Source organism: Pelophylax lessonae (genome assembly GCF_965119305.1).
Source record: "Pelophylax lessonae genome assembly, chromosome: 11".
Classification (NCBI taxonomy): domain Eukaryota; kingdom Metazoa; phylum Chordata; class Amphibia; order Anura; family Ranidae; genus Pelophylax; species Pelophylax lessonae.
This window is the reverse complement of record NC_138778.1, coordinates 137016773-137088861: the sequence shown is the minus strand read 5'-3', so window position 1 is coordinate 137088861 and position 72089 is coordinate 137016773. Positions and strand designations below refer to the sequence as shown.

General features: G+C 44.6%; 1 protein-coding gene across 1 annotated transcript; it reads right to left on the bottom strand.

Moving 5' to 3' along the window:
* Window positions 1-35303: 35303 nt before the first annotated feature.
* LOC309567431 (putative nuclease HARBI1) lies at window positions 35304-53197 on the bottom strand (the record flags this gene model as incomplete). Its single annotated transcript, XM_082272830.1, has 5 exons — window positions 35304-35330; window positions 35418-35785; window positions 35867-36593; window positions 36963-37145; window positions 53174-53197. The coding sequence occupies 5 exons, from the start codon at window positions 53195-53197 to the stop codon at window positions 35304-35306; spliced, it is 1329 nt and encodes a 442-aa protein (XP_082128956.1).
* Between the last annotated feature and the right edge of the window lie 18892 nt (window positions 53198-72089).

Genomic DNA, 72089 nt, shown 5'->3' with positions numbered 1-72089 from the left:
GTCGCAAAGATACTTACCAGTCGCAAGATGCTCACCAGTCGCAGATACTCACCAGTCGCAAGATGCTCACCAGTCACTAGATACTCACCAGTCGCAAGGATCCTCACCAGTCGCAAGGATACTCACCAGTCGCAAGGATACTCACCAGTCGCAAAGATACTCACCAGTCGCAAAGATGCTCACTCACCAGTCGCAAAGCTACTCACCAGTCACCCAGATACTTACCAGTCGCAAAGATGCTCACTAGTCGCAAAGATACTCACCCACCAGTCGCAAGATACTCACCAGTCGCAAAGATACTCACCAGACGCAAGATACTCACCAGTCGCACGGATACTTACCAGTCGCAAAGATGCTCACCAGTCGCAAAGATACTCACCCACCGGTCACAAAGATACTCACCAGTTGCAAGGATACTCCCCAGTCGCAAGATACTTACCAGTCACAAGATGCTCACCAGTCGCAGATACTCACCAGTCGCAAGATGCTCACCAGTCGCAGATACTCACCAGTCGCAGATACTCACCAGTCGCAGATACCCACCAGTCGCAAGATACCCACCAGTCGCAAGATACTCAGCACCGTCGGTCAGTCGCAGAGCACCTCTCAGTCTATAGTAGCCCCTTAGTAATCTGTATTGCTTGTAGTTTTTGTACTTGTATGTAGTTTGTACTTGTAGTCCCCCACCAGCCCACCCCCCTACCAGCAGATCAGTTGCTTCAGTTGCTTCCTACTTACGCCCCTTGGTCAGGTCCAGGTCCTGTCAGGTCCTTGTCTCCGCCACTGCTGTTCTGTCCCCGCTCTGACGCCGCAGCTGCTCTGTCCCCGCACTGGCTCCCTGCTGGTCCACACTGATGCCGCTGCTGCTCCGTCCTTGCACGGGCTCCCTGGTCCACTCTGTCGCCGCTGCTGCGGCTATGTCCCCCGCACTGTCTCCCTGGTCCGCGGCTCCTGCCCCCGGCTTCCTAGTGCGGCCTTCCCCGCTCCCCCCGCACGTGCGGCTCGCGGCTCCTCCTCCACACATCTCTCCTCGCTGTGTGTGTGTGTGTGTGTGTGTGTGCTGTGGATCACTCGCAGCTTCTGCTTCCGCTCTCGAAGTGGTGAGAGAAGAAAGTATATGAAGAAAGATGAAAATAATAGGAGTATACCAAGGATATGGATATCAGAGGAAATAATAATAAAATGGGGATGTGGATATCTGAAAAATAATAATAAATAAAAAATATATGAAAAATATACAAAAAGGAATATCTGAAAAATTAAAAAGTAATAATGAAAAAAAGAAACAATTAAAGAAAGAAAAAATTAAAGAAATAAAAAATGAATAAAAGAGAAAAATGGATGAAAATAATAAATCATAATATTAAATATTAGGGGGACTAAAGTCACACATATGAACCCATAACAGGGGGGATGCATATGATGGAATATGTAACTAAATCATATTAAAATGAAGTGAAATAATAACAGAAAAATAATAACAATAATAATAATAGATGTTGCATATCGTATTAATAAAAAATGATCCATGGACATCAATAAAAGATATGTAAGGATGAACCACATCTAAAGGATAGTGCTAATCGCTAGCTCCTCGTTAAGGTCATATGCGTTTAGCTTCCGAAAGATGTTGGGGTATAGACTCAATGATTCAGACGCGTAGACCCTCAGTGGACTTTTGATGGACTTCTAAAAAGTGCCTCGGGACACTGCGTAGGTCAGAGCCTTTCTCTATAAAATGGCGATGTTTGCCAAATCGTTGCCTGAGGGGGCAGATAGTGCGGCCTACATATAGTAGTTTACAAGGACAGGTAATACAGTAAACTACTTGGTCGGTAGAACACTTATAAAAGTTGTCCAGTGGGTAAATTTTTCCATTATGGGAAAAAGATTTTTGACCATAATTGGTGAAGTCACAAGTTTTGCAGAGTTTTTTTCGACATGGATACATCCCCTTCAATGGGATAAGATTGAGGGAGTGAGCAGTTTTTTTTTTCAGATAGCTTGCTGGGGCAATTTTATTCTTCAGTGCTGGAGCTCGCCGATGGGTGACTGTAGGTCTTGAGGCCAAAATGGTTTGGAGATGGGGGTCTTGTAAAAGTATGTTCCAATGTTTATTTAGAATTCCTTCCATTTTTTTGTATTTGTTATGGAAGTGAGTAATGAATCTGGCTGGAGGGTTGTCGTTGGATTTAGGAGGTTTTCTAGGTTTTTCATATGCTATCATGTTCCCAGATTTTGGCTATGTGTTTACTATTCCCCTTGGATTTTTCGTTTTTACACATGAATTAGCATAGCCACTTCCCCCTTGTTTGCGTCCTTTCCCTTATATATTTGGCTTCCTAGACTCTAATCCAACCTACACTTGAAAAAAGAGCGCGCATGCCCAGTGTGAGCTTTGCGCAGGCTCTGAAACACGTTGTGTCACCACCAGCTTCGGTGATGTCACGCAGCGTACGCTGCATTCCAACGTGGTCCCTGGACACCAGCCGAACCCGGAGCTTCTTCCCGCCTACCGATTCCACCGTATCGGCTGCTTTCACCCATCTCCTTGGGACCCTTTTGGACTCTTTCATCCTTCGCGGATCGCCAGAGCTGCCTAAGCCTACTACTCTAAACTCTGTGTTTCCCTTTGTACTATTAAATACTGCACTCTGTGTTTTTCTTTTATTCGTTTACCCTAATCGGGGATGCTCTGTGTCCAAGGGACACCCGACATGCCCGATCGCAGCGATGCGCGCTCCCGGGAGTGAGCGTTACCTGCTTTTCCTACTGGACATCATATAATGGCCAGTCAGGATCGCTCAACCATTTTCCAGCCGTCATTCTGCTATGTGGTGGACGGGAAGTGGTTAAAATTGGATCATACTCAGGAAGTAGCTCAATGATTGTGAGAAAGTTTCCATTGTTAACCTCTCCCAGGCGCTCTCTATGACCACGAAAGGCTAGATTAGCCATTGCCATTGATAATGTTACATTAACAATTCTTTGTAGGATTTGCCTCCAAAAGTTTTTTCCTGTTTTTTCCCGTCTAATTTGTTTTTCATTTTCCTCATCGTTTTTTTACGCCTCCACTGATCATTCAGTACACATGCTTTTATGTGAGCTTGTGAAGACTCATGGATTTGAATTTTAGCAGACAGCCTCTGCCACTTCTGGATCCCTTTTGCCCATGCAGGTTTAAATCCTACTTTTTTATGGTCTTCAAACAACCAGCATGGTTCACAGTACACTGCATTAAGCTTTGGAGAGTAACAAAGCCACATTAAAGGTAGTTTAAGCCCTGTCTTGGTGACTCTCTCATAATAACTTTCAGAAAAGCATCTTTTCTTAGTATCATTATCCCGGGGGAAAGGAGGTCTGCATGGGCCATGAGCTAATATAAACCTTTTAACATTTGGATCTGTTATTGTGACTGGGTAATGTCCCCTAAGAGTCAGCAATACTACTTTCAATAGCACCACCTGAAGATGCTCTTCTGCTCACCAAATCTAAATCTTCATCAGTACTTGTGGTGTTGCCAAGAGGTTGGTCTTGTATTGTGCCACAGCCTTCAAGCGGATTACTGCTGTCATCTTCAAGTGAAAATTCAGTAGAGCGAGTTTATTCACTTACTGTCACCTCACTGATCTGTGAAATATTTAAACTTTCCTCTTAAATACTTTTTTCAGTTTCCTCACTTCTATCTCTAGCTATAGTTTTATGGGTGGAAAAAAAGAGATTTATTTTAGGCAGTTTTTCAATTTTCATTTGATCTTCCTTAGACTTTTTACATTTCTGAGCACCACTCTTGGATTGAGTGGATGACATTATGGATGGAAAAAGTATTGAGTGGATGACATTATGATGGAAAAAGTTTTTTTTTTTATTTTTCTGTAAATAAAATTACATTACAGAGTCATAGTATGCAAGCTGTTCAGGAAAGGCACTCTATATATAATACCTAGGATTACATGAGAGATGAACAGATAAACATTTTACAGTCTAGAATTGTTCAATCATCACAATGAACAGGGCCAACTAGGGTATTAACAGAAATGCTGTAAAATATTTTAAACTATTATTAATTTTTGTATATAGTTACAGTCCAGCCCCAGTACAGCTATATTTCTCGGGCAGCACAAACATTTTGAAAGATTCAATGTATGGTCACACTTTCACAGAAGTGACCCAGGATCATTCAAAGTAAAAACGAGCTGATTTTGATGAAGCTTTATAGTAAATGGACTCCCACCATGGTACGGCCTAGTAAATGACTGCCGGGAACCACCTGGCTAAGATGACCCAAAGTTAAGAATTAGAAGGAAAGGAAGGATAGGTGGGGCATGGCCATAATCCGGGATTATATTCCATATTCAGTCCTATGTCCAAGTAAAGGGCTCTATCAATGTATCTGCAAATTGCCTGATTTTTTGCAAAAGTAAATAAACTCTCTATTTAGGTTTTACTTTGCATAAAAGGAACTAGGCTGTGTTTACTAAAAGCACACACAATTAACACCTAAGAAAAATAATGCTGCATTTCAATGTTCTGTGACACATTGTTTTTCCTACTATAAAATGCTAGATAACCAATCTCACTCTATTTTGGGTTACTTTTTCCCATAAAGCATAGTTGGCTGAGCATCATGGGGAATACAGGCAGTCCACCACTGCCATAGTTTAGCCACTAGAAATATACAGTGAAAGTAAAAAAATATATACTGCTGCCCTCAAATTTTCCATTTGCCTACTCGCATTTTGCGAGTGGAAAATTATTTAGGGCGAGCGTGGGGCTGCTCCGGGTGCCGCGCAGGGGAAGAGGAAAGCCGATGGACGGGATTACCATAGAGCGGGGATTGTTCCGCTGTAACAGCTTTAATTGTAATTGCCGGGCGCTCGCCGACACACACAGTCCCGCCTCCTAGCCCGGCTTCTTTGATAGACAGAACGATCGTGCTTTGTGATTATACGGCAAGATTTCCTCTTCCTCTCCTCTCTCTTCCCCTGCACTGGTCAGTGCATTGCCGGGCACAAGTGAAGCTGCATTGATGGGCACAGGTAAAGCTGCATTGATGGGCACGGGTAAAGCTGCATTGATGGGCACGGGTAAAGCTGCATTGATGGGCACGGGTGAAGCTGCATTGACGGGCACAGGTGAAGCTGCATTGAGGGGCTCGGATGAAACTGCATTGGCGGGCATGGATGAGGTTGCATTGGCAGGCACGGGCGAGGTTGCATTGATGGGCACAGGTGAGGTTGCATTGATGGGCACAAGGGAGGCGGCATTAATGGGCACAGGGGAGGCTGCATTGATGGGCACAGGGGAGGCTGCATTGATGGGCACAGGGGAGGCTGCATTGATGGGCACAGGGGAGGCTGCATTGATGGGCACTGGTGAGGCTGCACTGATGGGCACTGGTCAGATCGCACTGATAAGCTTCATTGATGCTGCTGCATTGATGGGCACTGGTAGGCTGCATTGATGGGCACTGATAATGTTGTTATTAATATTTATTTTTATAACTTCTGCAATAATGCAAAAACATTTAACAGTGTCATTCTATGAGATAATTTATCAAGGCGTGTTTAGGGGTGGAATTAGGGGCAGGGCAGGGTAGGAGTTGGGTGGGGCAACTGGTGGCGAGTAACACTAAAGGCCTGGCTAGTAGCTCAGGACTTAACATTTTGAGCCCTGATATACTGTGCATATTTTTATTTACTAATTTAGGCCAATTACCCTTTGATAATTGAAAAAGATTTTAGAAGATATCCATCATCCTTTACTACCTAAAGAAAGCCCAATACATCCTGAAAAAAAAAGGTTTAACCCACCTGGATACACTAAGTAGTTGTGATGATATGTACAGTTTTACTAACACATCTCAAAGGTGCAAAATTAGGCATTGACATTTGTTTTACCCTCAGCCACTAAGGGTTTAAACATATTCGTCAGCCTCTGGATCAGTCTGAATCTTAGCAATGTGTATGTCTGTTACACCACAATCATAGGAATCTTTAGCAAAGATATCCTGACACTTCAGGAGAACTTCTTTTCATTTTTGGCGCTCTGAGTCATTAGAGCATCCATCAGCTAAAGAGATTTCCTGCTGGACCATTTCTAAAAATCCTGGAAAAGCTTCAGGTTGACCTATTTCATAGGCTTCTTCAAGCTTGTCAGTGAGGTCATGACTTGGCTTATTAGTCTCACCGATAGACACACTATATTCATTCACTTCCTGCTCATTAAGTGGATGATGAAAAGTAAGGGAAGATTCCTCCACCTGGCAGGTACCTTTTTCAGGATCAAAATGATAAATTGAGTTTTACGGTGAATAATGCTTCAGGAGAAGAATAAAATGTTTGTTCAACCATTTGCTCCTCAGTGAGATATTGTTCAGGAATTAGGCCAATAATTATTATACTTTTGGATTACTTTTGGATTTCAAAATGTAATCTTTTGGATTACTTTTGGATTTCAAAATGTAATCTGAATCTAAGGCCAGACCAATTACAGTGTCTTTAGACAAAGGGATTTCATTTGGAGTACCATTATTAACAATTATTTGGGTTTTGGATTGATGGATATTTACCATGGGGATATGACTTACTGAAATCCCCAGTTGTATCCTATTTGTGAAGCATATTAATGCATCATAGTTATTTAATTTTTGGCCTTTTGGTACCTGGATAGGTAATAGAAAATTATTAGAACCTGGAGGAATGACAACATTTTGTGGTACTATTACATTTACTGCTAATGGCAGTATCTGGGATGATCTGAGGGCTTCATATTCATTCATGAAAGTACATGGATCTTAGACTAGTCCAAAATAGGGAATTCACGAAATCCACTTGTATAGCAAACCGATGTAATATATCGTTGCCAATGTAAATTTGACATGGCTCATTGAGTACCAGGAATAAATGAGTGGCTGTTTTACCCCCAATAGAAATTGATAGTCATAATATCATTGCAAAATGCATGTTATCTGAGTTATCATCCAATTCATGGACCCAGTTATCTTGAGGGTTTGGATACCTAATTACTTTAGGATTGGCCACTTGTCTTAGCAGATCCCTACTAATGTAACTGTGCTCCTGGCGTAGATCCAGTTTAGCCCTTTTAGTTCTTCCCAGGTCATTAACCTGTAGGGGAAAGAACATATCATCATTCACCTTCTCAATTCCTGCTAAGAATTGGGTATGATCACTGAACCCAGTAGGGTCAGGATTTTCTGGATGGAGGTGAATGGTCAGAACAACAATTTCCAAGCAAACATTTTTAACTCTTTCAGGGGACACACATATGGTGCTCTCCTCCTGTCCACCTACAGTTAAGGTGGGTGTTGCTTGTAAGAATGATATATCTAGAACTTGGGAATTCAGTCCAGTCTTTCCTCAATCACATGGCAGTTACGGTTACTGTGATAGGACTGGGAATGCTCATAGTTAATGGGCATTTTTACTTGGGACCAAATAAACTTATTGATGAAATCCACAATGAGATTCAATCTCTTAAGGAGGTCTATGCCAATATTCAAACAATCACAGGGCAGATCAACTATCAGTGTGGGATGGCAAATTATTTTATTTTCCAAGTTGAGGTTCAACCAAGCTTCTCCTCTGACCTTTAAAGCAGTGCCTGAAACATTTATAAGGTTAGCTGTGAAACTTTTCAGCTTGTATTTCTCAGAAGATAAATCCTGGATTTGTTGAAAATATTTCTCCGATAAAATGGTTGCATGGCTACCCGTGTCCAATAAAGCCATTATTTGTGGTAAATCATTATGCAATTTAAACTCTATGAAATACCTGTGATCTATCTTCTGTAAGGCACAGAGATATTTTGGGTGTCCTGTAAGACGGCTCTCGTGTTGCACTGCACCCATCGACCCCCCTTTCTTTTTCACACAAGCATGTGTGCCTGTTAGGTCTTTCACAGCTGACAACTCCGTGGGCTGCAAGATAAGATCACAAAGCATGTCACCCCTCCTCCTTGCCATCTGGCATCGGAAGGGTTAAATTATTTTCAGGAATACAGACACTTGGTTCATTTTCTCATTTTTATGTATTGGTACAGTACAGGCATTTGCATGATTAGACACCTAGCCTGATCCCCCTCCCCATTTGTTATTGGGGAGAGCTTTCCAAAGGAGTGGCCTCTCCTAAAACAGGATTTTTGGGTTTTGCATTGAGGAGTTTGGGGTATTGTCAGAACAGATGGAAAAGTTTTCCAAACTGACTCTGCATCTGGTCCATTTGATCATGTAAGTTACTTCTATTTTTCCAATGAACCCTTGTGGTTGGATTTTTGGAATTAGAAGCCTGAGACTTACCAGAACCTTTTTGAACCTCTTCAGGGCCATACTGAAAATTCCTATATTTACCTCTCGGGTATCTCCTAAACGGAGGGATGCGCCTTTTGACCAACTGATGCTTTAACTTCAACATAACTACTTTTTGGGGCTTCAAAGTGTCCCTCATCTTTCTTATTATGAACTTCAGCTATTTCATTATTTGGCTTTTTAAACCTCTTATCCTGAGTCTCCTCGCCATTCTGTAAAACAGCAAAAATGGTTGTACTTTCTGTCACTAACTAATCCAGACTTCTTCTGGGATGGTAATCCCAGGCAAGAATATTTTTTATTTTATTTGGCAAAGCATCATAAAACAGTTGGATGAATTCATGGCTCTCAAAAGCGGGATCTTTCTCAGCCAGGCTATAGGCATTTTTGAGAACTGACAAAAACTCCCTAGGGCTTTGATTTGGCCGACATTTCAAAGTAAACATGGCCTTCCTTGCAGCAGTAGTTGACTGATAATGACCAAATTCTGTCTTTATTTCTGAAACGACTTCAGACCAGGTATTTTTGCCCATGTCTCATAGGGAATGAAAGAAAAACGGAAAATTCCTATCATACTTACCGTAATTTTCCTTTCCTGGTGGTCTCCCAGGCAGCCTACGTGTGGGTTAACCCCGCCTCCTCTCCAATGGTATAGGACCCCCCTCTATAAATTTCAGCTTGCAGGTACAGCCAGTGTTCCATATCTTAGCCGAATCCAAGACCAGAGGGTGGGACCTCCGGCTGCCATGGAGACCACCAGGAAAGGAAAATTACGGTAAGTATGATAGGAATTTTCCGTTTTCCTGGCAGTCTCCATGGCAGCCTACGTGAGGGAAATAACTAGCCCAAACCACACGGGTGGGAATGTTTCAAATCAAATTTTACTTCAAATTATTAGCAGACAAAACAGTCAAGCCAAAATTAACTGAAGATAAGGAGGCTGGCTCCACACAATAATGTGTCATAAACGTATTTACAGAAGACCAGGAAGCTGCTCTGCGGACTACTTCTGGTGCAACATGATGTGAAGCCGCCCAGGACGTTGAGATGCTTCTCGTTGAGTGGGCTGTCACCGCCTCTGGAGGAGCCAAACCCTCTACACAGTAAGCTCGCTGAATGGCAGACACAATCCAGGCTGCAATGGACCTTGACGAGGCCCGTTTTCCTCTGTTTTTGCATGAGAAAAGGACGAAGAGATTATCCGATTGTTTAAAAGAAGACGTTGACTGAAGATATTCCATTAGAGTCTTCCCTACATCCAAGGGATGAGGTTCATTATCCTCTGAAGATCGAAAGGTAGGAAGCACAATCTCCTGGTTTTCATGAAAAACCGATGATACCTTCGGATTAGAATTGAGCATCGGGATTAGGACTACTCGGTCCGGAAAGAACGTGAGGAAAGGTTCTTTATGACCAAGGGAACTGATCTCAGAAACTCTTTTAGCTGAAGTGATTGCCACTAAAAAGGCTGTTTTAATGGTAAGTTCTCTAATGGAGTCCGAAAAGCTAGTTCTTGAAAGGACGTTAAGAACAAGAGGAAGGTCCCATTTCGGGAACCTTGGCTTCCTCTGAGGTCTGAGTCTGACCGCACCTTTGAAGAATTGTTGTATGAGTATATGCTTTGTCCAGGAGAACCCTGAGAATACCGATAAGGCTGATATTTGCACCCTGAGAGTCCCAACTGATAGAGATTTATCCAGACCTGCTTGAAGGAACTTCAGGACTTCTTGAACTCCGAAATTCAAGGAAGGATTTCCCTCCGGGTACGTGAATTCCAAGAATCTAGACCAGACTCTGCAGTAAACTCTGTTCGTGCTGGGTCTTCTGGAGTTCCCAGGAGGGCATCCGAGTGACTCCAACCTCTCCCTCTCAAGAACCAGACCGTTAACCTGAGCAAAGCGGGGCAGGGGTGTAATGTTGTTCCCTGCGAGAGAAGGTCTGGTTTGAGGGGCAGGGGAATCGGGCTCCGATAACTGAGTTGTAGGAGAAGTGGGAACCAGGGCCTGTTTGGCCAATGAGGGGCTACCATGACAATCTCCACATCTTCTGCTTGGAGTCTCTGAAGAAATCTGAGGATGATGGGAAATGGGGGAAAGGCATATGCCCTGCTGAATTCCCATCTGTCGGTCAGAGCATCCGTTCTGCAGGCTTGGTGACACTTGCTGCGTGTGAAGTACCGGTCCAGCTTTTGATTGCATGGAGATGCAAACAGGTCTACTTCGGGTGAGACCCCTAGAGACAGAATCCACTTGAATGAGTCGATGTGGAGAGACCACTCGTTGTGATTCAACTGGACTCTGGAAAGGAAATCTGCCTGGACATTCTGTGGCCACGGAATGTAGGCCGCCGTGATGTTGGACAGATGGGCTTGGGCCTATGTCATGATTGGGTTTACCTCCTGAAGAAGGGAGAGACTCCTGGTACCGCCCTGTCTTTTCACATAAGCCACTGCCGTGGTGTTATCCATTCGAAGAAGTACGGATTTGCCTTCTATTAGATGGTGGAAAGCTTGAAGAGCTAGAAAAGCCGCACGAAGCTCCAGGACGTTGGAAACCAGGGAGTGGGCTTGTGGAGGCCATTTCCCTTGAGCCACCTCTGCCATGCAATGGGCTCCCCAGCCAGAGTTGCTGGCGTCGGTTGTAATGATGATCCACGTGATGGGAACTAGAGAATGGCAATTGAGCAGGTTCTTGCGTTGGAGCCACCACAATAAGCTGCTCCTCATGCTGTGGGAAATAAAGATACACTGCTCGCGTTCTTCCGGATTCCACTGCCGAAGGAAGCCCCTTTGGAAGGGCCGCATTCGCCACAGTGCCCACTTGACCATAGGGGCCGTCGAGACCATAGTGCCGATGATCTTGAGACACTGGGATGCCGTCAGAAAAGAGGAGGAGAGGGCTGGAAAGATCCTCTTCCGAACCACCGGAATTTTCTCTAGAGGCAGAGAAAGTGTATTCTGAACGGTGTTGAATTGAGCCCCTAGATAGACCAGATGTTGAGAGGGCTCCAGATGACTTTTTTGAAGATTCAACAACCATCCGAACTCCATGAGAGTTGTAGTGACCAGGTCCCTGTGGGACAAAAGTTGATCACTGTCTTGTGACAACAGTAGAAGATCGTCTAAGTAGTGATGTAACTGTACACCCTTTGTTCTGATTAGAGCTACCACAGCTAGAAGGACCTTGGAAAACACCCTTGGGGATGTGGACAGGCCAAGAGGAAGGCAGATGAACTGGAAGTGTCGATGTTCTACCGCAAAACGGAGGTACTTGTGGAAGTTTACTGCTATAGGCACGTGGAAATACGCGTCTTTGAGATATTTTGACACTAGCCAGTCTCCTGGAAGCACTGCTTTCTGGATGGTAGATAAGGTCTCCATTTTGAACTTTTCGTTCTTGATGAACCTGTTGAGATAGGTGAGATCTATCACAGGGCGCCAAGATCCATTCTTCTTCTGTACTAGAAAGAGGGGCGAATATACGCCTTGGAATCTTTCTTGCACGGGCACCAGAACTATTGCGCCCTGAGCTACCAAAGTGCTTACATAGTCCAGCAAAACACTTCTTTTCTCGTCCTGAGAAGGCAAGCGAGTGGGAATAAATCTGGACACGGGATCTGTTGAGAAAGTCCATGTGTGTCCTGTGGACACTGTCCTGATGGTCCAGAAGTCTGAGATTGAGGCTGCCCAGACACGCTGAAAGCGGAGCAGGCGTGCCCCCACCTGGCATGTCTGAACGGGCCCAATCTCAAAAGGACTTTGAGGTTTCTTGTCCGGAAGGTGCTGAGCCTCTGACCGGCTTACGAGAGGATGCTTGGCTGCTTTTCCAATTTCTCCTGTAATCTCGCCCAGGCCTAGATGAGCGGGCATCCTTTGAACGCTCTGCAAACTGCTTTCTTGGTTGCTGCTTCTTAGGGCCAAAGAGGCGCCTATCTTGGGGAAGGAGACCTGACTTTCCACCCGTCACTTTAGTAATTGCATTATCCAATTTGTTCCCAAATAAAGAGGATCCTTCAAAAGGGATTTTGCACCAAGCCTGTTTAGAGGCTGGGTCTGCCAGCTAGGGACGCAACCACAGGGCCCGTTTGGCTGTGACAGAAGCCAACATGGATCTGGATAAGAGACGTAACACATCAATGGAAGCTTCTCCAAGAAACACAGAAGCTAACTTCAATTCCTGAACAGAAGAGTTCTCTACTGCATCTTCAGACACACTCCTTAATTTTAGTTCAACATCAGAAACCCAGGTTTCCATGGCCTTAGACATGGCTGCTAGTGCTAGCACAGGTTTACAAGCCGCAACGGCTGTGATATAAATCCTTTTTAAATCCAGGTCCATTTTCCTATCCAGAGGGTCTTTAAAAGGACACTGCATCATCCAGCGGGAGTGTAACGTGTTTTGCCAGTCTGGAAACTGCAGCATCAACTAGAGGAGCTGATTCCAGGTGACTGACCTCTTCTGGTTTAAAGGGATACAACTTAGACAATTTGGAGGATAAGGAGGTCTTGCTATCCCCTTTACTCCATTCTTCTAGGATGATATCCTTCAATTCTGAAAGGAGCGGAAAGTTCAGCCGCTCTTTCCCCAAGTGTTTGAAAAACCTTCTCTGTTTCACTTGTGGGGTACTGGGATCTTCCCATTTCAGAGCCTCTTTGACTGCTCTTATGAGAGGTGCAACAAGGGCAAAATCAAAACCCCCAACTGCACCTTCCTCTTCTTCCGAATCGCTTTCTGAGGATTTCCCGGAAGTGAAGCTTGGCTGAGAGGGACCTTGCTCTTCAGGAGCATCAGCAGGAGAGCTGGGAGTAGCAGGCCCAGGTGTGGGACTAGCACCCCACTCTTTCATGGATTGCTGGACAATCCGTTTCACCAGGGATTCCAATCTCTGATCTTCAGACTCTCTTTCACCAGATGCACGAGCGAAACAGGGCTCGCAAAGGGACTTGTCCTCCGGGACATGCGCCCCACAACCCCAACAGGCTCTCTGGGCCGTATGGCTACTGTGGCGGTGTCTGGAGGAGGAATTTGAGCGTCTCCTTTCATGCCTGCTCCCTGATGGAGACTCATGGCGTCTTGACCTTGAAGATGATTCTCTTCGTGGCCTGACAGGGTCTCTTTCTTGACCAGAGCTGGAGGAGCTGGGAGAAAGAGAAATCCAGGGAGACACAGGATTTAGCCATGAATCATGAGCCAGCATCCCTCCCTTCATATCCCTCTAAAAATGTACCAGCACTCACCTGTTGTGAGAGGGCTGGCCACAAGAGGGCGGTGAAGCAGGATCCATGTTTCAGGCAAAACCACAAACTGACAAGGAAGTAGAGCATACAGCGGATCACTACAAGGAAATAAGGAACATTCAGGTGTATCCTAATATGCATCCAACCGCTCTCCCCCCCCCCCCCTGCACACCGCCAAAAGGTATGCAGCGTCCGGTCCCCACATACCTGGTATTCACACGGACAAGGTACCGGGAAGACGTCGCCATGCCCACAGTGCATTCGCAATTGCCCTGGAGCTGACAGCCTTTTAAATTTTTGCGCCAGGATGACGTCAGTGACGGCCGGACGCAAGTACGCATGCGCGGACCAGGCCTCGCTTCGGATCGCGGCGAAGTGCGCAGGCAGCGAGCGGAGCTCCATTACCACACAGTGCATGCGTCCGCCGGACTGAGCGGAGGGGAGCAGGAAGGAGATGGATGGAATGCACGGAGCGTTCCAGCCGCCATTGGGCCACCAGGGATAGCAAAGAAAGGTAGTTTGAGACAAACAAACATCACAAAAACACTGCCATGGAGAAGACAATCTTCAGACCCTGTCAGGATATCCGTCGGCCATCCGAAGCACCGCACAGTTATCAGCCAAAGGGGATTTTTGAAATGTCACTCACCCGCCCATGGCTGGGCCCTGGACATAGACACCGACTTTTCATTCTGAGGTAAGCCGACCAAATTCCAACAGGAAATAATCCAAATAGTTGGTCCTTGGAGGAGGACAAAAAAGGAACACTGGCTGTGCCTGCAAGCTGAAATTTATAGAGGGGGGTCCTATACCATTGGAGAGGAGGCGGGGTTAACCCACACGTAGGCTGCCATGGAGACTGCCAGGAAAACCTGTATTTTGACTCAAACACCCATGAAATGAATTTGATTTTCTGCTTGTCATATTTTAAGTTCAGGGTCATCATTACCTCCTCATAAGTTTCTATATGATTAATTATAGAAGACGATCCTTTCTTAGTAAACAGACCCACAGTTTCTTTTAAAAATGTTATCGCCTTTATGCTGTCATATACAGGTTTTTGAGTTCTCTCGTTCCTATGAGAGTTTTTATGAAGTGAGATAGGATTTACTTTAGGAAGAGAACGTTCCTTATAATTAAATTCTTCTTCCTCTGATAGGACACTGAAATTACTTTCAATATCTGACATCTGTTTTTTTATAGGCCGTTTAAAAGTATTAGGTTCAACAGACCATTCACCTGGGTATGTTTGTATTAGCCAAACATACCCAGGTGAATGGTCTGTTGAACCTAACAGTTTCTGTGTTATTTTCCCCCTCCCATACAGAAGGTTTAACCTTTACACTGCTGGCATGTTTTCCCTGCAAAGACTTTAGATAGGCCGAACCATCTAATTGCTGTTGAAGTGTTTTATTAGTAAACTGCAATCTTTCACATTCTGTTTCTAGAGCACATCTTTCTCTGTCACATTGTAACAATTCATGATATTTTTGATCCAGATCCCTTTTAAGAGAAGCAAGTATTTCTCTGTTCTGGTTATCTTTATCAAGATAGGCTGATATTTGAGCTGACAACCAACAAACTTTTCAGATTGAAACAAACTTTCAGATTGAATTTCAATCTCGCGAACTGTTTGTTGTAAGGCTGATCATGTTGATAATTTACATTTCATTTCATGTTTATAGCAATCCAATTGTTCTGTTAATTCAACAATTGTATAAAGAAATTCTGGCCATGATCTAAATATCAGTAAATCTTTATCTTTCTTTGTTTTAGCTTCAACAATTTGACAGAGAAAACCAGCAACCCAGGACTTTTCAGACCAAATATCATTTACATATCCTGCAATTCTAGTTTTCATTTCAGTTACCCAATGATTGAGCTCATCTTTAATAGCCAATCTATCTTATACATAAGACATCATTTTAAATTTGACCATTCCTCCGGGCTGTTTGACACAGACCCAGAGCCGGGTATGTGCAATAATTTGACCAGATTGATCAAGAATACATTTGGCCATGTTCAATATTGTATCCAACAATAGCAATAATCAATCAATGAAAATGGCAGCAAAATATATATTTTACACAATTATATCCCTTATTACACTAGGCACTATCTTGCGCTTGGGCCTCCAATTATGTTAGAATATTTATACTGCTCTGATAAACAATGTCTATTTATGCAAATAAGCAAGGATCTGTAATTAAGGAGATTCTCAACTTATTTCCATAAATCAACAAAATCTCAAGATCGTTTTAGTGGCGCTAACCTAAAGATAAGAGGAATACAATTTTGCGCAAAAATATATATGTATTAAATAAAATCAGTGCAGAATAATGTCAAAAAGGTAACTGGTAATAAATACAAAATGCAGAACAAAATTCAATAATATATATTGCACATGTAATGTGAGAAATGCAATCAAAGGATTTTATTACAGAATATCAAGGTAACCAAAACCCATAACTTCTGGAATGTGATTAACAGCTTTCCATGAGCTCACAAAAGATGGAAACAAAATCTAACAGATTTGACACGTGACCTCTCTCAGCCAGCAGATGTTCACAACTCAATGTTTAAAAAAAATGCATGGACAAAAATTGTTACACCATGCAAAATACACTTCTATTATGTCAATTTATTATAAGAATACATCACAACTGCCCCATTTACTATGGGCTAAAATCATCCTAAAAATTTATTTTAAGAATACATCACAACTGCCCCATTTACTATGGGCTAAAATCAGTCTAAAATTCCCAAGATAAAAAAATTAGACCAGTCATACTGCAGTTAGAATGATTCAAATTCAAATCTTGATGCTATAAGGATAAAAATGGTTCAATCAGATGTACTGTATATGGCAAGCAAATTGCCTAAAGAAAATATAGTAATGTATACTTTACCAAAGAATATATATGTCTGAAGCTGAGGAGGCTAGCCAAACGTGACATCTCAAACAACAAATGTCTCTCATTAGTGTCAGAACCTATCCCAGCATCCTACTACCTTCCAGATCTTTTAAGTTCTCTCCCGTATCTCACTTACACTGAACATTTATCCTATGGAAATGTGGGCATGGATTTTGTTTTCCACATGAAAATACATCAAATATGGGCTCATTCTCTAAACGGCTCTAACTTTGCCATATCAGTAGGTGGCAATATTTGACTGTATAAAAGTATGGGAGATTGAATATTAATTCAACTATTTTCTCAAAGATAACCTTCTGATCTTAGCCTTGGAGAAAAACTTGAATCTTATGGATGTTTACCCCCCATGTCACATTCTGTCAAGAATAGTGACTACCTTGTAGGATTTATATTGCCAGTTCAATTAATATTCTTTATAAGTGAAGCACTTAAAAAAAAAAAATGGAATTAGTACTTAGCTCTTCACAAGAAAAAAAAAAAAAAACAATGGTATACATATACCCTTATTCTATATTCTATATTTAAAGCTTACACCTACTATATCAATGATAATACACATATAATTCAAGGAGTACCCCCCCCCCCCCAATATATAATGAATATCGGTTGAATATTATAAAAGTTATATATATATATATATATATATAACGTTCCTAGAACTTATGTCATTGTATTATATGAAGCATATACATAGGCCTTCTTAATTGAATAATATTATTGTTGCTAATATAATTACTGCAAATAATAATACTGTTTCCTCAAGCATATTTTAAATGAGCCTAAAAAAAATGAAACATTCTGATCTCTTGTTCATTGTTAAAATTCAAGAATGACATCGCTCTCATTATAACCCAGCTTGGCACCATGACTAGCCCTTATCCTGGCATATAGTCTGGGGCCCCTTTAATTTATTAGCTTGAGAAAGTCTTTGCTGATACTTTAAGACTTTCTGTAAGAAACCTTACCCAAGGACAATGAACTTACATTCACCTCATGCCAAAATGGCTGCCAGGCTGCCCAATAGAACAATATGTATAAAATAATATGTATGAGCCTTATATGATTCCTTTTAGCCCCCAATAGTTCTGACAGTGGCGACTCCGTCCAACGCATTTCCCCCTGTTACAGGTGTCTGGGAATGGAGTGCAGCGCGCGCCGTCACTGACATTGCTTTTAAAAAGGTAAGGAAGGGAACTTCCGGTGAAATGCAGAGGAACCCCAGGGTCCACAAAAAAAAAAATACTTTTGCCCGATCAATTTTGTTCTCTCACCTTTTCTCACCAGATAAAATATCACAAAAAGCTTGTACCTAGCATTTATGATTCAAAATAAACCAAAGTAATCATAACAAAATATATTTCTCGATAAGTTCTTTAAAAGGTCAATCCTGCTAAAAAAATTTTTTTTTCATTTTAAATTAAACATTTTTTTTCTTAATTAAAAAATATGAATGAAAACAATTAAAATATAACAAAGTTTTATAAATCTATTAAAAATACATATCCAAAAAACCTCCTATCAATCCAAAAAACCTCCTATCAATACTTACCATCATTTTCCTTTTCTGATGGAGTCCATGGCAGCACACATATGGGTAGCTCTGCCTCCTCTCCTACCCTATAGGACCCCACTCCCATACATTTTTGCTCCATGCCAGGAGCCGCGTTCCATGATTAAACTACTCCAGCAGAAGGGAGGGAACTTCTGCTGCCATGTCCATCAGGAAAGGAAAATTACGGTAAGTATTGATTGGAAATTTTTTGTGTTCCTGACAGACTCCATGGCAGCACACATATGGGAAATAAAAGTCATACACACCCAGGTGGGCAACTTCTGGTCAAACAGAAAAAGGTTTCATTTGCACCGTCAACAGACAAAACTTTTAAACCAAAATTAACCGAGGATAAAGAAGCCGGTTCAACACAATAATGTGACATGAAGGTATTAATCGAGGACCATGAGGCCGCTCTGCAAATTACATCAGGTGCGACATGAAGGGAAGCTGCCCACGACGTAGAGATCCCTCTGGTGGAATGAGCCGTCACCACCTCAGGAGGAGCCAGTCCCTTGGCTCTATATGCTCACTGGATGGTCTGAACTATGCAACTTGCTATAGATCTTGAAGATGCACGTTTGCCTTTGTTTTTCCCGTAGAAGAGAACGAATAGGTGGTCCGATTGGCGAAAGGGAGCTGTGGTTCTCAGGTACAATTGTAGGGTTTCACCCACATCCAATGGATGGGCACTCAGGTCACTCTGAGATCTGAAAGTAAGTAAAACAATTTCCTGGTTACCCTGAAAAACTGACTTTACCTTTGGATTGGAACCCAGCATTGGAACCAAAACTACCCGATCAGGGAAGAATGTTAGGAACGGTTCTTTACATCCCAAGGCACTGATTTCAGAAACACATTTAGCTGACGTAATAGACACCAGAAAAGCCATCTTCATAGAAGGGTTTTTTAAGGAAGAACGGATCTTCATGCTCCAAAATCGTTGAAGAAAGAAAATCCAGAACTATCAGGGGGTCCCATTTGGGGAACCTAGGCTTCCTAGGAGGTCTCAGCCTAGTAGCACCTCTGAAAAACTGGCGAACCAGAGGATGTTTTGTCCATTGTCCATGCAGTCCCTGTGAAGGAAGAGATGGCTGAGACTTGGACTCGGATAAAACCCAGCATATTATGAGTTTTTGGATCAATAATGGAGCCAGACACATTAGCCATGTAATCCTTGAATTTGGACCAAATTCTCTCATAAATTTTGTTGGTGCCTGGTCTTCTAGCACTCATCATCGTGGGAATTGCTTTGCTTGGGCAACCAAGAGCCTTCAGTCTTTCTCTCTCGAGAACCAGACCATGAGATGTAGTTGTGCTGGGCAGGGGTGCAGCACAGGACCTTGAGACAGAAAGTCTGGCCTGAACGGCAGAGGAACAGGGTCCCAAGAGCTCAATTGAAGCAACAGAGGAAACCATGGTCTCCTCGGCCAGAACAGAAGGATCGCTATGATCTCTACTCTCTCTCTCCTGAGTCTCTGCAGGAATTTGAATATGACTGGTATTGGGGGAAAAGCATATGCTTTGTGGAAATTCCAGTGATCCGTCAGAGCATCCACTGCGTAAGCCTGGGAATAATGCCATCTCGTGTAAAACTTCTTCGGTTTGGCATTGTTTGGTGAGGCAAACAGATCTACCTCCGGGAGAAACCCCAGAGAGGTGACCCACCTGAAGGTCTCTGGATGAAGGGACCAATCATTGTCCTTGAAAGGAAATCCGCCTGGAAGTTTTGGGCTCCAGGAAGGTAGGCAACTGACAGGTCGACCAGAATCCATTGGGCCCATGACATAATTGGTTTTACTTCTCTCAGAAGGGAGGAACTGCGGGTGCCCCCTTTTTTTTTATATATATGCAACAGCCATCATATTGTCTAGCCTTAGGAGAACCGAGGCTCCGGCCACCAGGTGACGAAAGGCTCGGAGGGCGCAGACTGCTGCCTGAAGCTCCAGGACTTTTGAGACCACCCTGAGAGTAGGGAAATCCCATCTGCCCTGGGCCACCTCCGACAAGCAGTGCGTGCCCCAACCCAACCTGCTGGCGTTCAATGTCACGACCCAAGGAACAATCAAGTGGCAATTCAGAAGATTTTCCCGTTGGAGCCACCAAGTCAGGCTCTCCCTCATGGAGGACGTTATCCGGATAGGAGCGTCTGGGCTCCCGGGACTCCACTGTTGTAGAAATCCTGTCTGAAAAGGCCTCATCCTCCACTGTACCCACTTCACCATGGGAGCTGTGGAGACCATAGTTCAGATTATTCTCAGGCACTGAGAAGCCCGGAGATAAGAGGCTGACAACGCTGGACATATCCTGCTGCGAATCACTGGAATCTTCTCCAATGGTAGGGAGATGGTGCCTCTGGAGGTGTCAAAGAGGGCCCCCAGGAAGACCAAGGATTTTGTGTGTTCTAAATGGCTCTTTTCCATGTTCAAGAACCATCCGAACACCTGAAGGGTGGAGATCACCTGAGACCGGTGTCGCAGAATCTGATCCTGGTGTTGCAAAAGAAGCAGATCGTCCAGGTAGTGATAAAGCTGAATCTCTTTTGATCTGATCAGGGCTCCCACAGCCAGTAAGATCTTTGAAAAGATTTGAGGTGATGTGGTAAGCCCGAAAGGGAGACAAGTAAATTGAAGATGCACTTGACCCACCGCAAAGCGAAGAAACTTTTGCAGCTCTTTTGCTATTGGGACGTGAAAATAGGCATCTTTCAAATCTATGGACACCATCCAATCCTTTGGCTGCACCACCTGACGAATGGTAAAAAGTGTCTCCATCCTGAACCTCTCTTTTCTTATAAGACCTCTTTTTCTTAAAAGACTAACCTAAAATCTTAAAGGAATTTAGGTGAGTCAAATCTATGACTGGCCTACAGGCGCTGCTTTTCTTCAATACCATGAAGAGAGGGGAGAAAAGACCTTGAAACCTTTCTTCGACTGGAACAGGGACGGCTGCACCCTGGACAATCAGGGAATCTACATATAACAGAAGGATTAACTTCTTCTCTTCCGATCGTTGTAGGGACGAAACAAAGAACATGGGGTCTGTCGAAGGACCAAATGTGACCGTGCGAAACGGTTTTGATGGTCCAATGATCTTTGCGCACGTCTGGGCAGCCTCAATCAAACAGAAGTAAGCAAGCGCCTACCCGCACTGGGACAGGCCTGATATCAAAAAGACTTTGTAGCCTTTCGGCTACCAGAAGATGTCCCCTTGGTGAACTTTTAACCCATAGACTGAGTCCGTTTCCAGTTCTTTCTGTACTCACGACCAGGCCTGTAAAAACGCGTCTCTCTAGATCGGTCCAAACTCTGTCTGCGCAGAGACTTCTACGGTCTAGCAGACGGCGATCCTGGGGAAGGAACACCGACTTGCCACCAGTGGCACGGTAATAGCACTGTCCAACTTGTTGCCAAAAAGGGACGAACCCTCAAAGGGAATTTTGCACCAAGCATGATTGGAGGCAGGGTCAGCCAACCAAGGGCGCAACCATAGAGCGTGTTTGGCCTTGACAGAGGACAGCATGACCCACGCCACCAGGCGGATGATATCGATGGAAGCCTCCCCCAAAAAGGCCGTCGCCAGCCTTAATTCTTGAACAGCCGAGCCTCTAGCCACTTCCTCAGAGACACTCTGCAGTGTGGCCTCCACATTATCCACCCAGGCCTCCATAGCCTTGGACGTGGCTGCTAGAGCCAAGGCTGGCTTACAGGCCATGCCTGCTGACAAATAGATCTTCTTAAGATCTGTATCAATCTGTCTGTCCAGACTGTCCTTGAAGGAAACCGAATCTTCCAACGGCAAGGTGACGAATTTTACTAACCTCATTAAGGCCGCAACCACTATAGCGGCAGAATCAAGATGCTTTACCTTCTCACTCTTGAAGGAATACATCCTCGAGACTTTGGACGACAGGGAGTTCTTCCTCTCAACTCCTTCCCATTCGACCGTAATAGTTTCTCCCAGCTCACCCAGAAGAGGGAAGTGAGCATGTTCTTTTTTGAGGTGTTTAAAGTACTTCCTCTGTTTTGCTGGAGATTCCACTGGATCTTCCCATTTTAGTGCCTCTTTTAATACCTTGACTAGCGGTGGGGCCATGACAAACTCAAATCCTTTGCTCTGGTCCTCCAGGTAATCTTCACTTTCCGAGGAATCCTCAGAGTAGTGCTGGTACTTCCCAACCGAGTCGCTAATTTCTCCATTGGGAGGGGACCTGGATCATAAGACGTGACCAGACATCCGGCATGGATCCCAATCCCAGAGGGATTCCTGAACAATCCGCCTACCAGGGACTCCACTGGCTGGTCTGTGCCCTGTTTCTCCTTTAGCGCCCGAGAATAGCAGGCATCACATAAAGACCTGTCCTCAGGGACACGGGCCAAGCAGCCCCAGCAAGAGTTTCCTGCGGAAAGGTCAGAATAGTGGGAAGGCCAGAGCTTAACTGAGCCTGGATTATCCTCATGGCACCTGGACCTATGGCGCCGAGACCTAGAAGATGAATGATGGTGAACTGAAGGTGACCGATTCTTTGATCCAGAGACAGGACGTTGATCAGACCTAAATGGGCTGAAAGGAAAGACAGGGGAAAGAAAACTCAGGCTACAGCAGACCAGCCGGCAGACAGGCAACGGTTAAATGACTAACTTACCTGTTGCACAGGGACTGGCCACCTGGGGGCGGTGAAGAAGCCATTGCAGTCAGATCAATAGCTTGTAATAGGAAGAGAGTAAGAAACCTAATTCTACCTTCCTCCTCTTCTCTATTGCCCCCCCCTTCCACATCAAGGACTGGCCCACCACAGGACTTACCCAACACAGGCAGAGACACAGCGTGGGGAAGCCGCCGCAAAGGCCGCAAACATCCCGGGAATAACAGCTCTGACAGCTTTTTAAATTTCCCGGGAGCCGCAAAACCAACCCCCCATGACGCCATCGCTCCTTAGAGGACCGGAATATGGCGCGCGAACCGCTGCGGGAGCCAAGCCTCACCTTGGGCACCCAATCGGAAGCCAGGAGATGCGGGGGAGGAGCCGAGAGCGGGGTTCTGGAGCCAGCTGCCATAGAAACACCAGGAAGCAACAAAAGCAATACAAAAAAAGATATCAGTGAATGACAATAATTATATACATTACCACCAGGAAGGCAGCGGGACCTGGAACGCTCCCCAACAGGAGTCCGGCGTGCGCATAAGGGCCTCCTGCTAGTAGCAGGGACACCTCTCATTCAGGATTTATGGCATCTTCCAAGCATCATTCATTATTGCCCGGGTCCACCCAGTTAATACTGAGATTGCTGGACTGACTTAGAAGTCTTACCCTATAGGAATGCTTTCTGTTCAAGCAACCTGGGGGCGTGTGGCTTGTTTAGTGATGGTGCCTCTTCTCTTGTAGGAGGAGGACAAAAAAAGGCCACGGCTGGCATGGAGCAAAAATTTATGGGAGTGGGGTCCTATAGGGAAGGAGAGGAGGCGGAGCTACCCATACGTGTGCTGCCATGGAGTCTGTCAGGAAACAATTCTTTTTCATTTTAAAAAAAAAAAATTAAAAATTGTACTTATTCTATACATATATATTTTTATATGTAAAATTGTGAAATATAATAAATATATCTCACAGTGAAAAAATAAACAGTTAAAACAAACTAAATGGTGGACAATCAATTATTCTGGAAATAACTATATGTATGGTTTCCTTGCATTTTAATGGGTAAATTCTATACAAATAATTTTTTCTCCCAAAAGCTTTCCCATCTAAAATGTATACATGTAAAACATCTAACACAAGACCAAACATAATAATTTTTAACATAATTATTATTGATATGGGCATTTATATCCCACTCTACACGAAGGCCCTGGGGCCTATAACTTTTTAAGTCAAAAATCCATTGAGTTTCCCTTCTTGAAATACTATGGTGTTCTTTTATGAAGCAGTGAGAAAGCATCGCTGCACAGATCGCCAGCATTCTCTGAGTACTCTTCAACTCAGAGTGCTGGCTCATGACCCTGTGTAGATCACTTCTCTTCAGGAGAAGAGAAGCCATCTCTAAACGTCCAAAACGCTCACTTGTGAATGCAAGTCTGTAGGGAGAAATTCCGAGATTACAGTCTTGTTAAAACAAAACGAAAGTAAAACATCAAGCAGCACACTTCCTTATAAAATAAAAGAAATAAAAAATAAAGTTCACCAATCACAAATATACCCCCCCCCCCTTTACTGAAAAGCCTATCGTTCATATTTTACACTATAATAATACATGTGCTTTTTTTCTTATGACAAACAGTGTGTGAAATGGTTGATCCTGCATCTGTCAACCAGCTATACACCGTTGCTAAAAATTAAAATTAACTTTTATTATAAATAAATAATTAATTTAAAATTATATAAATAAAAATACTGAAAAAAAAAGAAAAAAAAAGTGAAATGAGATTCCCCTCTATAATAAAATTGATCTGTCCATGGGTTCGAACCATATGTTTGGGTGTGAAAAAAATAAAAAAATAAATTAAAAAAATTCATAAATGTGATTAATATATTTTCCAAAAAAATCATTTTTTTAACTCTTTTTTTTTTTTACTATAAAGAAATTATAATATATTTCTTAAATATATATGCACTGTCAATCAAACCCACCGAATAATAGAAACATGGTACAATCCTGTAAAAGTTAAGTGAAAACAAAATACAGTAAAACCTTGGATTGCGAGCATAATTCGTTCTGGAAACATGCTTGTAATCCAAAGCACTCTTATATCAAAGCAAATTTCCCCATAAGAAATAATGGAAACTCAGATGATTCGTTCCACAAGTCCTTCAGTTTATAGTCTATATACAAAGATTATAGCAATGTGATAGGTTGTGTAACCATAAAATGTCCATCCACAATATGCAGCCTTCCCAAGGGGATTAGAAGCAAAATCTAGCAGAGCTACAGAATATAAGAAAGATGAGAGGAGCATCTAAGTGTAGCAATATGGTTACATTTAATGAAGGTTCAACATTTAGCAACTCACATGGTTGATGATTAAAATAGGCACATCTAAGTATGCAGGCATCCGGGGTAAAGCTGTCCACATAGACCGTCTCCTGAACCACCGACTCTTACCACTGTCAGTCTGCAATCGTGACCGGGAAGAATAGCCTGCAGTAGAGTGATCTGAATGTGAGGCTTTGAATCACTCGTGTAATGCAGCGGGGAAGGGATGATGAAGATGGCTGTGCAGAGGATGGTCTATGTGGACAGCTTTACCCCGGATGCCTGCATTCTTAGATGTGCCTGTTTTAATCATCAACCATGTAAATTGCTAAATATTGAACCTTCATTAACCACTTTACCGCTGAGTACTTGAATAGTACTGCGGCAAAGTGGCACGATCCCGTCTGACGACGTAGACCTACGTCGCCAGACTCCTCCCCTGTAGGCGGCGCTCGCACGCCGCCGGAGGCGCGCTCCCGCTGTTTTCATTCACAGCGGGAGTCGGGCCAGGGGAGGAGCAGCGGCGATCGCCGCTGCTCTGCCCCGATCGTCGGGGATCTAGTGTGGAGATCCGCCCGCCTGTGTAAACAAAAACGGGCGGATCTCCTCAGTGACAGGGAGTGACAGATCGGAGTGTTCAGCATAGCTGGACATCCGATCTGTCCCTGTCTCACACAGTCACCTCCCCCCCCACACGTTCAGTAAGCACCAGGCATACATTAACCCCTCCCTCTCCAATAAAATTAACCCCTTCCCTGCCAGTGTCATTTTTACAGTAACAGTGCATATTTATAGCACTGATTACTGCAGTAATGTCACTGGTACCCCCAAAAGTGTCAAAAATGTCAGTCAAGGGTCCGATCTGTCCGCCGCAATGTCGCAGTCCCGCAAAAAAAATCGCAGATCGCCGCCATTACTCGTTAAAAAAAAAACACCAAAAATGACATAAATCTTTCCCTTTGTTAGTAAACGCAATAACTTTTGCGCAAACCAATCAAAATACGCTTATTGCGATTTTTTTTACCAAACATAGGTAGCAGAAAACAAATTGGCCAAAAATTAAAAAAAAAATTGGTTTTTACATCTTTTTTGGGGGGAATTTCATATAAATTTTTTTTTAAAATATTGTTATTTTTTCAAAATAAACGCTATTTTTTTGTTTATAGCGCAAAAAGTAAAAATCGCACAGGTGATCAAATATCACCAAAAGAAAGCTCTGTTTGTGGGAAAAAAAGGACGTCAATTTCGTTTGGGTACAGCGTCGCACGTCCGCGCAATTGTCAGTTAAAGTCGCACATCGCCGAATCGCAAAAAGTGGCCCAGACGTAAGACAGCAAAATGCTCTAGTGGTAAAGTGGTTAAATGTAACCATATTGCTACACTTAGAGGCGCCTCTCCTCTTTTTTATACATGACCCTACTTGTATATCAAGACATCTCTTGTATATCAAGGCAAAATGTATTTAAAAAATGTGCTTGTCTTGCAAAGCGCTCTCAAACCAAGTTAAGGGCCATACACACTATCAGATTATCTGAAGACTTTTTCCTTCAGATTTACCTTTTCTATGTAGTGCAAGGGCCTGCCGGATTGCATACAAATTGAAAGTGTTTAGGTTTGACCTCATATTATATGGTTTTGGTAAGTCTACAGACAAAAGTCTTCAGATAATCTGATAGTGTGTATGGCCCATTACTCTCAAACCAAGATTTTACTGTAGTTTAATCATTTGAGGGTCAGTTATAGGAGAGTAAGGAGGGTCAGTTATAGGAGAGTAAGGAGGGTCAGTTATAGGAGAGTAAGGAGGGTCAGTTATAGGAGAGTAAGGAGAGTATGGAGGTGCTTAAAAAAAAAAGAACCGGAAAGTTCAGCCATGCGCAGAATTGCGTGTTAGTGTCGCTTGTTGTTAGCAACTGCGACCGATTATATGGTTCCCACTCTAGGACACTGTCTCATTCCAGGAAATAGGAAATCTGGAATTCGATTGTCCAGCAAGTAAATGCAGAAGGGGACATTGCCCTCAACACTGAGACATGTAGGCGACGTCTAAATGACATTAAAGTGATGATTAAAAAAAAAGTTGCGATTATGGCAAGACATCAACGCAACACTGGTGGAGGACCTCCAGCAAACATCACATTCACCTGCTATGAAGAGGAGTTAAAGGAGTGCCTTGGGCCCGACATTGTCAGTGGAGTACCAGGACAACATGATTCAGATGCTCACATTAAGTAATTTGAAAAAAAAAATTACATTCAATATAAATTTATTTATTTTTCTAAATTAATTGGAATTTTTTTTTTTTGCACAGTGTTAAGCGAAGCAGCAGTGGAAGATGATAATCAGGGCAATGAGACAATGCTCCTGTTTAACAATGATGGTAATAATTTTTTTTATATTTTTTTAAACTGCTTGCCGCCCACCCACAGATCATTTCCTGGGGTGCGGTCGGCATGGGCAGGCTCCTGTTTAATAGCACATTGCGCGCACATTGTCCTGTGACCTCTGTGTCTACTGGAGACAGCTGATTTTGGGTCCCAGTACTAGGCCGCTTTGAGCAGTAGCAGCAATCAGCCTCTGATAGTTTTGTTCAGCAAACAGCAAGCTCTAAAATGAAACTGACCCAGGACCACAACCGCTGACTTTGCCCCCGTTTACATTGTGCAGATTTGACATGCGATTTGACATGTCAAATCGCATGCCAAATTGCCATGTATTGCCAGCAAGTACGCCAGGCAAATCTGTGTGACGCTGACTTTGTGGTGCCGCACTGATTCACAAAAGTAGTTCCTGCACTACTTTTGGCAACTTCGGGGCAATTTGAATAGACATCTGTAAATTAACCCGCACAGATGTTTCTCAAATAGACCCCAAAGTCAGACTAAAATGTGATTTCAAACCTGCATAGTATGAACCTAGGATGGATAGTGGTGGCAGATTTGTTACCATTTTTTTTTCTATATTGGTTTTAAACCCCTGTTGGCCTACAAACGCACGGCCAGGATGCACAGGTGTATGTAAACCACAGTCATAATACACATGTGACATACCTTGTTTCCCCAAAAGTAAGACATCCCCCGAAAACAAGACCTACTTACAGTTTTGCCTCTTGCTGAAATATAAGGCATCCCCCGAAAATAAGACCACCCCGATAATAAGGCCTCCCCCGAACCGTAGCGGCGGGCGCCGCCCCGCAGCTCACTGTTGGCCGCAGCGCAGCCGAAGCAGACAGAAAGTGCAAGGTCTCTTTTAATCAGAGAGCCCGCACCTTCGCCAGGACAAGCTGCCGCCTGCTGCTCACTCTGCCCTGACGGAGTCTGGCTGATTCACAATTAGACAATGAGTCACATGGGGCTGGAGTCATGCACATTGTGTGGACACACAGGGGTGACTGAGGTAGGGGGGGAATGTCTGATAAAGGGGTGGGGGGATGTCTGCTAAAGGTGTCCACTGGCACAGGGGTGAAGGCAGTGGGATCACTTAAAATGACACAGGAGGATCAGAAGGGGGAATCAAAATGACACAGGGGCAGGGCCGGCCCTACCATGAGTCCCGGTGGGACCATAGGACCCAGGCGGCACTTAGAGAGGGGCGCTTCTCTGCTTCGGCTATTGCTAAAAAAAAAAAAAAAAAAAGGTCCATGGCCGGCCTGACATGCACACTGCGAATGCGCCACCGCCGCTTGGGAAAGCCCGTAAACGTTTGGCTGTTTCCGGGAATAGCCGAACATGTACGAGCGTTCCCAAGCGGCGGCGGCGCATGCGTGGTAACGTGTTGGCGCTGGGGGGCGCCATTTTTAAATCCTAAGGCTCCTTTAGAAACAGGTAAGGTAAGTGAGACTGCTCCACAGCCACACTATCTGCCATTATACAGGGCTGCAGGCATACTACAGAAGATGCAGTGCTGCGGGCATGGTACATGCCCGCAGCACTGCATCTTCTGTAGTATGCCCACAGCCCCGCATTCTCTTGTACCATGCCCGCAGACCCGCATTCTCCTCTACCATGCCCACAGCACTGCATTCTCTTGCACCACGCCAACAGCCCTGCATTCTCATGCACCATGCCCGCAGCCCTGCATGCCACTGTGGCACTATAGACAGTAGAAAGCCTGGTGCGCTTATCTGCCCAGTGTCTACTGCTCTGTCCTGCTCCTCCAATTGCCATACTACAATGTCACAATCGGGAGCATTACAGGATACATATGGATTCAAATCATAACTTTGGGGAGTGGTAAAACCCTGCAGTACAGTCACGGTTTTACTGCCCCCCAATCTTTACCCCCCTTTATCTTCTGAGGCAGTATTCCAAGCTGTACTCATGTCCCAGCAGGAGTGAAGCACCCTGTTGCATTTGGTGGGTGCTACAGCATGACCATCGCAATCCTTTAATGTAAATGGGGCCACTCTGCAAGTGCTTCACAACTAAATGTTTCTGCAGAGTCCAAGGGCTTAAAGCAGGTGTTGAGAAGGCAACACAATGCTTTCGGCTTTAACCCCTTGTTTGCTGTACTGCAATGGGTCACGCTTGGCAGGTGCTACACCCACCAACCAAGACAGCCTATACCAGTGATGGCAAACCTTGGCACCCCAGATGTTTTGGCACTACATTTCCTATGATGCTCAACCAGATTGCATGAGCATCATGGGAAATGTAGTTCTAAAACATCTGGGGTGCCAAGGTTCACCATCACTGGCCTATACTATTATGCCCACCGCTAGCCAGAATAAGAGGTGGAGTGTAGTTTGTATCACTCCGCTTGGGACAGGAGCTCGCACTAAAAAGTGCATGTGTGAAAGTGCATGTGTGCCTGACTGCAGGACATCTACTGGCCAAAGAATCCTGGGCATACCGCAAGTGGCTCCTTGGGGGTAGCATTACATGGCATATATCTATATTGTTTATATTTGTCTCACAGATGGTACAATTACATAGGGAGTTATGGTCCACATATCTAAGAGGTGCCTTATCATCAGTATTCTAACGGAATTGTTTATATTCTGATTAATGTTAACCAAATAATTTTTTATATGTTTGTTTTATTTACAGATAACACTGGAATCATTGCAACTATTTCAAATGCAGAAGATTCTGATAACACCAATAGTAAGTTAAAAATGCCCTCATGTATATCATTAATAATATCTTTAAAAAATAACCAAATCCACGCTACAATTTGAAGATGGTTCAATGTTGTTATAGCCTAAACATTTTTTACCTTAACGCATTCCTTGTATTGAGTTAAAGCGGAGTTCCGGCCTCGGGGGGTCAATTTGAGCTAAAAATTAACCCGGGAAAGTCAGGGCTAGTACATTCCATAATGGATAGCCTCTGAACTGTCCCAGGTCGCACTTACCTTTTAGAAGAAATAATTACCTTGAAAATTTCTTCTCCAGTGCTGCCATCTCAGGTGTGGGCAGCTGAAGCCGCGGCGTCCCTCTTCATGTCCTCTTTCGTGTCCTCTTCGTGACGTCGGAGACACACAATGCACTGCACCGGCCCCGCTCGTCACTTCCGGTGCAGGCGCGGCATCCCTGCACAGCTTATGGGCATGCCAAGAAGCTGTTTAGCAGTGAATACCGCGCATGCACCGGAAGTGACCGGAAGTGACGAGCGAGGCCGGTGCAGGCGAATTGATTCCTGGGAGCGATAAAGTTCAGCTCCCAGGAATCATCGCAAACCGGAAGTGACGGCGCGCCGCGGCTGTAGAGGGAGGAAGTGGAAGGAACGTGAGTATATTTTCTTCTATAATAAGGTAAGTGACCCAAAAAAAAAATCGCCATTATCCATTTCTTTTTCAGGTTCCCCTTAGCAAGTGGATGGCCCAAAATAGATTGTATCGCTTTTGAGTCCGGAACTCCGCTTTAAAACATGTTTAGGCATCAGCATCCCCCCTCACCCCCCCCTTCCATTTTACTTACCTTAGCCCGCATTCGAACAAGCGCTGTGCATGTCTGCAGCCATTTGTTCCCACTGCTGTCAATCAAACCCTTTGATGATGAAGCAGGGGCAGGGCCAAATCTACTGTCTGTGTAATGGACGTAGCATGGGGCCCTCGGGAGCAAGCATGCACAAATAATCCCATTGGAACAGGCTTTCCGTGGGGACACTGTACAGACAGGAGGGGCAAGGAATGCTGGGGTGGTGGGGAGATAAGAGGAGGTTGATGACCGTTCTGTGGAGTTCCATTATACAGAGCTGGTCAGTATAGACATGCTTGTTATTTAAAACCAAAATTTTACCTTTACAATCTCATTTAGTTTGTTGTATTTTCTTCTTTTTGTAGTTCCTGTTGAAAATCCTATGACTTTTGAAAATGAAGCTGAACCATCAAATATGGGTAACTATGTATTAGATTACTTACAAGGATTACAAATATATAACTTCTATTGATGAGTTATAAGCAAACATGTTCCTTGTTTTTTATTAGAACCTCCTGTGGTTGACGAAACACCTCAGAGGGATCCCATTAATAATGAAGAAATACCAAATAGTAAATCTAAAAACCCTTACAATACTGAAATTAAATTAGATTTTTTAGTGTAGACCAATATGTTTAATAATTTTATTTGTATTATGTTGCAGTTAATGAGGAAGGAAGACTTCAGACATCCAATAATAACTCCAACACCTGGTCCCATACGAGTCCCAAGAGGGAAAAGGAGAAGAGAGCTCTTGGCCCTAAGAGAGGAGCAAAACAATAATGCGTCTATGATTTTGGCTCAAACGCTAAATTCCTTGGTGGAAAATTTAAAAGAGAGGCAGCAACACCAAGACCAGGCACTGCAAGAGCAGCGCAACTACCAAAGTGCTCTGCTGTCAGAAATAAGAAGGCACAATAACCTGGCTGAATCTCAGCAAGTGTTATTCAGAGAAATGCTGGAGGAGCATAAAAAAATGGCATCTGCACTTTTTTTCGTAGTGGGGTCTATGTCACAGCAGCTGGGCCCCACTGATCAATCGTAAATTATTTTATAATTATTATAATGTTTTACTTGTTTGCACATTTGCACTGTTAAGAGTTGTGTGGTTTTATTCCCAAATAAAATTATTTGAATGAAATATTTTTATTTTCTCTCATTTAATACACAATTATTTTTATTTGTAGGCAAAGTGTGTGATTTGGGGCTATAATTATAACTAGGCCTATTCAGAGTGCGAGACATGACTTCGTAAATACCTTAGATCACTGGTCTCCAAAAAGTGTCTCGGGGCCAAATGTGGCCCTTTGCTTGATGTTACACTGCTCTTGGGGCACTATTTTCATCCACCGATGCCAATGAAAGGGCAGAATTCCTCCAAATGACACCAACACTGGGCCAGCATTCTTCCCAAGTACACCAAAGATGGGGCACAATTCCTCCCAATGCTACCAACAATGGGGCCCAGTGAAACAAATGATAGGAATCAATTTCTCCCACTGACACCAAAACTGGGGTGCTAGTTCAACTAATAGTAAAGATGGGACATTTATTATTCTCACTGATGTCGGGACCTTTTCTAATCCCCTTGTCCACAGTCTAGACCAGTGTTTCTCAACTCCGGTCCTCAGGGCACACTAACAGGCCAGGTTTGCAAGAAAACTAAAATACATCACAGGTGATCTCATTTGCTGCTCAGTGATTGCAGTATTCTAGTCTGCATCTCCCCAAGGTAATACTTAAAATCTGGCCTGTTAGTGTGCCCTGAGGACCGGAGTTGAGAAACACTGGTCTAGACCCTCTTGAGTCAGAAGGAAAGTAAACTGTCCCTTTGTTTAAAAAGTTTGGAGACCCCTGCCTTAGACTATCACTAAAGTAGTTATTTTGGGCGTATTTGAACTGTCCTTGCATTTTTGGGCCTCTAGCAATGTGATAGGCAGTCAGTACATCAGAAATGATCAAACACACAATGTTTTTGCTTATTTTTCTTATAAAAAATTTAACTGAATACATTTCTGCATTAAAATACTGGTAAATTAAGTGAACGTAAGTAACATTTTTTTTTTTTTTTTTAGTTTTCAGTGTTTTGCCAATGTCAGAATTTTTTTAATATAATAACAAAAACATCTTATTGCAGCATGGCTTTTTGCCAATCAAAGTGTGACAGCTTTGAAAACTGTTAAATGTCCTGGCAAGGAGTGTTCGCTGTAAAATGTGTGCTATTGCAGTCGAACATTTTGGCCCCATCTTGAGCTGTGGTAGGGTTCATTCCTGTCAGACAGCTTTCCCGCTTCAGATTCTTAGTCCTTGATTCCAAGCCTAGTAAGTGCAATCAGTAAAGCACCCTCCTTAGCGCTGTGGCTGATGTGCCCGGGTCCTAATTTGGCCATCTTCCTCTACTGCTCTGTATCTGTTAAATTAATAACATATTATAGTACATATTAGCATTAATGGTTTTTATTTTTTGTTAAATTACATTTATACTCTTCAGCATATTGAAACATCATTTTAATATATCATCTGTTCCCCACCAGCTCCACGGTAAAGAAATTAATCTTGACATGACAATTCATTCCTTTTTAATTGTGAAGTTAAGAGGCTAATCCAACTGCTGATCTAACCTCTGGATGGACACAAAACATTTTTTTTTTTATCTATACAGAGGCTTGAGAGGGTCTGTGACGTGACCTAAAAGTGATCTGTATCCTGTTTTCAACTGTATAGCCTTCAGGGGAGCCAAAGGAGAAGTATGACCAAAAAGGATTTGTCATACATTCTCTTTGAATGAAGGTTCTTTTTTTTCCGGTCTTCTGTAACCTAATTATAAAATATATTATGTAATTATTATATTTTTAATGGATCATAGTACATGACTTTATAAAAGCAAAAGTTTACAATTTAAAAAAAAGGGAATCATAATCACCTTGGTGGATGCTGCATCACCGAATGATGTTTCATTCCTCTGTGAACAGAGAGCGGTGACTGTCAGTCGCCAGCTCTTTGCTCTGCCCCTCCAGCTCTCACTAGAGCACCAAGCAGTGGATGAAGGAGGAGGGAAGAGCGCCACTTGAGTGCAAGATTATGATTTATTATGACATAAATATGTAGTAACTTACATTAAAGTAAGGATAAAAGCGTTTGTCAGGTCCACACAATCCAGGGTGCCTCAGGTTGACTTCAACTGAAGAAGGAGTGCGCATGCCCTGCCCGGGCCCTCGCTCAGACTCAGAAACGCGTCTTGAAGCTCCCTCAGCCATCTTGCCAGTTTCCTGCCGCTGACGTCAGACGCCTTCCGGTTACCTCCACAGCCGCATCTTTCTGATCTGCCCGATCGCCCGGACGCACACAGCCAGCTGGTCTGGCGCTCTGTACCTGAGGCACCCTGGATTGTGCAGACCCCTCTCACCATCGTGGAACCGTTTTGGACCTGACAGACGCTTTCATCCTTACTTTAATGTAAGTATTTATGTCATAATAAATCATAATCTTGCACTCAAGTGGCGCTCTTCCCTCCTCCTTTATCCGTTTAGAGTTGACTTCACTCTGTTTGAATGAGCTGCGGACCACCCTTGGATTGCTTCTAAGAACTGTCATAAATTTGCACATGGACTATTAATCCCCCCTGTGCGAACTGTTTTTGCCCCACCTGTGTACATCAACTCTTTTATCTGCCATTGTTTCAGCTTATATCTATATGAACTCTTTGACCTTTGACCTCTGAGCACCTAAACCAGTCTCTGTATCTACCAAGCAGTGGATAGGTCGTGAGCAGCTGGTTCAGTCCCTCACTAAGAAAGTAAGCCAGCTTTTGCCACTGAATCTTGGTGGATTTCAAAATAGAATTTGGGATACCGTCAAAGTATGTAACGGCCCAGTGACGATTGTCCAACAGCATAGTATAGAACGTTGTAAGGTGAATAAGGGTTACAGGAGTGCAGAACCAAGTGCACTGATCTGACACAAAAGAGAAGTATAGCGAAAAGAGCTTTGGCCTCACTTCTCCTTTAAAATGATATTACAGGTCAAAATTATTTCTTTTACATAATAAACAGTAATACTTACCTGCTATCTGCGATTTTGCACAGAGCAGCCCTGATCCTTCTCTTGTGGGGTATCCCACTTGCACTTCTGGCACCTCCTCCCACTGAGTGCCGCTATAGCAAGCCACTGGCTATGGAGTCACTCATGTGTGCTTGCTTACGAGCCAGTTCTGTGTGTCCATTGACGCACAGAGGATAGTGGCGGAGCCCTGCCCGCTGCTACATCCTCAAGTAAAAAATGAAATAAAGGAATCATTGTAAATATTATACTTACATATACAATGCCAGAAGTCCATTTGAACAGGATAGGATCACAAATATTAAACTAATTAGTCGTCCTTCTTTGTAGATCCTAGAAAACATAAAATTAAATTTAAATGAAAAAAAAGCTCATTCCAACAACATATTTACATAAACCTGAAAATGATGACATAATTACCCTGAAATGGTTCTCAATAAGTTTTCGACGGACCCGATTCCCTAGGTCTGAGGAATCTTCAGAGGCAGCCGGGAGTGCCGGTATTTCTGGTGGCAGATCATCATTGATGTGCAAGTCTACATTGTTTGCAAGTGCAATATTGTGTAGAATTGCACATACAATAATGATATCTGACACCAGTTCCGGAGAGTGCTGTAAAAACCCGCCAGTTTTTGATAGGCATCGGAATGTCGATTTCCACATTCCAAATGTCCTCTCAATAACTGAACGGGTACGTATATGTGCACTGTTATATCTAACCTCGGCTACAGTCTGAGGATTCAACAGAGGCGTCGGCAACCAAGATCGACATCCATATCCTGCGTCTCCTAGAATAACAAATGAAAATATTTAAAGTGATATTCAAAAATTGATTTAGATAAATAATAAAGAAACGTAAATTTACTTACCCACCAGCCAGCCCTCTGGCATTTGTCCTCTTTCAAAACGTTCAAAGAGTGCTGACTGCCGCAGGATATGGCTGTCGTGGCAACTTCCGGGAAACCCAGATCTGATACTCATAATGCGCTGGTGGGAGTCTACCACCACTTGCACATTTAAAGAGTGAAAGCTTTTCCTGTTACGGAATTGCTCCTCTCTATTATGTGGTGGTATCAGCGCAATATGAGTACAGTCTATGGCTCCCAGGCAATTTGGCATCCCTCCTTGTCGGAAAAATCCAACCTTCACCTCTTGCCACTCTTCATTGGTTCTAGGGAAAGGGATGTACTTATCCATATGTTTCTTGATAGCTTTCAGAACCAGTTTCAGGAATCTAGAAAGACTGGGACGACTAATTCCAATGATGCGATCACATGAAGGCTGAAAGTTACCCGTAGCTAAATAATTGAGCACAGCCATTAACCTGACCATTGCAGAGATGGCATTGGTTCTCCTTGTCAGGGGCTCAATTTCTTCAGCTATAAGGTGGTAGACCTCCATGACCCCCTGACGATTCAGCCGAAACATGTCCTCAACATCATTGTCAGACAGCTCATCCAGGACTGTACGTCTCCGGAACATACGAGGCTGTCTAAGCCTAACATTTGTGATCCTATCCTGTGTGATGCGAAAAGCTGCTGCTGCAGCTGTTACAGCTATCAGTAAGATGGTCTCCTCAATGTCCAATAGCGTTGTCTGAAATAAATAATTATAATAAAATATATAAGATTTCACAACGTTGGATCTTTTTGGTGACTATCATGCATATATTACATATATATATATATATATATATATATATATATATACATATATATGTGTGTGTGCGGGAATATATTTTTCTACTTTTAAGCCAGTACATCTTGTACTGATAAATCTATCTCAGAACATACACATAAAAATAATGGCTCTATTGCATATAAATTTGTGATCATGTGACAGTTGATCACTCAGTTCGCAGTCTTCCCCGAGCAGAAAGCGGTGACTGTGAGTCACTGCGCTCTGCTCTGTCCCCTAGAGCGCTCACTGGAGCAACGGGATATGAAGTGGGAGTGAGCTGCTTACTCTGGCTCTCAGCAGTGCCATGGAAGACTGAGCCAGATGCTGGCAGGGATCTGGGTGTCTCATGAGGGTGTTAGCAATTATACCCGTATAACAATTATATCCGTTAACAATTAAACCGCTAATGGTCAGAGATGAGCGGTGATCCCCAGGATCGCCGCTCATCTCTGTTTCATAAAAGGACACCTATGTGATAAGATATAGTGTGATAAAATGAGAAGTGATTGGGAAGTGTGTGATAACATGAGCAGTAGAGATGGCCTTGCGGTTCGCCCGGCGGTCGGTTCACGGCAAATTTTGCTTACACATGCCGTCGTTCGCGGCGGCCATATTAGTTTATATTGGGGAGAACTTTGACCCATGACACAGCCGTCAGGTGGAACGGGACAGCCAATTGTAACATTCCAGCACATGGACAGTCCCCCTACACTACAAATAGATCTGAGCTGTTTGCCATTTCACATTCCGCTTTTTGCCAGTTTAGGGAGAGGTCTGCTGTGCTCATGAGGGAGAGTTTGCTAGACACATATAGAGCTGTGAAGATCCACAAAAGTCCTTTTCAGGGCTGGTATTTCAGTATAGGCCTTCTACAGTCTCTTTTCAGGTTAGGGACAGGTATCGAGTGGGTGCTTTAGGGGCAGTTAGAGATTGGCTGCAGTGACACAAATCGATATGCTAATGTCCACTAAAGTCCTTTTCAGGGCTGGTATTTCGGTATAGGTCCAATCTCTCTTCAGTATAGGGGACAGGTTATCCAGTCTGTGCTGTAGGCGCAGTTAGAGATTGACAACTGCAGTGACACAAATCGCTCTGTTAATGTCCACAAAAGTCATTTAAAGTGCTGCAATGTCGGTATAGGGTCTATTACAGTTTCTGTAGTATAGGGTCAGGTATCCAGTCGTTGCTGTAGAGGCAGTTAGAGATCGTCAGCAGTGACACAAATCGCTCTGTGAATGTCCACAAAAGTAATTTAAAGGGCTGCAAATTTTTTGGTATTGCTGTGCAGTGCACTAAAAAGGGGGGGGGGGGTAATCCACAGTATAATATACTTTGTAGAAAGCATATTATAGTGGATTAGTACTAGTATTGTGCACTGTGCAGCATTGTGACAGGTGTGGTGGTGAGACTGAGCGTTTCTGCAGCAACACTACACACAGTGACAAAATCACTTATAATGTATTATAACTAGTGTGATAGACCAATTGCCCCCCCCCCCCCCCCCCAATACCACATATTGAAGTTGGGTGTTATCAGAGTATACTTTTACATGTTTATTTGTGTCATGCAACAATATTGCCTCGATTGGTGAGTGAAGTCTGGTACACACAGCCCCAAACTCACTGGCCAATTTTTTGAACTGGTGTGATAGACCAGTGGCCCCACAATACCACATATTGAAGTGGGGTATTATCTGAGTAAACTTTTTCAAGTGTATTTGTGTCCTGCAACAATATTGCCTCGTTTGCTGAGTGAAGTCTGATACACACAGTGCCAAACTCACTGGCCAATTTTTTGAACTGGTGTGATACACCAATGCCCCCCCAATACCACATATTGAGGTGGGGTGTTTTTTAACAGTATATTTTTCTAAGAGTGTATTTTAGTCCTGCAAAAATGTGGCCTCTTGCTGTGTAAACAGTGCTACACACAGTGACAACAGGTACTGGCCAATTATTTGTAGAACTGGTGTAATAAACCTGTGGCCCCCCAATACCACATATTGAAGTGGGGTATTAACTGAGTAAACCTTTTCAAGTGTATTTGTGTCATGCAACAATATTGCCTCGTTTGCTGAGTGAAGTCTGGTACACACAGCACCAAACTCACTGGCCAATTTTTTGAACTGGTTTGATACACCAATGGCCCCCCAATACCACATATTGAAGTGGGGTGTTATTTAACCACTTAAGCCCCAGGCCTATTTCGGACACTTTTTGTTTACAAGTTAAAATCAGTATTTTTTCCTAGAAAACTACTTAGAACCCCCAAACATTATATACAGTGCCTTGCGAAAGTATTCGGCCCCCTTGAACTTTTCGAACTTTTGCCACATTTCAGGCTTCAAACATAAAGATATAAAATTGTATTTTTTTTGTGAAGAATCAACAACAAGTGGGACACAATCATGAAGTGGAACGAAATTTATTGGGTATTTCTAACTTTTTTAACAAATAAAAAACTGAAAAATGGGGGGTACAAAATTATTCAGCCCCCTTAAGTTAATACTTTGTAGCGCCACCTTTTGCTGCGATTACAGCTGTAAGTCACTTGGGGAATGTCTCTATCAGTTTTGCACATCAGGAGACTTAAATTTTTTCCCATTCCTCCTTGCAAAATAGCTCGAGCTCAGTGAGGTTGGATGGAGAGCGTTTGTGAACAGCAGTTTTCAGTTCTTTCCACAGATTCTCAATTGGATTCAGGTCTGGACTTTGACTTGGCCATTCTAACACCTGGATATGTTTATTTGTGAACCATTCCATTGTAGATTTTGCTTTATGTTTTGGATCGTTGTCTTGTTGGAAGACAAATCTCCGTCCCAGTCTCAGGTCTTTTGCAGACTCCATCAGGTTTTCCTCCAGAATGGTCCTTTATTTGGCTGCCACCACCATGTTTGACAGTGGGGGTGGTGTGTTCAGGGTGATGAGCTGTGTTGCTTTTACGCCAAACATAACGTTTTGCATTGTTGCCAAAAAGTTCGATTTTGGTTTCATCTGACCAGAGCACCTTCTTCCACATGTTTGGTGTGTCTCCCAGGTGGCTTGTGGCAAACTTTAAATGACACTTTTTATGGATATCTTTAAGAAATGGTTTTCTTCTTGCCACGCTTCCATAAAGGCCAGATTTGTGCAGTATACCACTGATTGTTGTCCTATGGACAGAGTCTCCCACCTCAGCTGTAGATCTCTGCAGTTCATCCAGAGTGATAATGGGCCTCTTGGCTGCATCTCTGATCAGTCTTCTCCTTGTATGAGCTGAAAGTTTAGAGGGACGGCCAGGTCTTCGTAGATTTGCAGTGGTCTGATTCTCCTTCCATTTCAATATTATCGCTTGCACAGTGCTCCTTGGCATGTTTAAAGCTTGGGAAATCTTTTTGTATCCAAATCCAGCTTTAAACTTCTCCACAACAGTATCTCGGACCTGCCTGGTGTGTTCCTTGTTCTTCATGATGCTCTCTGCGCTTTAAACGGACCTCTGAGACTATCACAGTGCAGGTGCATTTATACAGAGACTTGATTACACACAGGTGGATTCTATTTATCATATTAGTCATTTAGGTCAACATTGGATCATTCAGAGATCCTCACTGAACTTCTGGAGAGAGTTAGCTGCACTGAAAGTAAAGGGGCTGAATAATTTTCTACGCCCAATTTTTCAGTTTTTTATTTGTTAACAAAGTTTGAAAAATCCAATAAATTTCGTTCCACTTCATGATTGTGTCCCACTTCACTTGTTGTTGATTCTTCACAAAACATTACAGTTTTATATCTTTATGTTTGAAGCCTGAAATGTGGCAAAAGGTCCAAAAGTTCAAGGGGGCCAAATACTTTCGCAAGGCACTGTATATATTTTTTAGCAAAGACTCTGGAGAATAAAATGTCGGTCATTGCAATATTTTTTGTCACGCGGTATTTGCGCAGCGGTCTTTAAAACGCCATTTTTTTAAAAAAAAATACGAAAAATCACATTTCACTGCATTTCAAAAATACTAAACAGTAAAGTTAGCTAATTATTTTGTATATTGTGAAAGATGATGTCACGCCGAGTAAATAGATACCCAACATGTTACGGTTTAAAATTGCGCACACCCGTGGAATGGTGACAAACTACGGTCAATTGAAATCTCAATAAGCGACGTATTCAAATTTTTTAACCGTTACCAGTTTAGAGTCAGAGTGTAGCTCTTTTTTTTTAAATTATTGCTCACCCTCTGGCGATCGTGGCAATACCTCACGTGTGCTTTGAACAGTGATTTCATTTGCGGCTCGACTTCCGTATACGTTTCTTTCGTGCGCGAGCTAACGGTGACGGGGGCGGCTAAAATTTTTTTTTTTCCGATTTATTTTTTAACTTTATTGCAGGTTTTTAAAAAAAAAAAATCTGATCACTTTTATTGCTGTCACAAGCAATGTAAACATCCCTTGTGACAACAATATGCAGTGACAGGTACTCTTTATGGAGGGATCGAGGGTCTAAAAGACCCTCGACCCCTCCACTACACTTTCATGTATGCAAAACGCCGAAAACAGCATTTTTGCATACGGTCATTTTTTAAATCTGCCGCCTTTTGCAGCAGAGTAACCTGGAAGTGACGTCATGGACGCCACCTCTGGGTTACGTCATCGGAGACCCAATCAAAGCTGCTTCTGGCTTAGATCGGGACTCCATCCAGCCGGCGGACGCGCCGGGTGGATGCTCGGGTCTCCCGATGGGACGGGAGGCCCGGGCAAAGTCATGGAAGGCGGCGGGAGGGCGTGGAACGTTGCGATCGAGCGGCTCCCGAGCCGCATCGGTCGTTACCGACGGAAAGCCGACCATCGGCTCTAAACCACAGTACCGGGATGGTGCCTCTAGCTAGAGGCATCATCCCGGTATAACCCTGCAAAGTTTGCCGACGTAGCCCTACGTCACCTTGCGGTAAGTGGTTAACAGTATTATTTTCTAAGATTGTATTTTAGTCCTGCAAAAATTTAGCCTCTTGCTGAGTAAACAGTGCTACACACAGTGACAACAGTTACTGGCTAATTATTTGTAGAACTTGTGTAATAAACTTGTGCCCCCCCCAATGCCACATATTGAAGTGGGGTGTTATCGGGGTGTTACACTTTTTCAAGTTTATTTGTGTCATGCAACAATAATGCCTCGTTTGCTGAGTGAAGTCTGGTACACACAGAACCAAACTCACTGGCCAATTTTTGGAACTGGTGTGCTACACTAATGCCCCCCCCCAATGCCCCATATTGAAGTGGGGTGTTATTTAACAGTATAATTTTCTAAGAGTGTATTTTAGTCCTCCAAAAATGTGGCCTCTCGCTGTGTAAACAGTGCTACACACAGTGACAACAGTTAGAATGCCTAATGTACCTTCAGCCACAAAATACAACGTTCTTAGATGTCAGGTAAACCCATGTTGGCTAATTTTTGGGGCCTTTTATGTCTGACACTTCTTTATCCTGTGAATGCCTAATGTACCTTCAGCCACAGAATACAAGAAGTAAGTGTCGGCCAGTATAGGCCCCAAAAATGAGCCCACATGGGTTTACCTGGCAGCTAAGAACGTTGAATTCTGTGGCTGAAGGTACATTAGGCATTCACAAGATACAGAAGTAAGTGTCGCCCAGTATAGGCCCCAAAAATTAGCCCACATGGGTTTACCTGACAGCTAAGAACATAGCATTCTGTGGCTGAAGGTACATTACGCATTCACAGGATACAGAAGTAAGTGTCGGCCAGTATAGGCCCAAAAAATTAGGCATTTAATGGACATGAAATGCCTTTTATGCCGCTGTATTTAGCGAAGACAAGGACCAGGAATTGTTGTGGGTGGATGGTGGTCTGGCGGATATTTGTGGCCTGTGATGAGGAATTTCAATGAAACGTGGTCTACTGGTGGTCACATGTGTTGAATTCCTCAGAGATCCATACCTTATTCATTTTTATAAATGTGAGGTAGTCTACACTGTCATGAGCTAGGCGAGTGCGCTTATCGGTCACTATCCCCCCTGCTGCGCTGAACATCTTTCGGGCAGGACACTGGACGGGGGGCAAGCCAACAGTTCCATTACAAATTGTGCAATCTCTGGCCAGAGGTCAAGCCTGCCAACCCAATAGTCCAGGGGTTCATCATTCCTCAGAGCATCCACATCGGCCATTAACCCGATGTAGTCGGACACCTGTCGGTCTAGGCGTTCCCTGATGCTGGATTCAGAGTACAGCTGTCAATGGGTTGGCTGAAAGAAGGATCTCATATCTGAAGTGACCAACCCATCTTCAAACCGCCCTCTTCTTGCAGGCGCTGTTGGATTGCTACCCGCAACTGTCTCTCTGTGACTGGAAATTCCTCTGCCAGCGCATGCAAAAGCAGAATGCAGCATTTCTCGCAGCAAGGCCTGGAAGTGCTGCATTCTGAACGCCCTCTGTGATTGTGGTAACATTTCCACCATTTTTTGTTTGAACCGGGGATCTAAATACGTTGCCACCCAGTACTGGTCCTTGCCCTTTATGCTTTTCATACGGGGGGTCCCCCTTAAAACACGGGAGCATGAAGGCCCCCATTCGCACTAAACTGGAAGTGGTGTAGTGGCCTGGCTCCAGCTCATCATCCAGGATGTCATCCTCGTTCTCCTCTCCCCATCCACAAATAACACCAGGGATCCCAGAAAGGTTTAAAGCATGCTCTTCTTGCTCCTCCTCATCCGCCCCGACACCATCCTCCTCTGACTCCTCTTCAGACTCCTGTTGTTGACTTGTCTCAGATGGAGTAGCACCCCCTAGGAATTCATCCAACATTGCGACTTCCTCATCTTCCTGCTCCTTAACGGCTTGATCAATGACACGACGCAATGCATGCTCCAGAAAGAAGGCGTAAGGTACGATGTCACTGATGGCACCCTGGCCTTGACTGACCAGTTAGGGGATCTCATCGAATGGCCGCAGATGTCTGCATGCGTCGTGCATGAGCAGCCACTGGCGAGGTGAAAAAAACCCAAGCTCCCCAGAACCAGTCCTGCCACAGAGTTCGTACAGGTAATCGTTAACTGCACGTTTCTGCTGGAGCAGCCTATCAAGCATATGCAACGTTGAGTTCCATCGCGTCGGGCAGTCACAAATAAGACGCCTGACGGGCAGGTTGTGTCGCCGCTCAATGTCAGCAAGGCGAGCCATGGCTGTGTAAGATCTTCTGAAATGGCCCGAGATTTTCCTGGCCTGCCGCAAGATGTCCTGGACCCCAGGGTATTTGGCAACGAATCGATGCACGACCAAGTTCAGGACGTGTACCATGCATGGCACGTGTGTTATTTTGCCCTGTTTCAGCGTGCTCAGCAGATCGGCACCGTTGTCTCACACCACTTTACCAACTGTCAAATTGAGCGGTGTCAGGCACTGATCTGCCTGTGAACGCAAAGCTGAAAGGAGTGCAGGACCAGTGTGGCTCTTGGCTTCCAGGCACAACAGACACAGCACAGCATGGCAACGTCTCACCTGACATGTGGAATAGGTTCTGGGGATCTTGGGTGGCGCAGCGGAAGAGACGGTATCAGCGGAAAAGGAGGAGTCAGCCGAGGAGGATAGGGAGGATGGAATAGGAGGAGGAGAAGAAGAGGCAGGCCTGCATGCAATCTGTGGCGATACAACCAAATCTACACGGGTGCCACAGGTTACATGCTTGACGGCCATCAGAAGGTTCACCCAGTGGGCAGTAAAAGTGACATTCCTTTCCTGCCCGTGTTTGCTAGACCATGTGTCTGTGGTCAGATGTATCTTGGCACCAACACTGTGTGTGCCAGAGATATATTCACTTGCCGCTGAATATGGCCATACAGCTCTGGAATGCCCTTCTGAGAGAAATATTTCCTGCCTGGGACCTTCCATTGTGGTGTTCCAATGGTCACAAATTTCCGAAAGGCCTCCGAGTCCACCAGTTGATATGGCAGTAGTTGGTGGGCTATCAGTTCCGACAAGCCAGCAGTCAAACGTTGGGCAAGAGGGTTATCCGGCGTCATCATTTTTTTACGCTCCAACATTTGGGCCACGGAAGCCTGCCTTTTTCCAGAACAATGTGACGACGGCATCATGGAAGGTGGAGTGGAGGACAATTGTGAGGAGAGAGGAGAAGAGGCTGGAGGGTGAGAGCCTGGAGTGTGGCTTTGTGGGTTCTGACGGGGTTGCTCCCACTGGGCTCAGTGATGGGAGTTCAGGTGCCTTCTTAAAGCGGTCGTCCCTAGGTGAGTGTTGGGATTACCGCGACATATGCGTTGACTGCAAAGGCTGCAGATGGCAACACTGTTGTCAGCAGCGGACACATTAAAAAAACCCCACACTGTGGAGCCATGTTCCGGCGTCCTGGGAACGCCAGATGTGACTGTACATGGTTGATGGCTCGCTCCTGATACAATTGCAGTCTGCTTTGTACCTCTTGTGCAATGCAAGTTCCGCCTGCTTCTCCTCCCTATCTGCTGGTCCGTCTCTCCCTCTGAACTTCCCTCCTCTTCCTCTCTTGTGGCCACCCACGTGACGTCCATAGACACGTCATCAACCACGTCACCTTCCCCACCACTAACATTCGAGATCTCGGAGTAGGCAGCAACAGCGGGGACCAACCTCCTTGGGCTGATCTGGGTACTGTCGTCAGACTGCTGAGTGGAGGCTGTTGCTACCTCCTCTTCCTGATCCGATTCCAACAATGGCTGCGCATCGCAAACGTCTTGTGATGGATCGGAAAATAATTCCAGTGACTCAAGCGGAGGGTATATGGTGGTGTTGGTGATGGTGGTGTCTTTGGGGGTGCACACAGCAGAGAGTGAAGAGGGTGCAGATAGAGAGGATGAGGAAGTTGCAGAAGAGGAAGGCTGAGTGAGCCACTCAACCAAGTCTGGTGCGTCCTTTGACGTAATCAAATGCACCTTCTGAAACTTCACACTTAGGCTCTGGCCTACTGCTCCTGCCCTACCCCTACCACCCCTGCGTAAGGGCCTGCCTCTTCCTCTGTCTGTCATTTTTTAAATTACCCTGTGACAAAAGTCTCTAGAGAATCGCAGTATATCTGGAAAAAGGTATATAACACCCCGCTTCAATCTGTGGTATTGGGGGGCCAAGGGTTTATCACACCAGTTCTACAAATAATTGGCCAGTAACTGTTGTCACTGTGTGTAGCACAGTTAACGCAACAAAAGAGGACACATTTTTGCAGGACTAAAATACACTCTTAGAAAAGTATACTGTTAAATAACACCCCACTTCAATACTTGGTATTTGGGGGGCACTGGTTTATCACACCAGTTGTACAAAAAATTGGCCAGTAAGTTTGGCACTGTGTGTATCAGAGTTAACGCAGCAATAGAGGCAATATTGTTGCAGGACACAAATACACTTATACAAGTATACTCAGGAGATAAAAGGGGTTAGTGTCAGAAAGGTCCTGCCAGAAGACAAGTTGGCAACCGCAGGTAAGGTCCTACCCCTTGAATTTCCCAAGGCTAATTGGCAAACGTGAAAGCGCTAGCATGTGAATTTGAGTGCGCATGTGCACGCTAATGTGCGCTGCGCACCTGATGACAGTTCAAGCATCAAAAGGGCTATTTAAGCTGGATTTGCTCCCAGGATCAGGGCTGTCTCGTCTACAGCATTCTGTGCCAGTCCTGCTTCCTGTTACCTGTGTTGTTCCTGAAATCTTGACCCGGCTTGCCTCTGACTACTCCAGTTCGCTGCCTGCACCGACCCCAGCTTGTTCTTTGACCATTCTCCAGTCTCTCAACTTGTACCTGATCTGACTTCTCTGTGTATGACCCGGCTTGTCTGACTCTGCTTACATTCCAGTATTCCCCCGAGGCTCCCTAGTTGCTGCATTGATCCAACTACTCCCAGGACACCTGCCTCCTTCTGGAACTCTATGCTACCAGCAGTCCTGCAGCCTGCACGTCCACCGGCACTCGTGCGACTCTGCGCTTCCTGTTTACTCTATCAGGGGCTCTGAGTCAGAGGTGTAAGAGAGGCCTTCCTCTGCACATTCAGGCTCTACCTACTAGGTATGTGACCGTACGAGACAGCCATGTCTGATCCTGAGCGAGGAACCTCTCCCCTGTAGGGATGATCGAACCTTTGAAAAGTTTGGTTCGACCAGAACACCCGAATTTACCGAAAGTTCAGTTTGGATTCCAGAACCCCATTGAAATCAATGGGACCCGAACTTCTGGAATAAAAAAACACAATTTTGAAGCCCTAAAACCTAATAAATGCACCTAAAAAGTGCCTAGGGTTCTGGGTCATGCCCCAGGGACTATGAATCAGGCAAAAAAAAAGTTCTTAAAAATTGTCATTTTTGATAGAGAGCCAATTATTGAAAAAAAAATTAGATTTCTTTGGATTTAGTGTCTGGGGATCTAAAAGGTGTACCTGTGAAGTTTCAGCTCTGTAGCATGTACAGAACCAGAATTATAGCATGGCAAACCTTCAAAAATGACTTTTTTGCTTAACCACGCCTTTCTTTTGCTCCTAATCAACTGCACAGCCAATGTGTATGATGGGGACATAATGCAGTGCACTGGGAACAAGATTAGAGTTTTTTTTGGAAAAAGGTCTCTTTAAATGTGGATATAATTAACGGGTGTATTTTCACAATGGGGCTATTATTACCAAATGTTTTCAAGAAGTCAAAAGATGTATGTAGATGCACTTTATTTAATGTAAAATGGTGTTTGGTGCATTTTAACTTGAATTTTCACAAGAAACAGACATACTGTATTTTCTGGCGTATAAGACTACTTTTGAACCTCAAAAAAATCCCCCAAAAATGGGGGGTCGTCTTATACGCAGAGTGTAATATCTCCAAGGTAACCTAAGTATAAGTATTACCGGTAGATGTAATCTCTCAAGACGCTGACTGTGTGGGAATCCTGTACCGGTATACCGTATGTACCGTAGCTTCGGCTACATACAGTGTACCGCACTGAGCCAATCAGGGAGAGCGATGTATTCTATTATTGAATGCAAAGCCTGCTCGGATTGGCGGAGTAACATCAGCCCGCCTCTCTGACTCTGCCAATTCGAGCAGGCTTTGCATTCAATAATAGAATACATCGCTCACTGTGATTGGCTCAGCGTGGTATACTGTATGTAGCCGAAGCTACGGTACATACGGTATACCGGTAAAGGACTCCCGCACAGTCAGCCTCTTGAGATTACATCTACTGGTAATACTTTTATACTTAGGGTACCTTGGAGATATTATGAGAGATTACATGTATTACAGTACTTGGGGTACCTTGGAGATCTATGAGAAATCTGATGTTTTTCAATGGTGTTGCCTTGCTTCGGAAGGGGGGTAGTCTTATACGGCGAGTATAGCCCAAAACCTATGTTTTAACTTGAAAATTAGGGGGGTCGTCTTATACGCCCAGTCGTCTTATACGCCGGAAAATACGGTATATGCACGGATACATTGAGGGTTAGGGTTAGGGGTAGGGGCCACAATGTAGTGCACAGCGAACAAGATTAGAGATGTTTTGGATGAATACTGTTGTCTCTTGACATTGAATAGAAGTAAAGGATGCTTAAAAATTGGGCCTTTGGTGGTGCCGACGATGCCTTGACACCATAACCCTATGAAAGTGCTGGTCATGAAGGCAATAATTGCCTTTGTAAGGAAAAAAATTGCAATGATATGCATCTGTGAAACAGGTGCGCAAAAATTGCTGTTTGGGTGTTGGCGGAGCCATACCACTGTAAGCCCAAAGAGCTGGTGTTGAAGTAGGCGAAAAAATTAAGAAGATGTGTACCTGTGGATCAGGTGCACAAACATGGTATTTTTGGTGTTGGCGGAGCCTCCCCACCGTAAGCCCAAAGAGCTGGTGTTGCAGAAGGCCAAAAAATGATAAAGGTGTGCACCTGTGGAACAGGTGCGCAAACATGGTATATTTGGTATAACTAAAATGAGGTTCTGTGAACCTAAACAGAATGAGAGGCGGGTTGGAGGGTGGCACCCTGGTCCAGGCTTAAACTGAGGCTCAGCGGCCACATCGCAACGATAGACTAGTCTACAAGGTCTGCATCAGGTGCATCAAAGCTTGATAGCCACGACTGATTCATTTTAATGAATGTCAAACGGTCTACTGAGTCGGTGGAGAGTCTCGTTCGATGGTCTGTGATGAATCCTCCTGCTGCGCTGAATGCCCGTTCCAATAGGACACTGGAAGCAGGGCAGTCCAATAACTCCATGGCATACTGGGCCAGTCCTGGCCAGTGGTCTAATCTTAAGACCCAGTATGCCAGTGGATCGGCTTCATCACATGAAAAGCCCTCTGTGTCACTTTGTGCCCTGACGTAATCGTCCACCATGTGATGCAGACGCTGTTGATGCGATGTGGCAGCTGAGAGGCCTGGGCGGTGAGGACTAAAAAAAGACCGAAAGGCATCCGTCAACCGCACGCCTTCTCCAACGCTCCTCGTGACCCGCAGTAGAGTCCATGGTAGGTTGTCCCCGCCCCTGCACCCTACGGGAGTCGGGGAACGTGTTCACCAGAATCCTCTTGAGACTGTCCTCAAGAGATTTGATCCTGTGGACTCTCTGGGTGGATGGGAAAAGCTCTGAGACTTTTGACTTGTACCGGTGGACAAGTAGGGTGGCCAACCAATAGTGGTCAGTCTCTTTAATGGCCTTGATTCTGGAGTCCTTTCGCAGGCTCTGAAGCATGATGTTTGCCATGCGTCGCAAATTAGCAAAGGCCTCAGAATCTGACTCCTCGGGTTTACTCAAAATGACATGATCTTGAACGTGCTCCTCCTCCTCCCAGCCACGTACTACTCCAAAGTGTCCCGCGGGAGTCAAACTAGGCCTTGCAGATTGCCGCATGTCTTCCTCCTCCTCAAAGCCTGCAAAAGCTCCCAAAGAATTGTCCTCCTTCTCCTCTTCCACCCCTGGATCCTGCTCGGGCCTCTGGGAGCTAGGCATAATGGGGTCAGGATTCTCAGGATAAAAGGGGCCTTGAGAGGCAAGGAAGTCCTCCTCTTCCTCCTGCTGCTCTGCCTCCAGTGCCCTGTCCATAATGCCACGCAGAGTGTGCTCCAACAAAAACAGTACCGGTAGGGTGTGACTGATGCATGCGCTGTCCCGGCTTACCATCCTTGTGGCCTCCTCAAATGGCGAGAGGACAGCGCATGCATCCTTAATCAAAAGCCACTGCCTTGGCGAAAAAAAGCCCAGTCGCGCTGAGCCAGTGCTGGTGCCGTACTCACAGAGATATTCATTAAGGGCCCTCTGCTGCGTGTACAGGCGCTGCAGCATAGCTAAGGTGGAGTTCCAGCGGGTGGGCATGTCACAGACGAGGCGGTGTACCGGCAGGTGAAACTCGCGCTGCACTTCAGCCAAACGAGCAGTGGCACTGTACGACCACCTGAAGTGACTGCACACCCTTCTTGTCTTCCTTAGCACATCCTGCATTCCCGGGTATGAGTTCAAAAACCGATGTACCACGAGATTCAGGACATGCACCAGGCATGGCACATGGGTCAACTTTCCCTGCCGAAGGGCAGGCAGGAGGTTTGACCCATTATCGGTAACCACCATTTCTGGCTGCAGCTGGCCTGGTGTCAACCACCTCTGGGCCTGTGCCTGCAGAGCCCCAAGAATCTCAGGGGCAGTGTGTTGCCTGTCCCCTAGACACACAAGCTGCAGCACTGCATGACACCTTTTGGCCTGAGACATTGAATATGATGAGGTACCACGTAAGCATTCAAAGGGCTATTCTAAGGACCATGCTGCAGAGGAGGGAATGGAGGAGGATGAGGAGGAGGAGCAGGAGGGGGTAGAAGTGATCGATCTACCCAGATCAGCGACACCACCAGCTGTTTGCAGACGTGGGGGCAATACTGGCTGCAGCACCGAGCTCTGGCTACAATCCCTTCCGCTGGCAAGCAGTGTCACCCAATGAGCAGTGACAGATATGTACCGTCCCTGCCCATGTTTGCTTGACCAAGTGTCAGCCGTCAGGTGTATCTTACGGCTGACTGACTTGGCCAGGGACGACACTACATTGCCTTCCACATGTTGGTATAGGGATGGCAGGGCTTTGCGGGCAAAGTAATGCCGACTTGGCACCCGCCACTGTGGAACTGCACATTTTGCAAAGTCGCGGAAGGGAGCAGACTCTACCAGGTTAAATGGTAAGAGTTGCAGAGCCAGTAGTTTTGCCAAACTACTGTTTAGACGCTGGGCATGTGGGTGGCGGGGAGTATACTTTTTTTTTTAGTTCCAGCATGTGTGGAATCAAAATTTGCTGTCTAGATGTTACAGCTGGTGGTGTGCTGGAGGTAGATGCGACACTGCCTGCTATATCATCATCCCTGTCAGTGGAGGCTGCCAACAGGTGACGAGTGACTATAGCAGGGACAGACTGATGTGCAGGTGGAGCACGAGGAGGACTAGGAGGCCGACTGACCGATCTTTGGCCCTTTTGCGGGTTCTTCAAATGCTCCTGCCAATGAGCCAAGTGGTGGGTTGTCAAATGCCTGGTTAGGCAGCTTGTACCCAAGCGGTTGAAATTTTGCCACGTTTTATTCCCTTATGACAAATCTTGCAGATCGCAACTGTTCGATCTGCATGAGATGTCTCAAAAAAGGCCCAGCAAGAAGAGGATTGTATAGTGGCCCAGGAGACAACAGGTGCGGCCTTAGATGGAGTGGGCCGTCTGCTCTCCCCTGTTGCTTGCTCTGCCTCCTCCTCAACCTCAGACCCAACATCAGACTCCATAAAGGACTGAGCATCAGGCGTGGCCCGGGAGACAACAGGTGCGGCTTTAGATGGAGTGGGCCGTCTGCTATCCCCTCTTGCTTGCTCTGCCTCCTCCTCAACCTCAGACTCCATTAAGGACTGAGCATCAGGCGTGGCCCAGGAGACCACAGGTGCGGCCTTAGATGGAGTGGGACGTCTGCTCTCCCCTCTTGCTTGCTCTGCTTCCTCCTCAACCTCAGACCCAACATCAGACTCCATAAAGGACTGAGCATCAGGCTGGAGTAGATGGCCGACACTGTGGTCAAACAGCTCAGCTGACTCCTCTGCCATGTCTGAAGTTGGGTCTAAGGAAGGACTTGAGGTGGACATGGACTCATCTTTATTTGCTCTGCCAACTGCAGAAGACTGACCGCATTTCTCTGCCTGGGTCACTGTAGTTGCAGATGATGACGATGATGAGGGTTTGGTAATATAGTCCACCACCTCCTGTACATACTGTGGACGTATAGCTTGGCCACTGCGGGAGAACAATCGCAATGGTGGCCTGGCTGAGGACTGACCACCACGTCCACCCTTGCCTCTAGACACCTTAGAAGCTGTGCCCCTTTCCGCAGCAGGGCCACGTATGCCTTTCCTTGGTCTACCTGACATCGTTTTTCACCGCGCAGAGTTGCCAAAGCATCAGTGACAACTCACACTGCTATGCGACCCAAAGTTGTCGCTAAATACAGCAGCTGTGTGTGACGCACAGTAGCAAAGCCTTTTGCACAGTGGACTTAACGCTTACCAGAACAGGCGTTAAGTTGTCACTGAGGTTTTGGCAACTCTGTGCGGTGAAATTCACCTGCAAAACGCACACTGCTATGCGACCCAAAGTTTTTGCTAAATACAGCAGATGTGTGTATCGCTGCAATGTATTTTGCTGACTAGCAAGCACTTATACCTGCTGTAGATATATCAGCAGTGCAACGTGCTCACTAGACGGAACCCTGACACTTTTACTATCCCTACAAAAACTAGATTGTTGAATCTAACTATAGTGGTATATAGTACCCTAACTACACTGCATATCCCTTTCCTCACACTAAAAGAACAGCTCCATACAGCAGAAGACAATTTCTAACTGACACTGTCCCTTTATTTTTTATTTTTTTCTAACTCAAGCAAACAGCACAATCGCTGTATTTCTAACTACACTGACTGTCTGTAAGCTGAATGCTCTTCTGCTGATATGGAGCTTTAGAAGCACATGGCTATGCAGCAAACGTTGTGTAACAAAGCAGGAGTAACAGAAATGCTTCCACTCTCTTCCACAGCCTCTGTATTACTGTGCTAGAGGTTAGGCAGGGCTATGTTATATACTGGGGGGCGTATTCACTCCTGATTGGCCTCTGGTCCCCGTAGTCACTCCAATCACGTTCCTAGCAGACTCCTGCCCCCTCATTGGCTTTTGCTGACGTTTCTGGGCCAATCACTGGCTTTTAAAGCCCACTTCCTGTGCCTTTGCATTTTGGACGGTTCTGGTGACCGAATACCGAACTTTTACCTCAAAAAGTTTGGAATTCGGCCGAATTTCGAACACCCAATGTTCGGGTCGAACCGATGGTCGACCCGAACCGTTCGATCATCCCTACTCCCCTGGATGAATTATGCCAACACCTGGCCGGCCTCACACAGGCCGTCAAGAACCTGCAGGAAGGTTGAACACGTTCCTCCAACCGTGTATAGACACTGTCAACACCATCCACAGCTTCTAATGCTGCGTCCTCACCTTTTGCTGGGAACTCTGCACCATCCACAGTTGTGATGCTCCCACCAGAACCCAGAGTACCTACCCCCGAAAGGTTCTTGGGTGATCGCAGCAAGTTCAGGGCTTTCTGCACCAGTTGCGAACTTTATTTTGCCTTACAGCCATGCACCTTCCTTTTGGAGACCACGAAAGTCGGGTTTGTCATCTCCCTGCTGCAGGGGGAACCCCAAGCATGGGCTCATCGTCTTCTAGAGCAGAAAGCCTCTTCACTGGACACCATGTCCTCTTTCTTCAGCGACATGGCCCTGATCTATGAAGACCCTCAGCGAACTACCACTGCAGAAGCCGCACTCCTTTCCCTCCAGCAAGGCCGCAGAGCGGTCGAGGAATATGTTTCCGATTTCAGGCGTTGGAGTACAGACACAAATTGGAATGATGCGGCGCTCCGCTACCAGTTCCGCATGGGTCTTTCAGAAGCCCTAAAAGATGAGCTAGCCCGAGTTGGGGTCCCACACTCGCTGGACGATCTTATAAAGTTATCCATCCAGATTGATCAGAGATTGAGAGAACGCAGGGCGGAGAGATCTGCTGGACCATATCGCCCTGTGTGGATGTTGCCTCGAGTAGCTAACTCACCAGCCACGGCTTCTTTTGAACCCTCAGCACCTGCTCAGGATGTGCCAGAAGCCATGCAGCTTGTCTTACTCCGTCCTTCGCTTACCAACGAGGAACGACAACGCATGCGGCAGAACAATCTGTGCCTTTACTGCGGGGAACCAGGCCACTATGTGAGAAATTGCCCAGCCAAACTCCGTAAGTGGTTCTCTATCTCTTCTCCCAAGTCCCTAGCCCTGCCAAATGGTTCTTCTCATCTAGTTCTCTCTGTTCTGTTACAGCTTCCAGGAATAACTATTCAAGTGCCGGCTATAATTTATTCTGGGGCCTGCAGCTGCTTCATAGACTTATCCTTTGCCGCTGTACACCGGATACCCTTACAGTCCAAGGCCTGGAAGCTTTCTGTTCATCTGGCAGATGGATCCACCATCAAATCTGGTCTGACCAGACTATCGAGGTTGAGCAACCCTCCCCACCCCCCCACACACACCTGTACTCAATCAGTGTCCACCATCAATTGGATATAGGAGGAGTCCCCTGTAGTGCATTTGCACATTTTCCCCAGCAAGGAGTATTATCTCCAAGGGTTAGAATGGCTGGATTCATCTCTTTTTCATGGATAGTGTAGGACCCACTGATAATGGGGTACTTTGACGCAGTAGTGGGCTTGAGCACGATATGGCCATATGGTGGGACCAAACCCCCATTTTTATTTATGGATTGTCTTCAGATTTGGTAGTTATTTCTTTTGCATTTGCGCACTATTCTTTTTTAATATACATGTCTTTTGGTTCATAGCTGCAGCAGCTTTAGAAATACATGGGTATGCTCCCCCAAATTTTTTGCCTGTTTATTATGTATTCGGTCTGACCAGACTATCGAGGTTGAGCAACCCTCCCCTCCCCACCCCCCCACACACACCTGTACTCAATCAGTGTCCACCATCAATTGGATATAGGAGGAGTCCCCTGTAGTGCATTTGCACATTTTTCCCAGCAAGGAGTATTATCTCCAAGGGTTAGAATGGCTGGATTCATCTCTTTTTCATGGATAGTGTAGGACCCACTGATAATGGGGTACTTTGACGCAGTAGTGGGCTTGAGCACGATATGGCCATATGGTGGGACCAAATCCCCATTTTTATTTATGGATTGTCTTCAGATTTGGTAGTAATTTCTTTTGCATCTGCGCGCTATTCTTTTTTAATATACATGTCTTTTGGTTCATAGCTGCAGCAACTTTAGAAATACATGGGTATGCTCCCCCAAATTGTTTGCCTGTTTATTATGTATTCGGTCTGACCAGACCACCGAGGTTGAGCAACCCTCCCCACCCCCCACACACACCTGTACTCAATCAGTGTCCACCATCAAGTGGATATAGGAGGAGTCCCCTGTAGTGCATTTGCACATCTTTCCCAGCAAGGAGTATTATCTCCAAGGGTTAGAAAGGCTGGATTCATCTCTTTTTCATGGATAGTGTAGGACCCACTGATAATGGGGTACTTTGACGCAGTAGTGGGCTTGAGCACGATATGGCCATATGGTGGGACCAAACCCCCATTTTTATTTATGGATTGTCTTCAGATTTGGTAGTTATTTCTTTTGCATTTGCGCACTATTCTTTTTTAATATACATGTCTTTTGGTTCATAGCTGCAGCAGCTTTAGAAATACATGGGTATGCTCCCCCAAATTTTTTACCATCAAATCTGGACTTGCTTCTCAAGAGACCATCCCTTTACCTGTCACCACCACTTCCAACCACCAGGAACTTTTACGTTTGGATGTCATAGCCTCACCTTTGTTCCCAATTTGGCATGCCTTGGCTGCAGGCACACAACCCTCACATTGATTGGGTCACATGGGAGATCCAGTTCAAATCCCCCTACTGCAAACAACATTGCATACCAGGACCACCATGTTCCCCATCAGCCTTGTTATAAATGGACGCTGACCCTGAGGTTTGAAAATCTGTCCCTACCACGTACCTGGACTTTTTAGATGTTTTTAGTAAAAAAGGAGCAGAAACTCTCCCTCATAGATCCTATAATTGCCCCATTGAACTGCTCCCAGGGGCCGAGGTGCCTTTCGGACAAATCTTCCCCTTATCTGAACTGGAATTCATAGCTCTCAAGGACTACATTGACGAGAGCCTAAAGAAAGGGTTCATTCGCCCATCAACCTCTCCAGCTGGAGCAGGCATCTTTTTTGTGGAAAAAAAGGATCATTCTCTCCGACCTTGTGTCGACTATCGTGAGCTTAACAAAGTCACGGTCAAGAACAGGTACCCCCTACCTTTGGTACCCAAACTTTTTCAAAGACTCAGGTCAGCCACAATCTTTACAAAGCTGGATCTCAGAGGGGCATACAATCTGGTCCGCATACGAGCTGGGGATGAGTGTAAGACGGCATTTCGTACCCGAATCGGGCATTTTGAGTACCTGGTGATGCCTTTTGGCCTATGTAATGCCCCTGCCACATTCCAGCATTTTGTCAATGACATTTTTAGGGACTTTCTGGATCTCTTTGTCATCGTCTACCTAGATGATATTTTGATCTTTTCCCCTTCTTTAGAAATCCACCAAGGACACGTAAGAAAGGTGCTGATCCACATTCAACAATATGGCCTATACGCCAAACCAGAGAAATGTGAGTTTGAGTGCCAAAGCATCCAGTTCCTGGGATTAATAATCTCCACAGAGGGTATAAAGATGGATCCCCAAAAGGTCACAGACATTCTAGTTTGGCTAGCTCCCACGGATAAGAAGGGAGTACAACGCTTTGTAGGATTCGCAAACTTCTACAGAAAATTCATAAAGGGGTTCTCTGCTATGCTTGGTCAACAGTGGGATGGGAGAAATTATGGCAACCAGTTTTCCTGGACTCCCGAAGCCCAATCCGCTTTTGAGACTCTTAAGCAACTGTTCACATATACACCTATTCTTAAACATCCCAATCCAACCATACCATACGTGTTGGAGGTTGACGCATCAGAATCGGCAGTAGGAGCAGTACTTTCTCAACGCCAGGGGGCCAAAGCCCTTCTGCACCCAGTTGCATTCTTTTCTCGTAAACTTTCATCGGCAGAAAAGAATTACGACATAGGGGGCCGTGAACTTCTTGCAATAAAGGCTGCACTAGAGGAATAGAGATATCTCTTAGAAGGGGCAGCTCACCCCATACTCATTTTTACAGACCATAAAAATCTTGAGTACTTAAAGACAGCAAAACGTCTGAGACCACGACAAGCCCGGTGGGCATTGTTCTTTTCAAGATTTTCCTTCCACATAACCTTCAGGCCTGGGTCGAAGAGTACTAAACCTGACGCTCTTCCCCTCATGTTTGGTGAACCTGAGCAAATAGAGCTTCCTGACACCATTCTTTCCTCTGAAAACTTTCTCTTATTGCAAGAGGACATCTTCTCCCAAATCAGTCAAGCTTTGGTAGGAGTCTCCGCTTCTTCCAAAACAACCTTGCAAGGAATGGACTTTTATGGCATCATGACAAAATCTTTGTCCCAGAAGTACGTGTCTCTGTCTTAAGCTTATGCCATGACCATGCATTAGTAGGTCACTTTAGAGCCAGTAAGACAATTGAGCTGGTCCAGCGTACCTTCTGGTGGCCTCATCTGGATAAGGACTGCAGAAAGTATGTGGAGACATGCACCATATGTGCCCAAAACAAGGGTAACAGGACCAAAGCATGGGGTCTGCTTCAACCACTGCCAATCCCGGACAGACCATGGAGAATGATCTCAATGGATTTCATTGTGGAACTCCCTCCTTCAGAAGGGTACACAACCATTTATGTAGTCGTTGATCGGCTGTCCAAAATGGCACATTTTCTTCCTATGAAAGGCACACCATCTGCTCTAGAGACAGCACAGATTTTTATCAAGGAGATAGTGAGGCTCCATGGAATCCCAGCTAACATTGTATCCGATCGAGGGTTTCAATTCACCTGAAGGTTTTGGAAACCCCTCTCAAGAACCCTTGAGCTATCCTTCTCTTCAGCCTATCACCCCCAAACTAATTGCCAGACGGAAAGGACCAACCAAACCCTGGAGCAATACCTGCGCTGCTTTTATTCCTTTTCCCAAGATGACTGGATATCATTACTTCCTCTAGCTGAATTTGCTTACAACAATTCCAACCACTCTGCTACCAAACAATCCCCATTCTTTGCGTACTACGGCTTCCACCCATCCTTTCTACCCTGCACTATCCTGGAAATCTCTGTTCCAGCTGTGCTAGAAACCGTAACCTTCCTGGAAACCAAAAACAAGCTACTACAGGAAACAATAACCAAGGCCCAGGAGTACAACAAAAGAATGTTTGATAGGAAAAAGCGTGGGGAATTAATTCTGGAGCCTGGCGATCAAGTGTGGTTATCCACCACCAACTTAAAATTAGCATGTCCATCAAGGAAACTGGGACCTAAGTTTGTGGGGCCATTCCCTGTAAAGAGAAGAATCCATAATGTGGCTTACGAATTGGAATTACCAGCCTCCATTAGGATCCACCCTGTCTTTCGTGTGACCCTACTGAAACCTCCTCTCCCAACCCCGTCCCGGAACGAAACTCTGGCCCACCTGAGCTAACAATAGCAGGGGGAGAAGAGGGGGGAATTGAGGCAATTATGGACTGCAGGAAAAGAGGTAACCAAATCCAGTTCCTGATCAAATGGAAGGGATATGGACCCGAGGACAATTCTTGGGAACCCGAAAACAACATCCATGCCAGAAGACTCCTTCAGACGTTTAATTGGTCCCATCCGGATAAGATCCTGAGGCTGCCCATTGGGAGGGGGCCATGTCAGGAAGGTCCTGCCAGAAGACAAGTTGGCAACCGCAGGCAAGGTCCTGCCCCTTGAATTTCCCAAGGCTAATTGGCAAACGTGAAAGTGCCAGCACGTGAATTTGAGTGCCCATGCGTACCCTAATGTGCGATGCGCACCTGATGACAGTTTAAGCATCAAAAGGGCTATTTAACCACTTAAGCCCAGGAAGATTTTACCCCCTTCCTGACCAGGCCCTATTTTGCGATTCGGCATTGCGTGACTTTAACGGACAATTGCGCCGTCGTGCGACGATGTACCTAAACTAATTTGACGTCCTTTTTTTCCAACAGAGCTTTCTTTTGGTGGTATATGATCACCTGTGCGATTTTTACTTTTTGCGCTATAAATAAAAAAAAAAGAGCGTCAATTGTGCAAAAATAACAATATTTTTCACATTTTTTTATATGAAATTCCCCCCCCCCCCCCCCCCCAATGTAAAAATCAAAATTTAGGCCAATTTGTTTTCTGCTACATATCTATGGTAAAAAAAAAAAAAAAATCGCAATAGGCGTATTTTGATTGGTTTGCGCAAAAGTTATTGCATTTACTAACTAAGGGAAAGATTTTTGTCATTTTTATTGTTTTTTTTTTTTTTAACGAGTAATGGCGGCGATCTGCAATTTTTTTTGTGGGACTGCGACATTGCGGCGGACAGATCGGACCCTTGACTGACATTTTTGGGGGTACCAGTGACATTACTACAGTAATCAGTGTTATACATATACACTGTTACTGTAAAAATTACACTGGCAGGGAAGTTAATTTTATTGGAGATGCAGGGGTTAAATGTGTCCCTAGAGGCGTGCTTCTAACTGTTATGGGATGTGGCTGTTTGTGTAACTACAGAGATATATGATCCTACATAGCAGGACCGTATGATCTCTGCACTTACACAAGGGAGAATGACAGGCGGCTTTGTTTACATTAGCCGCCTGCCTTTCTCCCTCAGTACCGGACGATCGCGAGTGGCCAGCGGGCATCGGGTCCGCCGGTCACACGCGCGGGGATCACAGTGAACGAGTGGGGGCTGGAGCGCGCCTAAGGCGGCGCGTGCTGGCCCCCCCTTTTGGTTTGCATACCCATACGTCACTTTGCCTGCACGGGGGTGACCTCCGCAGTATATGTACTTGCGGCGGTCGGCAAGTGGTTAAGCTGGATTTGCTCCCAGGATCAGTGCTGTCTCATCTACAGTGTTCCGTGCAAGTCCTGCTACCTGTTACCTGTGTTGTTCCTGAAATCTTGACCCGGCTTGCCTCTGACTACTCCAGTTCTCTGCTTGCACCGACCCCAGCTTGTTCTTTGACCATTCTCCAGTCTCTCCACTTGTACCTGATCGGACCTCTCTGTGTATGACCCGGCTTGTCTGACTCTGCTTACCTTCCAGTATTCCCCGAGGCTCCCTAGTTGCTGCATTGATCCAACTACTCCCAGGACACCTGCCTCCTTCTGGAACTCTATGCTACCAACAGTCCTGCAGCCTGCAAGTCCACCGGCACTCGTGCGACTCTGCGCTTCCTGTTTACTCTATCAGGGGCTCTGAGTCAGAGGTGTAAGAGAGGCCTTCCTATCAGGTATGTGACAGTTAGGCTCTGGGGGGCGTGTCTTGCCGAGGACTAGAATGGCTGCCTGAGACCTGAGCTCCGCTTTACAGCAGTACATTGAAGCGACTCACAGCCACTAGAGCCTCCCTTTCTCCCTTGCCCTGAGCAAGGAAGACCGCGGGACCAAGCAGGAGATGTCGAGGTGGAGAAATCCACCCCCGCAGTCGCATCACTTCACTCAATACTTCAGCATCATGGAGCCGCGCTCTCATCAAAATGGCGCCGGACGGATATCTACTCTGGCTCCTCCAGGCGGCAAGCAGCTGACCCAGCGTAATGAATGGGGAATGAACACAGATCCTCCTGACATGCAGGAGCAGGAAGCCATGGACAGCCTCCCTCATACTGCCGCAGATTCGGCGGAGGGAACAACAGACAGAGGTAAGAGAACTGCCTCTTCTGCTAATTCACCCAACAAAACACCGCAAGCCAAAAAACATGATGGGGCTGTCTCAGCCCCATGCTCCAATGCTGACCCTTACATCTCTGCATTTGCAGCCATACCAGCCACAGTCTCTAAAAATATGCTGAAATCTATGCTGCTTACACTGCAGAAAGATCTGCATATGGAGCTGCAGCTGTCCCTCTCTCAAGTACATGACAGGCTTGAATGCCTACAGGAGAGAACAGACACAGTGGAAGAGCAACTGTCTGAAATGGGTAAAGCACATAATGAGCTCCTTGATTCCCATGATCACCACACTGAAGAAATCCACAGAATGAAATTGAAGCTTGCCGACCTGGAAGACAGGTTGAGACAAAACAATATTAAGTTCAGAGGTATCCCAGAGTCAATATCCCCTAATGAGCTAAAAAAATACCTTCAACAACTGTTCTCCACTTTACTCCCTAATATCTCTCCTCGTGACATGCTTATGGACCGCGCACACAGAATCGCAAAACCAGATCACCTCCCAGCAGAAACACCTAGAGATGTGCTGGTCAGAATCCATTTTTCCACATAAAGGAGCAGATTCTGTATGCAGCTAGAACCGCAAAGCTATTACCTGCACCATATTCCGGTCTGTCTCTCTTTGCAGATCTCTCATCTGCGACTATGGAAATGCGGAGATCGTACGCTCCTGTTACGTCCTTTCTCCAAGAACATAAGATAACATACCGTTGGGGTTACCCCATCAAGTAATTAGTCACATACCAACAAAAAAACGTTCCAATCCTGTCAGCTAAAGGCGGTTATAAAAAACTGACTAACTGGGGCCTCTTGCCAATCTCTACTACCTCTCAGGATACTCGCAATAGAGCCCCTCCATCACACCCACCGCCATCCCATCCTAAACAGCCAGATAAAAAATAATCATCAGTTTCATGCTCTGTGTCCCGAGCCTGATAATCACCTGCCTGGACAAGTTATGTAACCTGTGTTTTTTTTTTTTTTTTCTCCTTTTTTTTCATGTTACCCCCGGCTGGATAGTGTGCAAGGCACACCCAGAGGCACACTAAATATTACTTGGTGTTCCTGTATACCTTTTTGTTTTTGCTGTTATTTCTCTTTTTTCTCACAGTACTCTTGTTTGACTCATCTCAGATTGTTTAACACCTCCGTTCTTGATATACACAGAACTGTGAGTATAATCCCACCTATTACTACTTTCACACTTGTATATTCCATGTGACGTATTGCTAGTAGTTTATCGCTGTGCATTTCTTGTATCTGTGGGGACGAGTGCAGTGTATTGATCATGTGACCAGTGTGGGTCAGGGAGGGTGCGGTCTCGCTCAACTTCCACGCTCAGAACTTAACTGACCTACCTAAAATGCCTATCAGAATTAGCTCCATTAATGCCAAAGGGCTTAATTCACCCTTCAAAAGAAGCCTTCTATGGAAAGAAGCGATTTCTCAAAAAGCGGAAATAGTATGCGTCCAGGAGACCCATTTCCTGAAAAAGCAGCCCCCCCTCTGTTCCCATAAAAAATACTCACACTTTTTCTTTTCTAATGCGGATAAGAAGAAATGTGGGGTGATGATCGCTATTGGTGCTACAGTCCAATCTCAATTGCACTATGAAAACACGGATGATGAGGGTAGATTTATACTTATCTCAGCTACTGTTGACAACCACCCTCTGACTCTAGTCAATATATATATATATATATTGTGACAGGACGTCAAATAAATGTGACAGGAAGTCAGGTAAATCTGTGAGTGTTGTCACAGATTGGAGACACAATTCACCAATTACTATAGGGTGTCGGCTGCAGAAGCCAGCAGAAATGTCTAAAGACGTTGAACACACTTCAGCTGTGCAGAATGAGGAATTTAAGGCTTCTATAATTGTCCAAAGGAAGTCTGAGGATGGCTGCCTCCGGAAGCTGTCTCCTGAAAGCTGTGTGAGCTGGGGACAGGAGGGCAGTCAGATATATGCCTCCTGACGCTGTGCGGGCATGGGAGAGGAATATACCTCCTGGAGCGATGTGCACCTGAGAAGGGGAAACTAATTAAGGCTGAAGACTTCACAAGGTGAGGACATGGACTGTTTTTCATGTGAAAGGAAAAACAAAGGAAATGTTCCTGTGTGAAGAGGTCAATGAACATTTGCTATGTGAAGGTGAAAAACAATGGATGTTTCCTATGTAAAGAGAAAGTAAATGGACTTTTGATGGTTTGCTGTAGGAACAGCAAAGTCTGCCCAACAGTAGGTTGGGGACAGACTCTTAGGTAGGTTCCAGTGTGAGAAGGTAGCCGCCCACAGAGGCAAGGATTTATTTTGTCTTTTATTTTATTTTGCTGGTTTTGACGCTTGCAGTCTGGTGAAGAAAAATGCATTAATAAACCAAACTGTTGTTTGCAAGCACTTCTCGGCTATCTTCTTGTGAAAACGCACCCCCCAAGGGGTCATCCACGCCTACCACCGAGCTAATCCCTCACAATATATATATGCCCCAAACACTTCCCAACGCAAATTTTACAGAAAACTGTTGGATAAATTAAAACAGTATACTAATACCCCGTTAGTGATCTGCGGCGACTTTAACAACGTCATTGATCCCTTTCTGGACTCCACTAATGCTGATAGACGCAAATCTTCAGCTCTGGCGACTTTTATAAGAAATGCAGATGTATATGATCCATGAAGATGTATGCATGATGTTGAGCGGGACTACACTTTCTACTCCCATACCAGTGATTCTTACTCTCGGATTGACTTTTTCCTCTCAAACAAAAAAACATTATTGGCTACTACAGAATCTAAGATAGGTCTCATTACATGGTCTGACCATGCCACTGTGTGTATTTAATTATTCGCTCAATCCCAACTCAAAAACCATACCATTTGGAGATTGAACTCTTCTCTCCTGAATAATCCACGATATAAAAAACAGATCGAATCCAAGATTTAGAGCTATTTTGACACAAACTGTAACTCAGTGGATGATCCCTCCATACTATGGTTGGCACACAAGGCTTTCCTACGATGTCTGTTTATTAAGCTTGGTGCGTAGGAGAAAAAAAGACAATCGATCGAAATAACAAGTTTACTGCAACATATCAAACTGTTGGAACACAAAAATAAAGCCTCCCCTACCCCGGAAGGTGCAAAGGAACTCAAGGAATATCGGTATAAATTAAGCGATCGGTATAAATTAAGCAATATCTTGCAACTTAGGTTTGATTATTATGCCAAATGTTTAAAACTCCATTCTTACTCTTTCAGCAATAGAGCGGGAGCTTCTCTAGCCAAATTTGTTAAAAAAAGACAAATCCGGGCAAAAATTCCCTTTCTTCTGTACGTGAGAGGGGAACGGATGACAAATCCCTTAGACATAGCCAACACATTTGCATCCTTTTATGCTACACTATATAACCTCCAAGATCCACACGTGACCATTCCCTCCTGTATTGACCGCATAAACTTGTTTTTAGATTCGATACACTTACCCTCTTTATCCGCGAATCAAAATGCATCCTTATCGACTCCTTTCACACAAGACGAACTTAACAAAGTCATTAGGAAACTCTCCCTTCATAAAGCCCCAGGCCCTGATGGCTTCTCCAAGGAATACTACAAGCGTTTTCTGACCGTTCTTTCTCCTCATCTGTGCACTACACTTAATCACTATGCATCCACCGGGAAAGTCCCTAAAGAGACCCTAGAAGCCCTGATAGTAACACTCCCGAAACTGGGCAAAACGCTAGACTCCGCCGCTAAACTCAGATATCAAAATTTATGCCAAACTATTAGCCCCGGTCTCTCCTCGGTATTGCCCCAACTTATACACATTGACCAGGTTGGTTTCGTCCCTGGTAGACAGGCCTCGGATGGAACCCGCCGATTTGTAGATTTCATTGAGTGGGTAGACGCCACTCTTAGCCTATACTCGTCCCCTAGTGCGCAGGTGTGGACATCGGGGGTAGTGTCTGATGCATTTGACATTACAAACGGCACAAGACAAGGCTGCCCATTATCCCTCTTAATTTTTGCGATGATTATGGAACCCCTGGCACAAATGACTCGTTCCACACCATTAGTTACAACTTACAGGTGTTAAAATCGGTAGCGTAGAACATAAAATCGGCCTCTATGGGGACGATGTTATAATAGCTCTTACAAATCCAACAACTTCCCTGCCTGAATTGCAAAACATCTTGGATCAATTCAGTACCATCTATTGGTGGACCCCAACAGCTTAATCCAATTGGAAGAATTAAAGAAAGAAATAGAAACCAAAATGTTATCTACAGATCCCAAGCTGCTTCTTGGAGCCTTACTTTTGACTCCAATATCTAGACACTCACCACTGGACACGATAACAGCCTCACTGCGGGTATGGACATCTATGTCCAAATCATCGAAAAGGCGTACCTTTTTCCATTCTGTCACATCTACCGCTTCAGGTGTACGTTTAGTAACCGGTGTTAATTCTTGCATTATCACCGTTCTGCTAACACTCTCTAACACCGACGATTTTAACACCGGCTCTGAGCCTGTTTAGTAAACCTTGTTGTGTTGACTCCAGGTCAGTGATAAGAGGTGTTAGCTAGCAGCGTGTTAGCATTGTGTTAGAGATGTTAGCATTGTGTTAGAGAGTGAAACTAATGTGGGGAAGCTTTATCTAGCTGCACAGCAGCCATCCTGTGTAGGAAAACCTATGATCCACAGTAAAGGATCATTAATTACTTCTCAGAGCTGTTGAAAAATAAAAAAATAAAACATGTAAAAGCACATACACACCCTGACTAATATTATAAAGTATATATAATTGTGTTTTTATTCTACTATTCCCCCACCATCCTCTACCCTGAAGGATCATAGGTAAATCCTTATTAGTGAATTATGGGGTTAAAATAAAATTAAAATAAACACATTTATAAAAAGCATATACACACCTTTATTAAAATAATAGAGGATATGTGCATTCCTTTTCTTCTTTTGTTCCCCTGCTGTCTTTCTCATCCCTAGCTAAATGCATACATGCACTCCAGGCACCTCCCACCCACAGCCATCTTGCCCTTGGGACAGTAGTCAGGATCTTTGATATACCCTTTAAAATAGAATAAAAACTTATATACATGCTTCTATTTATAAAAAAGACAAAGACTCAGAAGACTTGGCTTAAAATTGGCCGCGGCCGTTTATTACTGGTTAAGCTTCAATAAATAATCAATAAATTTTATTAAAAAATCCAGACAACCCAGCCATTACAGCTCAGGCTGCATCAATAAATAAAACATTTTTTTCCCAAAACAAACTCCCATACTCAATAACATACTAGTCCCCCCTTGCATAGTTGCAAGAGTGACCTTCCACATAACAAACAGCCGTGACATAAGGGGAGGGGGGTTGGGAAACTCCAATGTTGAGTGCTGTGAAGTGAATGAGCCCCTCAGGTAATGCCAGCTCCTTATATAACCTATTGGAATGTTCTAGAAATTCCTGAGGTACCTTCCCATTTTCCTCACTAACTGACCTATCACCTGACAGACTGCCTAAACTCCACCCTTAACTACAATATCTCCAGGCAGGTTCCCTGAGGTAAATTCTCCCTGCTATCTTCCCGCCTAAAACCTGACTGGAAATATTCTGACCTGCCTCTTATCCCATGAGAAAAAGGGGGCATATAAAATGCCCCTTTTTCTTTCATTCTACACAGAGAGAAGAGATATTACAAAACCAGCTTAATTTTAACCTCTAAAAATGTAAAATAATTTGCACCCAGGAGAGGAGCAGGGTAGTCTATTATCAGCAGGAACCACCAGTACTGCACAGGTCACAAATTCTATGGAAGATCCACAGGAAGGCACCTCAGCATTCAGAGGGAAAGGAAAGAAAAGAAAAGCAAAGTTTACAAGAAGCACTAAATTCTCGATGGAGGAAAATATTATTCTAGTTGAAAAAGTTGTGGAGAAGTGGGAAAGATTATTAGGCAATCTATCTCGCAATTTAGAATGATGTAGATAGCTACCAGGTAATTGGTTACCATAATCCCGTCATAAATTGAAAAAGAAACCCCCTTAGGTTTATGGGACTTTAAAGGTAACAGTAAAGGCTCTCTCAGGAGAAATTTTTACGTGTAATAAAGATAAAATTTATTTAGAAAAGGTGTAGATATAACAAATAATCATCATAAACTGTACATATTTATAATCATAGACTCGAAAAAAGCATGAATGATACAATACAGTTATAGGTACATAGCAGAGTCCAACGCGTTTCAAACCGTTTGTTTAGTACATAAATCTTCCTCAGGGAATCTGCATATGTTCCTGAAATACATAATTGAATATAAATTCCAAGAAACAGAATATACATAGGCATTTTACAATGAAAGTTTTTTTACATGAAAAGAAGTATTATTTGCATCTGCGACCACATGTTGCCCTGAAAGTGCCCTGGAAAACCTATTGCTTATCCAGGATAGAATAATAATAAATCTTTATACCTGACTCTAGCTCTCAACGCATGGGAGTGTTACCCCCCGAAGGGGAACCCTATTGGGCTCTACTGTTTTGCAGGTATGTTCTCTAACACAAGGGGTCTCTTTATCTTCCCCCCCCCCTCTTTTCCCCCCCCCAATCTCTGGGAGTAGGTTTCTTCTCTAGGGGTATCCTGGATAAGCAATAGGTTTTCCAGGGCACTTTCAGGGCAACATGTGGTCGCAGATGCAAATAATACTTCTTTTCATGTAAAAAAACTTTCATTGTAAAATGCCTATGTATATTCTGTTTCTTGGAATTTATATTCAATTATGTATTTCAGGAACATATGCAGATTCCCTGAGGAAGATTTATGTACTAAACAAACGGTTTGAAACGCGTTGGACTCTGCTATGTACCTATAACTGTATTGTATCATTCATGCTTTTTTCGAGTCTATGATTATAAATATGTACAGTTTATGATGATTATTTGTTATATCTACACCTTTTCTAAATAAATTTTATCTTTATTACACGTAAAAATTTCTCCTGAGAGAGCCTTTACTGTTACCTTTAAAGTCCCATAAACCTAAGGGGGTTTCTTTTTCAATCTATCTCGCAATTTAGCTTTCTCTGCTAAAGATACCATTTGGGAGGAGGTGGTACACGCTGTAAATTCAGTTGGAGTGGCAGAGCGCAATATAGATGCATGTAAAAGATGCATCACTGATATAAAGCAGCAAGTAAAGAGTAAGCTGGCCGAACTTGCCAAACATAGAAAAGCAACAGGAGGTGGTCCACCTCTTGAGATTGAGTTCTTGGAATATGAAGAAAAGATGAGGGACTACATAGGATTGGATGTTGTTGAAGGTGTGGCCGGAGATAATGATACTGATATAAATCGTAAGTAATTTTTATTTTTTTATATTAAAACCTTCAAATAAACAATCAAATTACAGACTAATCCATTTTTCTAATTCCTTCTTTTTCAGCATTAATTGAACAGGTACCTGCTGCTACATACTCAAGACCACAGACACCAGCAAACCTTGAGCAGGGGTCTTCCACTCCTCATTCTCGACCGTTGACACCAGCTAATTTGGAATAGAAAGAAAAGGGGTTTCTATGAACCCCTTTTCTATATGGGACAGTGACAGGTAGTTAGCCATGACAGGAATTAGCTTTGGCGGGCTTAGGTAGGAAGATTTGAGTTACCAGGGGGAAACAGGGTTCCTAGCTGGTGTTTGGCTGAAATAAGCCCCTATCATAGTGGAGATAACAGGTAGCTAGGGAGATTGTCAGAGGTACCTGTTTTTTCTGGATAGATTCCCGCCTTCTGAGCCTGCTCTCAGCCCTATTTAAGGGGGCTCTCAGGTAGCTGGACCCTCAGACCCTCATCCCGGATCGTGCGGTTCCTGTATCTTCCAGACCGTCCATCAAGATGAGCCTCCTTCGCCGACTAATTGAACGAGCTGGTGAAGAGGGAGTAGCGCAGCGCCTCGGGTCCGTCCGCCGAAGATGCCGGTACAGCGAAGAGGAGAAGAATGCCCCGCCGGAGGTTCTCCCCGCCCGCCGTGGACCGGACCGAGACGTTCAAGGAGGTCCTCTTCATGCGCAAGAGAAGCCAGTTAGGACGTCGCCCCCGCCACCGGTAGGCTGGCCCGTTCCAGGGCAGCCTCTCCTCAGCAGCCGCAGACACAGGAGCGCCCGTCCAGGAGTGGAGCTGGTCATGCTGCAGGTGAGCTTTTTAACCCTGTGAGCGCTGTCCGTGACATGTCATTTTCTGCCCCTACAGGTGCTAGCAGGAGGGATCCCTTAGTGGCACCCGGGATGGACAGGAGCAGTGGGTCGTCTGCTTTGTCCTCCACGGGGGATATTGCCAGTATTCTCCAAAAATTTTTGTCAGATTTTAAAAGCCTGCTTAGTTCTCCTGGTGCTGTTCCCTCTACTACGGAGGTAGTGCAGCCTGTCAGTGCTTCTATTGTGGACGTTTGGGCGCCATCTAGCGGCCAGTCCGCTAATTGCGCACCATTTGGTAACAATAATACTGCTAATATGGCTAATTCTGTATCTGATGCCACTATTTTACATGATTTAACTGTTTCTCAAAATTCTAATGCTTTACCTGCTGAGTCCAATTCTTTCTTGTTGGCTAAAGCACAGAACTTGCCCGAGGTTTGCCTGAGAGAAGCTCTGACCTGTGAATTGTCCCCTCTGGGCTTTCACTTGTCTGATTCTGTGAAAGAAAAAATTTGGAATGGGAGCTTTGTAGACATGCTCTCTCTCCTACCCTCGGCCAGGGATTTTGTGTCAAAAAGCAACAAAAAAGAGGATGAGGAGAGGAAACGCCCCGTCACAAAGAATTTTAACAATTGGTTGCAATCATTTTTTATATACGCTGCTGTCATGTGTGAAAGATTCCCGTCTAGGAGTACTGGCCTCTTTCAACACCTGGACATTATTTTGGAAGCGTATAAGAATTTTGGTGGCACAGCGTGGTACAACTACGACGTGGCCTTTCGCCAGAAGTTGGCTGTTCAGCCGAACCTAAAATGGGGTGTCAAGGATGTAAGCCTTTGGCTGGACTTGTTTCTTCCTCAACGGCCTGTTCTTAACCGACAGTCCTTTCCCGGCCAGCAGCCTCAACCAGCCACTTCCACTTTTCGCAAGGGAGTGTGCTTTAATTATAACGAAACGCAGTGTCGATGGCCTGGGACCTGCAAATATAGGCATGAATGTGCCTTCTGTGCAGGATCCCATCCCGTCCACAAATGTTTCAAGAAAATGCAATGTGCTCAGAACCCAGGAAATTTTCCAAAAGGCCTCAACGCCGGTGAACCTGCTCGCAATGCTCCCTTGGCTGCAGCGGTACCCCGACAAGGTGAAGGCCACCTTAATAACTGAGGGCTTTAGCGATGGTTTTATTTTGCCCAGGTTTTCAGGACAGGGCTGTTCTTTAGTACCAAATTTGAAGTCTGTTCATTATTTAGAAGATGTTGTTGTAGAGAAAATCAATAAAGAATTACAAGCCGGACGGTTTGCTGGCCCTTTTGTTTATCCTCCCTTTGACAACTTCAGAATTTCTCCTTTGGGCATTGTGCAGAAGAAGGAGCCGAATACTTATAGGCTTATTCATCACTTATCGTTCCCCTTAAATGATGAGATAGGCGAGGACCTGGCTTCTGTACAATACTCCACTTTTGATGATGCCCTAGTTATATTGAGACGTTTAGGCAGGGGTGCGCTCATGGCGAAAACGGACATCAAGTCCGCTTTTCGCCTTCTGCCAGTACACCCTGATGCATTCAATTCTTTAGGTTTTTATTTTTTAGGCCATTTCTTTTTTGACAGGTGTCTCCCCATGGGCTGTTCCCTGTCCTGTTTTTATTTTGAATGTTTTTCATCCTTTTTAGAGTGGGTAGTCTCTTCAGCATCTAATTCAGCTAATATAGTCCACTATTTAGATGATTTTTTATTTTTAGGTTCAGCCAGATCTTCGGATTGTTTGCATTTATTATATTCTTTTTTAAATATGTGCAAACAATTTGGCATAGGGATGTAACAATATCAAAATCTCACGGTACGATACAATTTCGATATTGACCTCACGGTACGATATTTATTGCGATATTGTGGAAAAGCTCATGGTATTGTTAAATAGCTCATGATAGTGTTTGTGATGATAATAGCGAAAAAATACCGACATTTATTCTGCTTTTGCCAGTCAACAGGCAATTTATTGTTGTATTTATGGATCCATGACAACATACAACACTGATCACACGACCACGACGATATCGAGACGACCACGACGATACGATATCGTGATATCTTCGATATCGTTACATCCCTAATTTGGCATTCCCCTAGTCCATGAGAAGACTGAATGGCCGTCAACGTGCGTTCAATTCCTGGGCATTACTATTGATTCCAGCTTGATGGAATTCAGGTTACCTGTAGATAAAGTGGTTAAACTGGAACATTGCCTTTTAATGATGATTCGCAAGAGGAAGGTTTGCTTAAAAGAGGTGCAGTCTCTTTTGGGCTTGCTCGCCTTTGCGTCTCGGGTTATCCCCCTTGGCAAATTGTTTGCCAGGAAACTTTACTCCGCAATTTCTGGTTTGAAATCTCCCACGGCCAATGTCAGACTGTCAGCCGACATTAAAGAGGATATGCTAGTCTGGATTCAATTCCTGGTACATTTCAATGGAAGGTATGTCTGGCAAAAGGACTTTATCCTGGATAGGGAATTTTTGTTGTCCACAGACTCAGCAGGCTCAGTGGGGTTTACCGCCATTTGGCGCAATCATTGGTGTGCTGACTTGTGGTGTCATAGGTGGGTTTCCTTAGGATATACCCGAAATAGTGTGCTTTTAGAGCTTTTTCTCATTATAGTGGCATTAGAGATATGGGGGTCATCATTTCCGTAATAAGCGCTTGATGGTTAGGACCGATAATAAAGGTGTGTTATTCGCTATAAATTGTCTGTCCTCCAAGTCCCCACCGGTGCTGAGGTTGTTGAGATATCTTGTTTCTAAATGCTTACTTTTGAACATTTGGATTAAAGCTACCTTTATTGCGGGCAAAGACAACATATTGTCAGATTCTTTGTCTCGCCGACAGATGGATCGTTTTTTTCCAGCTGTTACCAACCGCAGGTCGGACGAGTCAGCAATACCCGGCCCACCTTTGGGAGATTGTTTAAATCTGGTTTCGGACAATATATCGAATTCACTGGCCCCAGCAACCATGGCTGGATATCAGTCAGCATGGTCTCTGTGGTTATCTCATTTAAGCGTGTTAGGGGAAAGTTCTGATGCTTTTTCTGAACACCTGCTATTGATTTTTCTGAATAAATTGTTCGCACAACCCTACTCGTGGTCCCACATTAATAAAATTCTGGCTGGGATATCTTTCTTTGTTAAGCTGCCTAATTGTCCCCCATGTTCGTCCTTCTTCTCAATAAGGCAGGCTATGAAAGGTTACCGTAAGAGTACCTGGCAGC